Source organism: Panthera onca, chromosome B1 (assembly GCF_046562875.1).
Source record: "Panthera onca isolate mPanOnc1 chromosome B1, mPanOnc1 haplotype 2, whole genome shotgun sequence".
Classification (NCBI taxonomy): domain Eukaryota; kingdom Metazoa; phylum Chordata; class Mammalia; order Carnivora; family Felidae; genus Panthera; species Panthera onca.
In genome coordinates this window covers 168,002,234-168,074,322 of record NC_138342.1, presented here as the reverse complement: position 1 = coordinate 168,074,322, position 72,089 = coordinate 168,002,234, and the positions used below count along the sequence as shown (strand labels likewise).

The following is a 72,089-nucleotide window of genomic DNA, read 5'->3' as shown; positions in this document are numbered from 1 at the left end:
ATAAACCTGAGCCAAAATCAGCGGGGATGTGGACTTTAAGTTGAGTGAGGTGTTACCTGAATCAAACCCGTTAGAGACCCTATGAAGGAGAAAGCAGTTAAGGACACCCCTGGGATAAAAATAATGTTAATAATGACAATACTAATACTAACAATAACAAAGCTAGCTCAAAATTGCTGACAGAATTATGTACAAGTATATAGGAGGTCTTGACACATAATTGTTATTTAATGCATGTCAGTTCATTCTCCCTCTTCCCTCTGGGAGGGGACACTAGGTCAAAACATTTCTCCCTTCCTAGTCACCCAGACTGTTCCTTCTTTCCCTTCACTCTTCCCTAGTCTCCTCCCTTTGCCTAATGTCTGCTATCCTCTTCCCCTACTCCCTCAGCCCCACATGCAAAATCTGCAGAGGTAAATTTTATCTGTTGTTCCCCCATCAGGCCCCACGTGCTGCAGGCACAGCCACACACTCCCGCCTGGCTCCCACCTTCAAGCAGCTCCACTCCTGTCTGTAAAGGCAAGAGAGTGGAGTTCATTATCCCATTCATCTTCATGAGTTTCTCTTTGTTATTAGAAAGATATTTCTGTGTAGCATAAGAAAAATCCTAAGGAAAATAAAATCCCAACCCTCAGATACATGTTCCCTCTGCTTCAGCAGCCCTCACACATTTCCATTTGGATTGATTGCCTACTATAGCCTCTGAGCTTTTGAACATCATATTTCAAAACGGCGACATAAAAGAGTGAACATGAAATGAGCAGCTCGATTCTGCCCTCCATGCTGGGGGACATGTGTTCTTGAAGTGGAAGAGAGAGAGAGGAGAGTCTTGTCTCCCCCGCCTACATTATCTACTGAGGCTTTTGATACCAGCCCTTCTTGGGGCCCTGACAACAAGGCAAGGATTTAGAAAGCTTTTTCTACAAGCTGAGCCAGGCGCTGTGCTACTAGGTACATGTGGTATCTGAAAGTAAAGGATTTGGGGCTCAAGCAGATGCTTCACTCCAAGATGCAAGAAGGATTACACATGGGACCAAACCAAGTAAAATGCAAAAACAAAAACAACAAAAAACAACAAAAAACAAACTAATAAAGCTTATAGGCAAGGAAATGTATGTGAAATTTAACATGGACAAATCTGAATTCAATCCCATCCACCGAAATTTCTCCTTATTCTGTTACAATCATTATCTCTTAAAGGCAGCTACTATTTAGTCACTTGGTCAGAAACCTGATTTCTTCTTCTACTTCACCCCTAAGCCTACAGTCACCATGTCCTATTGATTCTATCTTCTAAAAAGCTTTAAAACTTAATTCCTCTGCCTAATTCCCTGGCCCCAGCTCTGTCCAGGCTTTTACCCCTTTTACCTAGACAACCAGAAACTCTCCTAACTCTTCTCTTTGCCTCCAACTCACTCCCCACTCCGTTTCCTTTTTAAAAATGTTCATTCCCTTTAAGTTACTAACCAAACTCTTTAAAATGGCATTCAAGGACCTTTAGGGTCTGGCCTTGCCCACCTCTTGTGTGTCATCTCTTGCCACTTGCTTTGTGCCTCAAACTTTCTCTTCCACGGGAGACTACTTAAATAGTCTATGTTCTTTCATGCCTGTCAGCACAAACTGTCTCCCCTGCTTGGAACTACTATTTCTCTATACTCCCTTACTTAGTTCTCTTCTACATAGACTTTGAGATGCAGCTCATGCATCACTGAAGAAGTATCCCCAACATCTTCTCCCCTTCCTTCCCATAATTGGTGTTCCCACCTGTCCCTAGCACTCACGTTATATCAGTGGCAGATTGGTTTAGCAAGCTTTCATGGAGCAAGGACTGTGTCCTGTTCATCTTCATCTAGGAGCTGACTCAGTGCCTAATGCAGAGTGGAGGCTTCATAAAGACTGAGGAATTAATGACAGGAAGCAATCTGAGCAAAACCATGAGAATGGGAATTAAACATGGAATCTAAGAATACCAGGATGAGAAAAGATCTTGAACTTTTTCAAGTCCAACACTCATTCTGATGAAGTATGTGAACACTAGAGAAAGAAAATGGACTTCCTAGGTCTACACAAAATTAATTTTAACAGGTGGCTTCTGATAATATAAACCTGAAAGCAAGCAGAATCAAAATGGGTCATGGAGTTGGAAATAAAGACTCACACATTGAATTTGTTAAGTCAGTCAGGATTAGAAAGGACACAAGAGAAACTATCACCAAAAATGGGGAGAAAATGGAAAACCAGCTCCAGTCCTGGTTGAGGAGCCAAGAATGTAAAAGCTGGAAGAGTCTATAGAAACAGGTAAGTCCTACCTGAACCCAGGGAGAAAGAGGCAGCAGAGCATATAGTGAATGACATTGGGAGGTGGTTAGACTCAGTGTAAGAGAAGGTAGATCCCATGACAATTTTTGAGATAAGTTTTCCTCTAGGAGTCTTTCTTAACGGTGCAGTATTTGTTACTTACATGTGAGCCCAATTCTATTTTCAAATGGTTGTCCTTCACGGCTTACATTGGATTGGACCTAACAGCAACATAGAGTCAGAATGAACTTAGTATATGAGTTTGGGAGCCTGGGCTAGTGGAGTCTGAGGAACTGTGGTAGAGAGCTAGGAGAGGAAGTCTGGATAGTTCTGGAGGACATGAGATGTTGATTTAAATAATTGAGATTTGTTGCTACAGAGAATAGGGTGTCATTGTAGGCTTTCAAATTTGGAGAATGGCTTGTTTCCACTCCGATCCTTTTCCTATAGGATCGTGGCTTGGAACTTTATTATACTTATTGTTCCCTCTGCTTGGAGTGCTTTTTCTCCTAGATATCCTCTCACTTTCCCCCTTATGTTTTCACATCCCTGCTCAAAAGTCATGTTATGAGGAAAGCCTGGCTTATAGCTGGGTTCAAATCTGCCACACTCTCCATTACCTATCTACCTGCACCATGATGTATTTCTCTGTTACACTTGCTGCCCTCTCATCTACTATAAGTCTTTTCCTTGTTTATTTGTTCATTGTCTGTCACTGCCCACTAGAACATAGGCTCCATGGTGGGGGCTGGGGGCATATTTTTTTCTGTTTTGTTTACTCCTGTATTTCCAGCTCCTACACTTGGCACATCCTACGTGTTCAAGAAACATGTCTTGAATACACATAGGGCCATACACTTGGGAATTTTCAGAATGGAAAGACAACTTGCAGCATCCTCTTGACTTGCTCTGTGATGGGATTGCAGCAGGAGGACCCAAGGCACAATTATGGGATTGCTACTTTGTGCAAGTAGACAACATCCACTCTATCTTGATTTCAACATTTCCATGCTACATCTACCCTAACACTTAGGTCCTGCTCCTTCTCATCTGATGTCCTATAGTGGTCGTGACTAAGCAGAAATTGTTTCTAGAGGGTTCTTCATCACAAATTATATGTCCTCAAACCCTCATACTCTCTTAAACTAATGGGTAAGTTACCAATGAGAGGAGAGAGGAGTCTCTTCCTTCCTTGATTTTTTTTTTTTTTTTTTTTGGTAAATGGTCTTCTGATAGTAAGTTATCCTCTTCCTTTCCTGATTTTCAGGGATTCTTGCCAGGTAAGGGGTTTGTAAGCAACTGAAAAGCAGAGACTCCCCTTTCTCTTTGTATTTCTGCTATGTGTCATCATACTGTTCACCCAAGTGGGCACTTAATAAAGTACTCACATGAAGAAGAGAGCAATGGACCTGACCTGGGAGAAAGCAGTGTTTGAAACAGGACTGCACTCTCAATAATAGTGTCTGTGTGACACTTGCTTTCTCATCCAAGCCCTAGAAAAATGAATCAAACACTCTCCCTTTCTAGAAAATCTTTGTATAGCTTTGGGTGATGTGTACCTGCCTGCCAATGTTCCAGACAGAGATTTGGATAAAGATTCCCTGGCTCTGGTCCTTTCTTTATTTTTCCAGAACACTATATTTTGTTTCCCTTTTAGTTGCTGTTATCCTCTTTGAAAAGTCTGATAATTCCCAAGAATGCCAACTGTGAAACACAGCCTGCTGTGGTTTCCTTCACCCAAAGCCTTTTTCCAAACACACCCATAAGTCCCGAAGCTGCCTTTTCTCTCCCTGCCTCACCGTTTGTGAGGCCCTCTGCTCTTTTCCTGACTAGCTTTGGTTATTCACTGCAGGTCACTGCCTGAATTGCTCTCATCAATTTACCGTTTGTTTATTGAGTACCTCCAATGTGCTCAGCACTGGGGATATAAAGATGAATTAGCTTTGGCTTCTGTCCCTGTGGCTGACGTCTGGTGGGCCAGTAGACCTGAGGTCAGATATTTGTCAATAAGTGTTCAGAGTGCTCTGTGCAGATGGGGAGAAGCATGTTTGGAACATGTGAGCACTAGAATGTCATTGGCTCACTCCGCCTTGGGTCTGGAAGGTGTCACAAAGAAGGTGACATTTGAGCAAGGTCTCCAGTAATCCAAGTTTACTATATTTGACTACAGAGCATGCTTTGACCCTGAGAAATTTTAAACATATTTCACAATTTCTGGATTTTTAACAGGCACCCCACAAGACAGTTCTGTCTCTTGCTGTCAATTTCAGAGACTGAACATGTCTTTTACTTCATTTTCCTCTGTGATGCTTCACTCTTCTCTGGATACTTTCAGCCTGGCATTAAAGAACCTATTTGTTTTCTCCTGGGTACTTCACTCACTAGTTGGGTGTGTGACCATGTCCTGTGCACTTAAGTGCCTTTGATTATATTCTCTCTGAGGAGATAAGCTACAAAGTAGACATGAAGTGTTTCACCATTTTCAGATGAGCCAAATAAACTACCAAGGGTTCAATCATTCTCCCAGTCTTGTGGTTCACTTAAAGAATTTAGGACTCTAGCCCTTGTTCCTTGTGGGTGGATGGCCTGCTCTCTCTGATGGACTTGAAGAGTAGAGATGATCCCTTCCTTTTACTTATCCCATAAAGTAGCCCCTGGTGGTTAGGGAGGCAATCTCCTCCTGAGTGATAATGTTTAATGATGGGAGAGGTAGTGACTGGTATGAGTAGCAGCTAGGTTAGACTTCTGCATTTATAGTTTTCTGTGGGAAGCATTTTTGAAGAAGAATGGACTCCCCAGGGTGTTCATCTGTGCCTTTGAGAACCTTACCCAAAAGGATAGGAGTCAATATGCCATAGCCTACTATCACAGCCAGTGGGGAAGCAGTAGTCCTGGAAGGGGAGAACAGATCCCATGAGACTTAGTAGCATAAAACCAATGTCACTTTGGGAACTGAAGTAGATGGAACCCAACTAGAGTTCAAATAATTCAGTGTGAAATTCTAGCACATGAAAAGCTTCTTAGAGCTTACTGAGAAGTCTGTAAGTCCCATCTGCATCTTGCCTTGGGCAGGTAGAGTAGCCAAAGACAGTACCTGTGCTCTTCAGTGTATCCAGATGTTCTAGGAGACAGGCAAAGGTTCAGATTCTTGATATAAAGGGTTCTAAATACTGGCTCCCTGCCCCACTGGCAGACTTCCCCTGGTCAGCTATCATGGGCTGGTGAGCTGTGACCACAACTACATTAGCTACACACAGATCAGAATCTCAGTGTATGCACAAAAGTGATTTAGTTTATCCTTCTACTTGATGCTAAGTGAGGGAGCGTGGGAGTGAGATAGTGGTCTGTTTGTGGAAGGAGAAAGAAAGTTCTGTAATTCTGAGAGGATTCGTGGACCTTGAGGCATGAGGTTGGGCCCTTTGTAGTCTCAGGGTATTGGGGGATATTTGATCCTGGCAAAGACCAGCCCAGAGCTGTGCCTTGCTGTGGAAGAAATATAGAAAAGAAGCTAAGAGCAGAACTTTTAATGGCAAAGGAAATTTTATGTCTGGTAGAAAAATCACAGGTCTGAGACTCCGAAGATGTGAAAACCAGCCCAGGTCTGACCTCCAGGGGCTCCAAGACCTTGAACATGCTCCTCAGTGCCTCTGAGCCCTGGTTTTCTCATTCAGCAGGGACAGAGAATACTATTCCTTCCAAATCACAGGTAGTCACATGGATAAAATGGGCTGACCCAGACACCTCAGCTTCCCCTAGGGAGATCTGAAAACTGATTTCTCAGTAACTGGGCAGAAGGGCCTAGAGCAGTGCCATTCCATAGAAATATAATGTCAGCTACAAATACAAGTCATGTATGTCCTTTCAAGTTTTCAAATAGCTAAATTTTAAAAAGTAAAAAAAAACAGGTGAAATTAATTTTAATAATACATTTTATTCAATACAATATATCCCAAATATCAGTTCAATATGTAATCAATTGAACAGATATTTCACAACCTTTCGTTCATACTAAATCTTTGAAATCTGGTGTGTCTTGCATTTATGGCACATCTCAGTTTGGGCATTTTGGATCTTTCAGTAGCTCAAGAGCTACATGTAGCTGCTGTGTTGGACAGCACAGGCCTGGAGGACTGGTTTGAAGCTGTGTAGGTAGCTCCCCAGTTAGCCAACCCTTCTAGCTCCTCTCCCACTTCTGTTGAGATAGGCTTCCTGGGAGGGTGAACTTTGAGTTTTGAGGTTAATGGGCAAGAGTCAGTAGAGGGAAACAGGGAGACAACTCCCAGAGAATGAATGGCAAGGATGAGGGTTGAGAGGTGGCAGAGAGTGTGGTCACCCCTCAGGACCCTTTCCTACTCATGGGGAAGCCCTCATTGCTTTTATAGCCTCAGATCCATTTACATTCCCCACTTAGGATTCATACAACCAATTTACACTTGTTTGCATGATGTGTTTGTTTTCTTTTTGTCTCTTGTCAAATGCAAAGAAACCTACTTCAGGGGGCCGGTTGAGGCCCTGCTTTCTGGGTTAGTCCTGGACTGTATAGCACAGTTCATTCGCTGCAACCCTCTGTCTCCTCACTTTGTGCCTCATTCTCTCCCTCTGTAGAATGGAGTTAATCATGCTTATTCTTGACCTACCCTGGCCCCAAGGAAGAGTGCAGAAATGAATGGGAATTATTATGTGTGAAAAGTGCTTGAAGCAAGGAAGAACAGGATCCTCAATGCAAAGTGTTTAATTATTCATTTGGTTTTTCAACTCTACACACACTACCTTAAAAGGTCTCTGACACAAGGACTTCTGGAGGCCCCTATCGAACTGACCTTACAAATAATTTCCCATGCTCTCATTTCACATGCACCTGCTCTGTCAAGGGAGCTGTTGGAGATGTAAACAGGGCAGAGCTGTGGCTGAATGAGGAGATATGCTGATTCTACCTCCAGTGTCTCAGGGCCCTGTTAGGTGTGAATTTGTTGTAACATCCAAGCACTTTCCTCCCTGAGAATAGGAACAATCTTGTGACCTTTAAGATTTCAGCCTCCTGCAAGAACAGGGCCTGTTACCTGGAAGTCTCCGCATGGAAACCTGGAGCCATTGCCTTTTATAAAAATAGTGTTTCATAGAATTGACATGCTTTGTTCCAAATGATGAGGTCTCCCACCCAGCAGGGTAATTGGGTTTTCGTTTAGTAACTTGTACAGGTCTTTTCACTGGAGAACACAACCAGCCTCTGGGAAAGAGCCAAAAAGACCTCAGACAGTAAAAACATAAATATGCAAGGGGTGGGGATCACATTATAGAAAAAAGGAATGGGAAAAGTGCCCCATCTCTTTGATTTCAAGAAAATTGATGCAAACCTTCCTTTCAAATGCCTTCTGTTACCCCACAAAAATACCTATTCTCTGCCAGTAGTTGCTTTGTTGGGAGAAACGGCCTTTTTGGGTACAGCTGAGGCAGAAGGGCCTTCCTGGACCAGCCTTAATAAACAGTATCCCTGGCCTCTGATGGGAGGTCATTAGGTTCAGAAGATGTCAACTCTTTGCTCTACAAGGTTCATACAGACTAGGCCACCTGAGGATTGGTGCTCTCTCTTGAGTACCTGAAATCAAAATTGTAACTTGCAGGACATTGTTGAGAAATTGGGCTTCCTTGGAAGACCCTGTGTGAGCATATATGTGCAGGCATTCAGGCTGCATTTTCTCCTGTGATTTACACCTGACAGAACACATTTGTGACCGTGTAATCATCACTACAGTACTACGTGGTAAATACCCTCAGCCCCATTTTACAGATGAGGGCTCAGAAGTTACAAAAATTTAGGGAGATGGCCCAAGCCACATGGTTACCTGGTACTTCTACTGCAATGAAAGGCACTTCCTACAAACTTAAAGGAGATGTTTTGGAGAGTAATACAAGTAATAAAGGAGATGTTTTGGAGAGTAATACAAATACAAGATGTTTTGGAAAATAATACAAGAAGCTAACTTTACAAGATGGAAAGTGAACACAGGAAATCATCTGAAAAAACACAGATATGAAATCCAGGTCTTTACAGTCAAAACCCCATGTGTTTTCCATTCTTACACATATTTCTGTGTTCTCACACATGCTCATACAGAAACACACAGTTCATCCCTGAATATAAATATATTTTTGATATCTTGGTGCTATTGTTTTTCAAGATGTCCATGCACAACACTGTAAGTAGAAGCATATCATTCTATGAAACAGAACAAGGTAGTTCTTAAGCATCTGAATTTGTGCTTTGGGTGTCTTCCCTCAGGCATATCCAGGATTGTGTATTGTTCTAATCTCTGGGTGGGCCTTAGTGAAGCCCCTTTCAGTATATAAAGATTCATGCTGAAAGTGGATATGGTCTGAGCTTGACAAATGGTAAGGGCATGAACTGCCCTTCACATCCCCACTAGGATGAAGGACACCTTTGCCTACCTGAAGGAGGTAACTTTTAGATTAGTGAAAGAAACATTAACTTTACAAGTTAGGAAGTGGGCATAAGGAGGTGGTGACATTAAGGAGGACCATATGCAGAGGTGTGTGAGGGGATTTAAGAAGAGACCAGAAGAATAGAAGGCAGATCCCCAGACCTCTGACCATGATACCAAGGCTAGAACCACACCAGTTCCTGAGTGTTTGAGAGAGATGCTGTGGCGGGGGTCTGGAAAGCTTGGGATCCTTATGTTGCTTATGTTTTTTGCTTTGAGTTTGCAATATTAAAAATTCCTTCCAGTTTTTCTTTTTCTTGTCTCTTAACCTTGAAAAGAAAATTTGGGGATCGCAAGAAGCCTATTTGCTGGACTTATGCTAAAGAGCTGAAAAATGGCCTCAGTGCTCCAGTGCACTGAGAATAACTGATTGGTGGAATGGGGGACATGGGAGCAGAAGTTAGCCCTTGACAACCAGTTACTCCATTCATCCTCACAAGATCCTGGAAGGCATCCGCAAGGCAGAGAACAAACATCATTACTTTTTAACATTGCTGGAAATGAAATCTTTAGAAGCCAGGGGATTTTCTCTAGACATGTAATTCAGTAAAATGGAAGGAATTCTTAGATCTAGATCAACAGCCAAGGAAGGGTGAGAAACTCTGATTGTCACAAGGCAAAGATCCCTTGCTCTTTGCATGGCCAGCACCCCAAAAACCCACTTCTGCTTAGAAGCACATGCCCTGCAATCTTCATGTATCTCCACTTGAGCAGATAAGATTCTTCTGGGAGACCCAGAAGACACAGACCATCACAACACACACCCCACTTGCTCCCAACACTGCATTTAGCTGACACTCAATTCACTGTCTTTGGAGTAAAATTGTTTTGTCTTTTCAATATCTTTTCAACCAAGGCAGAAACAGTGGCGATATTTAAGCCTGAGCTCCTAATCCCTTATCCTACGGGTGTCCTTAAGTGAGGAAAGGAGCATATGAGGACTTGCTTAGCAGAGATAACCATTACATGTGCCACATAAATATAAACTATGGAAAGAGCTACTGAAAAGTGTAGACAAGTTTGAGAAACATCCTAGTTAGACACAATTTTGGCTGTCATACATTTCCTCTACTCCTCCCTCCCTCATTCCTGTCACTGGCATGAAGAAGGTGGGAGGCTCTGTTACTTTTACCTGTAAAAGAGTGGCTGTCCTCATGCTGATCCCCAATTTATCCAGGCTGTCATCAACAGGAGTGACTGTTTTTAATCTCCCCACTTGCCTGTAATGAGCATTGCATATGGTCCTCTCTTGACTTTGATCTCCAAACTGGGGAGCCTGATTGCTTGGTTTTGCTTCCAGACAGTAACACTGACTACCTGTGTGAACTTGGACAAACCACTTAACATCACTGTGCTTCATCTTCCTCACCTGTACTCTGGAGCTAGAAATGAAACACATGCCAGAGGTTGCTATACTGGTTGAGTTGACATTTTGGAGACCTCATTTCAGGGCCTGAGGACTACTGAAGTGATAAGTAAATAATTCTTGCTCTGACTCAAGTGTCTTACCCTACAGAACATTGGCCACTGCTTCCTTCTCTTGACACTGGCTTTCACTCCCCAGCTAGACATGCCTTCTGCTCTCAGGTCTCTGAAAAGCTGTGTAGAGGGTTCTCTGAGGCTCTGCAGAGGAATAAAGAACTACTGGGGCCAACACAACATTTGCTCAAGCTCAAACCAGCTCATTCCCTTTCATCTCTTGTCTGCCTTGCCTTCCCCTGCTGGTCAGAGCTCACCTCCCCTCCTTCCCTGGTGCTTAAGATTCTGGGGGTCTTCTCTCTGCCCTTTGTGTCCCTGTGATTCTTGGTAAGTTGAATATCTGGACCTCATATATGCGCATGCACAATGATTTATCTCTATTTCCCTGGATTCTGCTCTTTGTCCTAACCTATGTGTTTTCTGCCTGGAAGGGAAGGTCTCTATATCTCCTGAAGATCTACCAGCTTGCTGGTATAACACCTTCCTGGTCTATGCCCTGCCACTGTGGCCCTGGCCCCACCCCACTGCAAACTAGCCAGGCACAAAATCATCAAAGATGCACCCAGACAAGGTACACTGGGAAATACTTAGAAGAACCCAATAAAGGATTTATCAGGAGGCATCTCCATCCCTTTAAGGATCTTCTGAGAAGGGTGGGCACCAGAGGTTTAATGGTTTTCTGTCTGTTTTTAATAAAATTTCCCATTAATTAAGAAGAGCAGTACAGGCTGCAGTCCTGGACATATTATTTGTCTTTTTATTTTGTAGTTACCTGGCAGTATCTTTAGTGCAGGAGCCCTGGAATTATACACTGGTCCCTAATATTTCAAGACCCAACAGGAACAAATATGCAATTATATAGTTCAGTGGTGCAGTGCCACAGCAGTGTGGGGAGAGGTGGGATGCACCACTCCAGCTCTTGGAAAGTTCCTTCACAAGGAAACTTTAGGCCCTGGATTTGAATATCTTTCAAGCCAAGGACCCTTTCCCCTGTATCCAGTCTCTGCCTCCACCTGCCTCCAGTCTGAGCATAGGGCATCCTTACAGTTCTTTCAAGACAAAAAGAATACAGGGAGAGAAGAGGAAGAACCACTTTCTACGTGCCAGAGACATCTCCTAAGGTGCTGACAGCAATCCATATGTACAGAGTAGGTAATGTAGAGACGCAGCTTTGGTAGTAAACCACTTCGGTTTATGTGCATAACTTTAGGGAAATTCCTCATCTTTTATGAACCAGGGCTTCCTTGTCATCTAGAAAATGTGGATAGAGATGACACCTGCTTCAAGGCTTGTTCAGAGGGTCAAATGAGATAATCCAAACAAGGTGTTTTTTCTATTATGATCCCCATTTGACAGATGAGGAAATTATGGCCCAGAGAAGTTAAGGAACTTGTCCAAGATCATGCAGCTAGTAAGTGATGTTAGTTAGGATTCTAGTCCACAGTGTGTCTGGTCTGTTGTTTCCTTACCCTTAAACTTTGTGGCAGGAAAGTGGCAAAGTTAGTGGCATGAACTGTCAATAATGGTATCTGACTGTGGTTTAGGAAGGGAGACCCGCTGTGCCTTACTCTTTTTGCAAGGGACAACTGGCTTAGAATCAAAGGGACTGAAAGGGATATACCCAGGACAACTTGCAAAAGTCATAGGATTCTTCCTCTCCTGTGGCTGTCTCTGAGCACCTCATGCATAGTGAGAGCAGGATAACAGCATTTCAGATCATGCTTTTCTAAGGGGGTCTGACAGCTGTGTGTGCATGCATATGTCCATGTGTGTGTGCATGTGTGTGTGTGGGTGTGTGTGTGAGTGTGTGAGCATGTGTTTCTGTGTGATTGTGTGATGTGAGTTTGTGTGAGAATGTGCATGTGCATGTGTGTGATGGTGTGTGTATGTGTTTCTGTGTGAGTGACTGTATGCATATGTGTGTATGCTTACGTGTGAGAATATGCACACATGTGTGATTGTGGACATGTGTGAAGGATTATGTGTCAGTGTGTGTGTGTGTGCATGTATGTGTATTTGTGTGAGTATGTCTATGTGTGTTATTGAAAGGGGGGGTGGTGTCTGATGGGTCCAGGAAGGAATCACAGAGCCAGAGGTTTCCATGGTAGCTGAGATACCCACAGTCCTTAAATAATTAACCAGCCAGAGCTTTTAAATACATTTCAAAACAAACACTCATTTCCCTTTAATGCGGTGCTGATTTCCCCTTTTACGCACTGCCCGCGGCAATGCAAGCTGACTGTAATTCTTGCTCTGATGCGGTGGCAGCATCTTTGGTTGTCATGGGAAGCAGCTCCTGTTGTCAGGGGGCCAGCTCAGAACTTCACCTAGTCCACAGGAAGGACAATGGGTGAGAGGGAGGAAATTCTGCTTCCATCCCTCTTATGTTGGTGGCATTAGGAATATCTAAGGGGTCAGCTGCAGCTTTGCCCCTGCACACATGAAACTTGCTAGCTGTCCAATAGACAGGTTTTTCTGTGAGTAATTTTCACCTGCAGACACCTTCTAAGCAACTAATCTTTCCTGGCACACAGCCTTTTGTTTTTTTATTATAGACTACCCTGACCAGGGCGAGTAGATATAGCCTTCCTTATTCCTTTCCTGCCTCATCTGTTTATGTACATACTCACATGGGGTATATGAACTACCTTGGTGTGCCTCTACCTAAAATCCATGCCCCTTGTTTGCCTCCTTATGACACCTAGAGCTCCACAAAGCCGAGTGTATGTGTGTAGGGTGGGGTGGGGAGGGGAGGGAGAATGCTAAGTGTATTGAGTTTACTTGGTCTGGGACTAATGTCTGACCTTTCTGGCATTGTAATTTGGGTCAGTGAGCAAAATTTGGGGGAATCTCAAAACCAAAGCATCAGTGGCAAGGCCCCTGAGCCAGGGCTTTCACCACTGGGGAGGTTGGCCTGGCTGTGATGGCTTCCCTCCTAGGGAATGTCTGGGTCATCAGTCACTATCCCTAACTGAATGTCCAATCAAAGGAGGCAGTGGTCATGGTTCTAGGCTATATGTCAATAATAACATAATAATAATGAAAAAATGTCCCAATTTGTTGAGTGCTCACTATATCAGAAACTCTGGGTTGGCACTTTACCTGTATTACATCTAGCAATATTCACATTGACCCTATGACCAAGTACTATAGTTAGAAGGAACCAGGCCCAGAGAATTTACTTAACTAGCCTGTGGTAATAAGAATGGCCAGTGGTGGAGTTAGGATTTGAACTTAGATATGGCGAGTCATTTAACCAATGTGCTCACCTGAGTGAGCAGACTTCCAGCTTGGAGAAAGGGATCTGATCCAGTCCCTAAAGCTGAGAAGACATGGTTGAGGCCCCAAAGTCTCCAGGGGTACCATGAGCCTTAGGCTTGAAGACAGTATAGAGCTGACAGTCATAGGGCACAGCAGGAGGAGACTTGAGGGGGCCAGGCTGGAGGGTGAGCCCACAGAAGGACAGGCAGGGAGAGCATAGGACCCTGGAGGTGCCTCACAGCCAACGACACTGGGGAAGAAGAGGGTGGGCACTCAGGCTCCATGAGTGGCTGCTCTTTCAGACTCCAGCTGTGAGGAGTTGGTAGTTGCCACAGCTGATTATGCTCTCAGTCTGCCCAGCTGGCTGATGATCCAGTCAATTCAATCACTGTGGGCCTGATTGGTTTCTATAGGCAACCCTGTATGATAGTTCTACAATAAACCTTATCTGACAGATAGGGAAACAGAAGATCTTAGAGGACAAATTGACTTACCCAAATCTGGACAGCGAGGCTTCGTTTAACCTTCATCCACACCTTTAGGCTCCAAATTCTGAGGTCCTTTCCCCTGTACTCATATGGATTGGTGTGGAAAAAAAAAGACAATCCAGGAAAGAAGTATGAGGACAGCACCAAATAGGAGTGATCATGGTCATGTAAGGTCCTCATGCCCCCACAGAGGCCTGGAAAATCTCCTTGCAACCCAAGGCTACCTAGGTAGTAGGCCCCTGCCTAGGCTGGGTGCCCTGAGGTTTAATATATGGTCAAATAGCCTTTTAGAGTGGAATGCTGAAATGGCAGAAGTACCAGAGTCAAATGCACAAAGTCCCAGGCTAAATGTCTTCATATAGTGCCTGAAGAACCAAGTGAATGGGGAAAACATAAACAGGAACATGTAAAAGAGTAAAATATATGCTAAATTCCCATCAATTTTTCAAAAACATTTTATTATGGAAAATTTCAAAAATATTCAAAAGCAGGTAGAACCCATTCATTTTTTTAACTTTTTATTGTGAGACACACATGGATCTGTAAGAAATAGTACAGAAAGATCCTCTTTAGCCTTCATCTAATTGTTCTCAATGGTAACTTCTTACAAAGCTATAAAGTGATATCATGACTAATTAACATTGTTACAACCAAACTTACTCAGATTTCATCACTTCCATGTGCACTCATTTATATGTATATGCCTGTATACTTATTTCTATGCCATTTATAGTGTGTGTAAATTCTACTTTTGTAGATGCATGTGATCCCCAGAGTCAAGATACAGGCCAGTTCTCTCATAGGGATCCTTCATCCTTTAAAGCCACACACACCTCCCTACCAAATCCTCCTCCCTAACCCCTGGCAACCATAATCTATTATTGATTTTTATAATGACATTATTTCAATGTTATATAATATGTTCATATGCTACATAAATATACATATTATGTAGATCTATTGGTATGTTGTATGAATTAATATATTGATATCAAATAGAGTAGATTTCAGAGCAAAGAAAATTCCTAGACAAAGAATATATTTAATAATGATAATAGGATCAATCCACCAGGAGGACATAAAAATTTTAAATGTGTATGTGCCAGACAAAAGAGCCTCATGATATATTAAACAAAACTTCATAGAATTTAGGCAATCTGTGATTAAAGTTGGAGACTTTACCACCCTACTCTCAGCAATTCATAGAACTACTAGATCGAATATCAGCAATAACACTGAAGGAATTAACAACACAGCCAATCAATAGGATCTAATTGGCATAGGTAGATCACCATCTGACAGCAGTATACAATTTTTTTCAAGTGCCCATGAAACATTCAGCATAATGAACTATATTCTGGGTCACTCAAAAATAAATAACTCAGCAAATTCAAAGAATTAAAATCATAGGGGTGCCTGGGTGGCTCAGTCAAGAGTCAGTCAAGAGTCAGTAAACATCTGACTCTTGATTTCTGCTCAGGTCATGATCTCAGTTGTAAGATAAGCCCCACATTGGGCTCCACTCCAGACATGGAGTCTGCTTAAGATTCTTTCTCTCCCTCTGCCCCTCCATGCTCACTCTCTCTCTCTCTCTCTAAAAAATAAAAATAAAAATCATAAGAGATGCTTACCATCATTAACCATTAGGGAAATGCAAATTAAAGCCACATGAGATATCACTACATACCCATCAGAATGACTAAATTAAAAAATAGTGACAGTACCAAACATTGGTGTTGATGCAGAGAAACAGAATTACTCACACACTGATGGTGAGAATATAAAATTATTCAGCCACTCTAGAAAACAGTTTGGCAGTTTCTTACAAAGCTAAACATGCACTTATCACACTATGCAGAAATTGCATTTCTAGCCATTTATCCCCCCAAATGCAAAACTTGTGTACACAAACAGCGATAACAAATGCTCTTAACAGCTTTATTTATAATAGTTAAAAACAGAAACCTCTACAGATGTTTTTCAATAGGTAAGTGTGAAACAAATTGTGTATCCCTACCATGGAATACTACTCAGCACTAAAAAGGAACTAACTACAGATATAGGCAACAACTTGGATGAATCTCAAGGACATTATGCTGAATGAATAAAACCAATTTTAAAAGCTTACACACTGCATAGTTCCTTTTATAGAAAATCCCATCAATTGTTAAGAGACAATACTGAAAAATGTCACTCTAAGTGTGCCAATAACCATTCCAGTTTTTATATGGACCACAGTGCTGAAATAGATACATCCACCGTTCCAGCACATGGCTTCATGGTTTGCCCCCTGCCACCCTTCTATCATATTTTGGAGACCTTTACCCTTAAGATAGGAAGGTCTGGATCAAGGCCAATATATCTCAAAGCAATTATAAAACAAATTAAAGAGTCACAGAATATTAGTGGGAAACAAATCTTCGAGATCATGTAGTTCAGCGGTTTATAATCCTGACTAAACAACAGAATCACATGAGGAGTTCTAAAGTAGTCTGATGGCTGGGACCCATCCCCAGGGATTCTACTTTAGTTGGTCTGAAGAAGTACCCAGGTGTCACTACTTTTAAAAAGCTCCCCAAGTGATTCTAAAGTGCAGCCACGTTTGAGAACCACTGATGAGTCCAAGCTCCTCATTTTACAGATGAGGAAACCTTAGGCTCCCAGGGGTGAAATAAATAGTCCAAGGTATCTCACAGGGCTGGACTTTGTTAGAGCTGTCTCCTAAATCCTAGAACCTTTTTCCTTATTTGAATGTTTTTTTTTCACATTCATTATCAAATTCATCTTCCTTACAAACTTGTAAGGTAAGAAGAATGATTTAATTACTTGCATTGTAGGGATAACAAAAGAGGCACATGGAGATGAAATGATGCTCTTAATTAAGACTTTGCAGATTACAGCACAGGAAAACCATAAGTGCAGCCTCTTAACTTCTAGCATGATAAAAGCTGCTAAAAGGAAAGTTGAGCATTCATTTACCAAATCCAATGTTATTGGGAGACATGTTACAAACCCAAGTGTAGGAAGGGCTGCCCAGATCTCTGAGGCCTCCCTCCTGGGCCAATTTCTCTTGCGTGTGTTCAACATAACTCATTAAAGTATCCCAATTTTCATAGATCTTAATCTGTTCCTGCCAGCACCTATTAGATCTTGATTTACACTCATTTTATCTCAGCTTCTTACTAGGAGTGAGAACAAACAGCCCCCGCCTTTCTCACTTCTGAGTTTGCTTATTTACAATTGTGTTTTAGTGCAAATTGACCCATTTATTCATTAGTTTTAATGTGTCCCTTTCAATGTCTAGTTACCATCAGAGAGATTATCATCATTCACCATGGCATTCTGGGGTGTCCAGATGTTATTAAGTATGGTTTGTAGCAGAGTAGAAGTAGCAGTGTGTGTGTGGAGGGCAGGGATGGGCATGAAAAATGCAAAAGGAGGCCAAGCAAGCACGAGAGACCTGGGTCCTTTGCAGCTTTTGCCATGTAGGAACCTCCCTGGTAGAGATGGTTAAAGAACAAGTGAGTAAGTAAGAAGGCTGTTCCCAAGAGATTCTCAGAGAAGCAGAAGGAGAAACCCCAAATGTCCCAACAGGAATGAAAAACAACTCTTCTTCATGCTGGTAGACTCTTCCATCTATCTTGGTGTCACCACTGCTTGCCTTCATTATTGTTTCTCAGCTACTTCACTTTATAACAAGGGTCTGTGAACGATATATAACACATATGTTTTAGAAAATATTAGTGGTGTAATTTTTGGCTTATACGTTACCATTGCTTTGTTTTTTTTTTCTCTAAGTTGAAACTGGTTCTTGACTTTAAGCCAAGTGAAATGATCTGCAGTGTTAAGGAAAGAAAACTTTAGAAGAAACTGTCTCCCAAAAGCAACCTACAGTTATGGAAAGACACAGGTTTGAGCTGGAAGCGCTGGGTTTGGACCTGGCACTTGTTGCCTTAGGGCCATTTCTCACCGTTAAGTTACTGTTATGCACAATGGTGACTTGTAGAGATGCGGGTTTTAAATATCAAACTCAGTATAAAAGTTTTTAAAAAGCAGCTCCTAGTCTGGTTAATAAGAATGGGGTAAGATGCATGGGAACAATTCTAGCTGAGCCTTTGCACACAAGGTCACACCTCGCTCCTCTGAATTTACAGGGCGCTAAATCTCCTGTATTTCCTGTCCTGACAACTGATTCATTTTTGCACTTTCATAAATGTTTTTATTTGTTTATTCATTAGTTCATTTGTTCATTCATTCATTCATTCAATCATTTGTTCATTCTACAACCTTCTATTTACAGGAAGCCTGGTATTAGAGACTTTAATCCCTCCTGCAGCTGGCCTCTTTGTTAACCACAACGTAATTTAGAGCTCTAGCAATGAGATGCCTGTGGCTCAGGGCCATATTGACTTTCACGGGCCCTAGGCATTTGGTGTTCATGGACTTCCCGTGAAAGATCCTTCCTCCATTAAAAAATAATTTTACATGTTTATATATGAAATTATATTTTATAACTGTTGATTTATAAACAAATATAATCCAGGCTGGAGGAATGTCTATCTTAGGAAAATCACAATGAGAGCAAGAAGCCCTGTAAAATATTCATGAAATGAATGAATGAATGAATGAATGAGTAACTACTTTAAATAGAAGGGTATGTGTCATCTGTGTGTCAAGAGGAGACAATCTAGAAATTATAAAGGCTGTATTTACTTGAAAAATGCCAATAACCTGCTTAATCAAACAAGTGCAGAAAATACCAGAACTTTTGCATCCAAAGAATGGTGGGCGAGCACCTAAGGCCAAATGATATTTTTCTAGATACACATGGTTATTTTGTTAGGTTAAAAAAATAATGAGCTATTGCCACTATTTAATGGATCACCTACAAAATTTAAGGCACTTTAAATACATTATCTCCTACTGTCACCAAGGTAGGCATTTTACTCCATTTGAGAGTTGAGGAAATGGAAGGAGAAGGATTAAGTGATCCTCTGAAGACTTTGGCCTCTGTGATCTTATTGCTATGTGGCCTTGGGTAGCTTCCCTAGCCTTGCAGCGTCTGTTTTTCAAAATGTAAAGTGTAGCTGGTGTTATATATAAAGCACCGGACAGATGAAAGGGTTATTAACATTATTTTAAATTGTATTTTAGGAAGAAAGTTACAAGAATAATTCTACTCTTTTTTTAATGTTTATTTTTGAGAGAGAGAGAGAGAGAGCAGAGGAGAGACAAAGAGAGAAGGAGACACAGAATCCAAAGCAGGCTCCAAGCTCTGACCTGTCAGTACCTCACCTGCTTGCCAGTGGAGTGCTGTAAAGAGACACACCTAGGGTGACCAACTCCTTCCAGTTTGCCCAGGACTTCCCAAGATTTAAGTTCTGAGTCCCTGGAAACCCCTCAGTCTCTGGTCAAACCAGAGCAGTTGGTCACCCTAGACATATCTTCCTAAACAAGCCCTGGTTCCCATTGAAAACAGAGTGGGACTCTTTAGGAGTCAGGTGCTTAATTCTCATAACATCCTGCAAGGTGCATGTAATTATCCCCTTATTACAGGTGAGGAAAATGAGAATCAGAGAAGCCAGGACAACTGCCACAGCTTTGAAATAAGAATCTCAAGCCATATATCAGCATACTATCTTCCCTTTACATTATGCTTTGAGAAACACCTCCTGGCACTAAAGTGGCATCTGTCATGCTAGATCCTGGATTGGCCCCAGGTAGTGAATTGTTCCTTTAACAAGGTCCTTGGATGAAAACTATGGTAGAGGATAAGGTTAATTTGGTGCAGACAGGACATGGTTAATGTGGCAAAGGGTTTCCAGCTGCCTGGATGAGACCATCATGGTCTTTTATCTTGGAAGAGGAGGGTGGGAATCTTGCCTGGAAGTGGGTGGGAGAAGTCTTCGGGAGCCTGCCTGCCCTGCTTTATTATTAGGTTAATTGAAACCATAAATGCAAACTTGGATTCACATTAAAGCTCTGCATAGCAGATGGTGACAAGTTCCAAGCATCATAAAAAGAGGATTGGAAGTTGTAAATGTCTTGGGCTCATCTGTGCCAGAGTGCTGAGAGAAAGGCATTGTGGGAGATGGTGGCCCACACCACCCTCTGCTCCCCTGCAAGTTACCTTCTGGGATGGCATAACCCTTGTTCTGCACTCCTACATCCCTCCCCCACCCCCAGCACCATACAACTTCCCCAACTGGGATGAGTTGTTGTCACTAGGAGTCAGAAACCCAGCAATGGTCATAGCATCTTTCCCTTTGTTCTCTCTCTTAAAGCAAATTTTCACATCAAATTTATTCGGGGGAAAATAAAGTTTGCTTGTAGCCCTTCTTCATTTTAATTCATGCCACCTTTCTTCTTTCAACCTGGTGCTACCCTTGCGCCCACCACAGTGTGCTCACCTTGCCACTCTCTTCTAGCTACCTTTCCTTGGGAGGCCTCAGGATCCAAACATACCTCTTCCTTCTTCCCCAACCATTGAATCTGCCATTTCTCATTCCCGCTCACAACTAGTTGAACAGAGGAAGGGGCCTAATGGATTGATTCACATTCTCTCCCCATGGTGAATACTTCTTGATACCCCTACTCATCCTCCTATCCAATGGATGACATTGCCTCCCACAGGACTGAGAAAATAGAATCCTTTAGACACCAACCTCTAAAGACATCACTATTGTCAATGATCCTTTTACCAGTCTCATAGAAAAAGACACCCTGATCTGGTACACCTTGTTCATCATCCCAACTTGTAACATCACATTCAGGACTTTGTATCATCAATTATCTCCTTTCTTCTACATCTTGAGTTTTCCCTGTCTTCTCTGGTACTTTCTCTGTCTACACACATGGCTGAGAAATCCCCTTTTCCATCCTGCCTCCCCTCCCTTCATTCTACCCTCAGGCCTCTCCATGGAGCAGTCATTTCTTGCTGCCTCTGATTTCTCTTCTCTTTATCACCACCATCTCACTGAAATGCTCTCCTTTACCCACTCTCAGATCCAAGGGACTGTGTTCCTGCAACACCTCTATAAGTCCGAATGTTGCCTTTTCCTTTATGCCATTCCATGTGCACCAACAAAAAGCATTTCTCTCTATGTTAATGGTGTAGCTCTATAGCCCAATGAGAACAGTCCTGTCATGGTTGCTGGAGTGTGAGTCTACCCTCTAAGACTCTGTGTTTTTTGAAGGCAAGGGCCCATATCTTGGTTATCCAGTATTCGTTTCTGGCAGGATAATCACTCTGAAAACATGTTGGTATTACAAGAATAGAATAAGAGAATGATATTTCCATGATAATTTCCTTGATGATGCATACATAAAGAGTCTGAAAAACTTTTGTGTCAGGTCCTTACCCTCATGTTATTGTAAGATCACCTCCCCTAATCTGTCATCTAAAATGCCTAAAATGGGTCACTCCTTTGGACTAAGTTACTGGAGACCCTTGTACAAATTCAGTTACCTAAGATGTGGAAAGAAGAAAAGGCAGGAATAGACCAATTCATTGGTTTCATACTATGTGTAAACAACTAGTTAGTTTACCTGCATTAACTCACATAATTGCTGAGGGGTAAATGTTTTAAAACACATTATTTTAGAGAAGAAAGAAATTAAGGCCAAGAAAGATTAAACAGGTTGCCCATTGCAGATAGAGATAAAACAAGATTGGCTGTGTGTGAATAATTATTGAAACAGAGTGACAGGTGCATGGGGGCTTTATTATGCTATTCCCTATTTTTAAATCTATTTTCAGTTTTTCTACAATAAAATAAGAAAACAAAAACATTGTACAATATCACCCAGCTAGTATATTAGTTATCTATTGCTGCATAGCAAATTACTCCCAAATCTCAGCAGCTTAAGACAACACACATTTATTATCTCTCAGTTCCTTTGGGTAGAGATCTGGGCACAGCTTGTCTGGGAGTTTCTAGTTCAGGGTCTCCAACAAAACTTCAGTGTGCTGCTCAGGATGGCGGTCATCTCAGGGCTCAGCAAGAGGGGAGGGGATCCATTGGAAACTCTAGGGCCTCTGACTTTTGATGGAAATATCAGCTCTCTGCCACAGGGGCTTCTCCATAGTGCTGCTCACAGCAGGGAAGCTTGCTTCTCTCTAAGAGGGAATTTTGGAAGTGGTATCCCGTTACTTCTACTGTATTCTATTTATTAAACTGAGTCAGTAAGTCCAGCCCACACTCCAAGGCAGGGATTACACAAGGACATGAATACCAGGAAGCAGGGATTAATGAGGGTCCTCTTAGGGGCTGTGCACTACTGTTAATATGTAGCCCTGCTAGGCTCTGATTCTTTCTCTTTGACACCAAATTCTGTGTGTGTGTGTGTGTGTGTGTGTGTGTGTGTGTGTGTGTTTTCCATTGCTCCCAGCAACCTCATGGATTTACTATTGACAAGTAACACTTTAGCTTCAATTAGCTTACCAGATAGACCCAGGAGAAGGCAGGTCTATCAGGTAAATGTGACTCAGAATTATTAACATTTGGTTTCTGGTTGGGAACAGGGCCCTAAAATTGCATGGTTCCAGAGGGTTGCCATTGCCATTAGGAAAATGGAAAGCATCAGATGAGATGCATGAAGACCTCCACTGAGAAGTGGTCCCATGGGAGCCCTCAGAGATAGCCATGGGAAGAGAATCAGCATGAGACCAATTGGAGCTTTCAGCAGGAGTATTGATTGAGAGCATGGAACTGTTATCTTTTTACCGTTTGCTCCTAGCAGTGTCTAGTATATGGTAGATGGTCCTTGAATGTTTGTGGGGGGAATGCATAAAATGGGAATGGGCAGGGGAGGTAGATGAGGCACTAAAAAGAGGTAGAGTCCATTAAGAACATGTCAGAGTAGGGGAGCCAGGGTGGCTCAGTCGGTTAAGCATCCAACTTTGGCTCAGGTCATGATCTCACAGCTTGTGGGTTCAAGCCCCGTGTCGGGCTCTGTGCTGACAGCTTGGAGTCTGGAGCCCACTTTGGATTCTGTGTCTCCCTCTCTCTCTGCCCATCCCCTGCTCATGCTCTCTGTCTCTGTCTCTGTCTCTGTCTCTCTCTCAAAAATAAATAAACATTAAAAAAATTCTTAAAAAAAAAGAGCATGCCAGAGTCAGATCCATTACTGAGGATATGGCCTGTGAAGTATGGGGGACAGATATATAGGAGGAGGTAGGTGACACTCTCAGGGAAGGTCTCTATGAGTGCTAGTCCAGGCTAGGTACTCTTCTCAGGATCCCTGACCACTCACTCACTCATGGTTTCTGGTGGCAAGTAGACCTCCTACATATCTCTTTCACCTAGCTCTTAGCAGAAGAGTGACTGACCTTGGGACACAGCATTAGGCACTGGCAATAGGACTCTGGCAGGGGGCTTTCTACAGGTGCTTGCAAAGTGTGCTTTTCAGAGTCTTAGTATTTGTAGAGGTGACTCAGAAGCTGAGAAGGTGAGAGAGAGTTGAAAGACAGGTCTCTGGGCCCCCTATTTCTCCTTCCACAGCACACAGTGCATTGACTGAGAGCATGAGTGCCTGGGTTCAAATTTTAGGTCCATCACTTGCCAGGTGTGTGACTTTGGTTCAGTGATTTAACCCCTCTGTGCCTCAGTTCCTGGTCTATAAAAGAGGAGTGATGATGGTATATATAGCTTAGGATTTTGTGCATGTGAAATAATTAATAACTAATAAATAATTTGGAATTATGCCTGGCACATAGTAAGCCCTCAACAAATATTAGCCAGAACAATAATGACACCATCTAGGTGATTCACTGTCTCAGGGTGCATCTTACCTGTGAGCTGGCATGACAGTATCCCACAATTTTTCAGAGCCACTTCAAGAAACCCTGCCCATCAAGAGTGGCCCCAGGGAAGTGGGGCCTTCTGCTTTCATCTCAGAGATGAGAGGCAGGCACAATTCCAGTCCCAAGAGGCTCTGTGCAGGAGAGGATGGATTTCTTCTTGTTTTTGTTGTTGTTTTAATTTCAGAAAGCATTTCTCCAAGGGCTGGGGGAGGATCCAGAACGCAGGGACGCTGTGCACCCAGGAGCCTGTGTGGCTGTGATTAGATGGCATGCACCCAATGGCGGCAGCTGCTAATCCTGACTATTAATTAGAAGATGTGGGAGAGAGTGCCAGCCCGCCAGTGCAGTTGAGCCTAGCAGCAGCCCTCTGTCTTCTTCTGCAGCCTAATCCCCTTCAAGACTTGGTAGTGCTGGGCCCTGGGAGAAGCACCAGGAGGGTGACACCTGCCATCAAGGCCCAAGGGTCTTTGCTCCCTACAACAGCCATCCCATCCCATCCACAGGGACAGCACTTTACAGTTTCCCAAGCCTGCTCAAATACACTATGGAGGCCTGAGGGATTTGCAACAGGGGAGTATTGGCCAGGGCTTCTCCCAGGCCTTGATGTCCAGTGCAGGCCTCTGCCTTGTGTGCCATAACAGCAAAGCTTGTAGGACCTACCCATGACCTGGAGGGTCACCATGTTTGGCTGGATACTGTGGTCCCTGCAGGCAGGAACTCAGCTGGCTACTCCTTGGGGAACCTTTCATTTTCCAGTTCCTAGAAGTTCCTGTCCAGCCAGACTCCATGGCCTGGTTATCAAGATTCCCCAATCTTATCTCCTGCAGGTTCCAAATGCTGATGTCAATGCCTTATTGGACCCTTGGCTTCACAGTTTATAAAAAGGATCCAGTTCCGGTCCCAATTTCTCTTCATCATAAGCCTGAGAGCACCTCAGGCTTGGGTGTTAGGCTCTCATTCTGAAAGTGGACATGTTTACAGAGGTGAGATCTACTCAGGTCATGGATCAGAATGACAGGGAGGGAACAGGCTCTAGGACCATGTCTGCTGATTTTTCATCTTCACTTCCATTTTCTTCAAGTTTCCCTTTCACCTGTATGGTCTTCCCTACTTGGCTTCACCTACAGAGCATCTCTGTTCATTCAGGACCTAACTCAAGTCTTTCCCCATGTCTTTCCAGACTATAGTTGTGTCCACTAATCTCCTTCTTCCCTCTTGGATACCAGAAGATGTATCCTGCACCAAGAGAGGGCACCAAGAGGCAAGTTCCTGGTAGAGGAAGGGGACGGAGAAGAACAAGAAAGTCTGGGGCTCTAGCCCTGGGTTTTGTTTCTAGCCAGCTGTGTTATTTGACCAGGCCCCTCCTCTTCACTGGTCCTCTGTTTAGTTTTCTCATCTATGAAATAAGAGTACACATCTATGGTGGGCATGAGGGCCAGAGATGTTGGGGAGGAAGGTATGGGAAAAGCCATGTAGAGTTGCTGATTTCTAGGATCTCACCACTTGTATGGTGGATTGGAACAACTGATGACAGCTGAGACACATGGAGTTGGGCCTCTTTTATTCCCTCTCCCTTTCCATCTTACCAGGAAAGGCTTCCTGGCATTGCTGGGGGAGAATTCAGCTGTTAGGAATGAAGATCCAGAATGTAAACATGAGCATTAGAGTGTCCTAAGGCTGGAACTCTGGCTCAGTTAGTTTACATGATGATGATGATGATGATGATCTTGATACATTTGAATGCTGATTATATATTAGATTCAATGTGAAGGCTTTACACACAATCTCAATGAAACTGTATAGGAAAATAGCAACTGTCTTAATCTCTGTTTTACAAATAAGGAAACAGAGGCTTATAAAAATTAGGTAACTTACTATTCCCACCAACTGCACAAGTGTTGCAATTTCCCCATATGTTGATCTTCAATGCCGTTTTTATGTATTATGTATATATGTATGTATGTATGCAGGCATGTATGTATGTATAGTAGTCATCCTCATAGGTGACTACATCCTAATGGTTTTGATTTGCATTTCCACTTGTATCACTGTGGTTTTGATTTGCATTTCCTTAATGATTAGTAATGTCAAACACCTTTTCTTGTGCTTATTGACCATTTGTACATGTGTTTTGGAGAAGTGCCAATTCAAGCTCTTTGCCCATGTTTGATTTGTTGTTGTTGTTGTTGTTGTTGTTGTTGTTGTTGTTGAGTTTTAAGAGTTCTCTCTATCTTCCAGGGGCGCCTGGGTGGCTCAGTCAGTTAAGCATCCAACTCTTGATTTTGGCTCAGGTCATGATCTCTGAGTTCATGAATTCGAGCCCCACGTCGGGCTCTGCACTGATAGTGAGGAGCCTGCTTGGGATTCTCTCTCTCTCTCTCTCTCTCTCTCTCTCTCTCTCTCTCTCTCTCTCAAAATAAATAAACTTAAAAAAGTTCCCTACATCTTCTGGATATTAATCCCTTAAAAGATACATTATTTGCAAGTATCTTCTCCCATTGTGTCAGTTACATTTTTTTACCCTGTTGATAGTGTCTTTTGATGCACAAAATTTTTAAATTTTCATGAAGCACAATTTGTCTCTTTTTTCTTTTGTTGTCTGTGCCTTTTGGTGTCATATCCAAGAAATTATTAACAAGACCAGTATTGTAAAGTTTTGTCCTGTGTTTTCTTCCAAGAGTTTTAGAGTTTTAAGTGTTATAGTTAGGTCCAGATTTATTCTGAATTAATTTTTGTACAGTGTTAGGTAAGGGTTGAGCTACTTTCTTTTGCATGTGCATTCCAATTTTCCCCATTTGTTAAAGACTCTCTTTTCCCCACTGAGTGGTCTTAATGTCCTTATTAAAAAATCATTTCAGCATATGTGCAATGGTTTATTTCTGGATTACTCTATTCCATTAGTCTATATGTCTGTTTTTATGCCCATACCACACTGTTTTGATTACCTTAGCCTTGCAGTAAGTTTTGAAATCAGGAAGTGTGATTCCTCCAGCTTTGTTCTGCTTTTTCGGGATTGTTTTGATTATTCAGGGTCCCTTGAGATTCCATATAAATTTTAGAATAGGTTTTTTGTTTAGAGAGACAGAGGGAGAGAGAGAGAGAGAGAGAGAGAGAGAGAGAGAGAGAGATCATTGTGGTTTTAATAGGCATTGCATTAAATCTGTGGATAATTTTGGATAGTATTGACATATTTGACATAACTTACCTTTTAATTCTCTTAACAGCATCTGCACAGCAAAAGTTTTTAATTTGAAGAGGTCAAGTTTATTATTTTTTCCTTGTATGAATTGTGCATTTGGCGTCAAAGCCAAAAACTTTCACCTCTCAAATATTTTTTAACTTATATTTCTAAAAGTTTTATAGTTTTGGTTCCATGTTTTAATCTATGATCCATTTTAGTTAATTTTGTATAAGTTATAAACTTTCATTAAAGTGGTTTTTTTTGTTGTTCGTTTTGTTTTGTTTTGTTTTGCCTGTGGAAGTCCTCCAGCACCAATGGATCATTGCTTCATTGAATTTCTTTTGTACCTTTGTTAAAGTTCAGTTGGCTGTATTTATGTAGGTCTATTTCTGCATTCTCTATTCTGTTTGATTTATGTATGTGTCTATCCCACCACACACTCTTCATTATTCTAGCTATATAATTAAGTCTTCAAATTGAGTAGACTGATTCTTCTCAATGTATTCTTTTTCAAATGATATTAGCTATTATAGTTCTTTTGCCTTCCTATATAAATTTTAGAATATCTTACCTATAACTATAAAAATATTGGTAGAGTTTTCATAGGAATTACATTAAACCTTATGCTAGTTTGGGGGAAAATTGACATCTTTTCTATATGGAGTTTTTTAATCCATAAACATTATATGTCTCTCCATTTATTTCAGACTTAAAAAAAAAGTATTTCATTAGCATTTTGTAGTTTTCAGCATGTAAGTCCAATACATAATTTTCTAGATTGACATCTATGTGTTCCGTATTTTTTGACCAATTGTTAATGATATTATATTTTAAATTTTGGTGTCCATGTGCTTATTGATAGTATATAGAAATACAATTAATTTTTGTATGTTTACTTTGCATCCTGAAAGCGTCCTCAACTCACTTATTAGTTCTGTGACTTATACATTAATTTTTGAATGTTGGACCAGTCTTGCATTCCTGGAATGAACTCTATTTGCCATGGTGTAGAGCCTTTTTTTTACTTTTTTGCTGAATTCCATATGCTAATATTTTGTGAGAGATTTTTGCATCTATATATTAAAGATATCGATCTGTAGTTCATCTTTTCTTTCTTTTCTTTCTTTCTTTCTTTCTTTCTTTCTTTCTTTCTTTCTTTTCTTCCCTCTCTCTTCTCCTCTATCATTTTTTTTCTTTTCTTCCTACTGCCTTTTTCTAGGTTTGATATCCAGGTAATACTGGCTTAATAAAAACAAGTTAGAAAGTCTTCCCTTTTCTTCTTTTTTTCTGGAAGAGACTGTATAGAATTGATGTTAATTCTTCCTTAAACATTTGGTAAATTATTCTAGTAAAATTATCTAGACATTGCTTTTCTACAAGTTTTTAAATTATGAATTTGATTTCCTCAATAGTTGTAGGCTATTTGGATTTCCTATTTCATATTGGGTGCATAGTGCTTGTCCATGTTTTTTGACGTATCACTCACTTTCATTTAAATTATCATACTGATATGTGCAGAGGTTTTTTGTTTTTTTTTATGGCATTCCCTTGTTATTGTGTGTATGTGTGTATACAGGGTCTATAGTGATATCCCATATTTAATTCCTGGTATTATTACTTCAAGTCTTCTCTCTTTTTTTCTTGGTCAGTTTTGCTAGATATTTGTCAGTTTTACTCATTTCAAAGAATCAGTTCTTCATTTCACTGATTTTCTTTATTTTCTTTCTGTTTTTAATTTAGCTGATTTATACTGTTGTTTTCTTCTTTCTGCTTGTTTTAGATTTATTTTATGCTTCGTTTTTACTAAGTTATCATGATGAAAACTTAGATTATTGACTTAAGACTTTTCTCTTTTTCTTATGTATGTATTTAGTGCTATGAATTTCCCTCTCAGTACTCCTTTATCTATGTTACACAAATTTTGATATGTTGTATTTCAATTTTTATTTAGTTCAGTGTACTTTTTAAAATTTCTTTTGACAGTTCCTCTTTGGCCCATGGGTTATATATAGAAGTGTATTGTTTAGTTTTCAAGTGTTTGGAGATTTTTTGATTATCTTTTTGTTAATGTTTTCTAGTTTAATTACATCACAGTAGGAGAACATGTTCTCTATTATTTCAATTCTTTTAAATTTGTTGACAATTGTTTTATGCCTCAAAATATGATCTATACCATACCAATATATATGTATCATGGGAACTTGTAAAGAATGTCTATTCTAATTTTTTTGGTGCAGTGTTTCATATAAATATCAGTTAGATCTTATTGGTTGATGGTATTGTTGAGTTCTTTTTATCCTCGCTGATTTTCGATCTAGGTTTTCTATCAGTTATTGAGAGAATTATGTTGAAATCTCAAACTATAATTGTGGATTTACCTACTTCTCCTTTCAATTTTATCAGTTTTGCCTTAAATATTTTGCAGCTCTATTCTTAGTGCATACATATGTAGAATTGGTATATGTCTTTGTTATGGTATAAATGCTTCCCCCCACCCCCCCAAAAAAAGTTCACATGTTAGAATCTTAATGCCCAATGTGATGGTGTTAGAGGGTGAGGTCATTATAAGGTGATTAGCTCATGAGGGTGGAGCCCTATGCATGGGATTAGTGATTGTACAAAAAAGATTCCACAGAGCTGCTTAACCCCTCTTACCCTGTAGGATACAATGGAAGTCTACAACCTTCTGGCACCCTAATCTCACACTTCTAGTCTTCATACTATGAGAAGTAGATTTCTGTTATGTATAAGATACTCAACGCATGGTATTTTGTTATAGTAGCCTGAATGGACTAAAACAGTCTTTTGGGGAGATAAATCATTTTATCATCATATAATGCCCTCTATGTCTCTGGTAATTGTCTTTTCTTTGAATTCTACTTTATTGGATGTGTACGTGTGTGTATGTGTGTGTATAATCGCCCCTGGCCTCTTTTGATTAATTCTTGCATTATATAATTTTTCTCATCCTTCTGTGTTCTATTGACCTATGTAGTTATATTTAAGGTGAGTTTTTATAGATAATATACAGTTGAGTAATATTTTAATACATTTTGCCAATCTCTCTGCTTTAATTGGTATATTCAGATCATTTATGTTTAATGTAATTATTGATATTCTAGAGCTTAAACCTGCAATTTTATTATTTGTTTTCTGTTTGTTTTCTCTGTTTGAATTTGTCTGTTTTATTCTTCCTGACTTCTTGTAGGTTAATTAAATATTTTTTTTTAGAATTCCACTTTGGTTTATATATAGTGTTTTGAACATATCTCTTAGTGTAGATATTTTAGTGGCTGTCCTAGGTATTATGCTATGTAGACATAACATCACAATCTACTGGTATAAACATTTTACCAGTTCAAATGAAGAAAACTTGCCTTTCTTTCTACATCCTTGCACCTCCTTTTTAAACAAAATATAATTGTTTTAAATATTTTACCTACATACATTTAAAGTGAGACTAGACAGTGCTATTTTTTAGTCAGCCATCAAACATAATTTAAATAACTCAAGAGGAGAAAGAAAGTATATTGAATTTCCTCATATTTTTTCTCATTATATTCTTTCTTTCTGATGTTCCAAGTTTTTTTTAATTTCATTGTTTATGCTTAGAAAATTTTTCTGTACTCATTTTTTTACAATAAACTGCTGGCACCAAATTATCTTTGACTGAGACTGTCTTGATTTGCTTTAATTCCTGAAGTGTATTTTTTTTGGATACAGAATTCTAGGTTTATAGTTCTGTTTTTTCCCCCAACACTTAATAATGTGGTGCATTCTTTTGGCTTCTTTCTTATGAGAAATCTGATGTAATTTACATAGTTTCTCTTCTTTTTATAGGGTATTATTCTTCTCTCATTGCTTTCAAGATTTGTCTTTAGTTTTCGGAAGTTTGACTATGATGTAGCATGGATTTATAGAAGGTTTTTTTCTCTTTTAGGTCAGTTGGATCCTTGAATTTGTAGATTTGTGTCTTATGCTAAATATGGGACATTATTGTCAACTATTTTTTAAGCACTTTTTTAACCCTGGATTCTTTCTCCTCTCCTTCCAGCATTCAAGTAACATGAATTTTAGGCCATTCCTACAGTCCTACAAGTCCTATAGTTTCTGTTCTTTTTTTCCTGTATATTTTTTCTCTCTGTTGTTCAGATTGGGCATTTTCTATGGTTCTATGCTCCAATTCATGGATTCTTTCTTCTTTTTAGAGCTTTCATTGAGTTTATTCCAATTATTATACATTTTAGTTATAAAATTTAGCTTTACTTTTTATGTCTCTTTGCTGAGACTTTCCATTTTTCATTTGTTTCAAGTCTTCTCATAGTTGCTCATCGAAGAATTTTTATGATGATAGACTTGACATTTTTGTCAGGTATTTCTAACATCTCTGTTATATTGGTGCTAGCCTTTATTGATTGTATTTTTTCATTCAGTTTGAGATCTACCTAGTTCTTGATATGACAAGTTATTTTCTATAGAAACCAGGATATTTGGGGTATGATGTTATAAGACAATGATTTTAATTTAAACCTCTACTTTAGTTAGTTTCCTGTAATACCACCGAGGCATAGGAAGAGGGGTATGCCACCTTATTACTGCCAGATGGAAGTATAAGTCCAGGTTCCCCACTTGGCCAATATTGACACTCAAAGAAATGCCCTTGTTAGTTGAGTGGAGGTGGAAACTCCCCTTCCTGTTACACCCCTACTCCTCAGTTGGGCGGTGTTGGTGTGTCTCATTAGTGTTTCAGTCATGGTCTACACTAACACTAAACATGTTATGGAGTAGGAGTGAGCTTATTACTTCTTGACAGATAATGCTGAGATGAACTCTAAGCTCCCTCTTGACCTTTTCTAATGTAACCCTAGCAGAGGAATTAGGGCACTTCAATATACCGTAGCAAAGTAAGAAGTCTAACTCCCCACTTTGCTGGCATGGGTAGGGTTGGACCACAGCTTTTTTCTTTAGTTTTGGCTGAAGTAGAGTGGTTATTGTCTAAAAAGTTTTGTTTTTCTACGTTGTTCTTTTTTTGGGGGGGGGGGGGTTGTTTGGCTAAAGAGAACAGGGTTTTGCTTGAGATGTTTTGTTTCTTTGTTTGTTTATGCATTCATTGGTGTTTCCAGGTTTCTGATGTCTTCAGCACCAAGTCAGAAATGTATGACACAAAAAGGAAACCAACAGAAGTCACCAACATATCCTTCCTTGGGTCCTGAGATTCCTAGCCAATTCACTTTTGTTGCCAACTTTTTAGCATTTTCTCATGTTTGTTCTATGTATGATGCCCCAAGTTTTTAGTGTTATTAGAGGGAGAAATGGGGGAAAATGTGTCTAGTCCATGGAAACCCCAGACATATTTTTTCCAGGGGGCAATTTAGGTAGCCAAACTCCCAAAAGAAGACTGTGTGAAGGTTATATGAAATAGTGTCGGGAAATATGGAACCAAGTTTTTCAATCCAGCAACATTTTAGATGGTCTTCATGGCATGATTTTTCCAGCAAGAGGAACAAGGAGTCCTAATTTTTCAGTATCCCTTAACTCATGGTCCATGGAAAATCTATTAGAATGTGAGCTTAAGTAGCCTTCTTCTGAAATTACATATAAAGTTTTTTAGTTAAGGTATGTATGAATTTATACAGGGGACAAAATTTCAACCTATTCTCAAAGGATGCATGGCCCCTCAAATTTAAAACTCTGTTATAGGAGTTATCTTATGTTAGTTATCTTATGTTATATTATGCTCAGAACACCATCAAAATTCTTCATATACAGATTATTTTGTCTTTGTTCTGCTGTGTTTTGGCATTATGCCATTAAGACGTTCAGATTATTAGTCTAAAAAATGTCATTATGAAGATATTGCTGAGAATATTTCTCTCTATAGCATGATATCTTCTTCATGAAGACCCAGTGGGAAAAATTTCTCTTGGGCCTTAACATCAGGAAAAACTGTTCTGCTTTTATGCTTACAATTGGCATTCTTTAATTTTTTTTTTTTTTTTTTTTTTTTTTTACCATAATGGACAGTTTACTTCTTGTAACTATGTTTTAGCCTGTTTTTGTTTTGGCAGTTGGGAAGCCCAGAGTCACACTTTGTGGAGTTGTCTATTGCAACAATACCAGGTCTTCTGATCTGCTTCTTCTGATGGTATATAACTTTCTTTTCACTTTCTTCCCATATTTTCCTTTCATTGTATTTTCAACCCAAAAACTACCTTGACTATCTTATTGTTTTATATTGTGAACATTTTATAAACAGCCTCAAATACTTATGGTAATAAGCAAGGATAGATATATAGATGGATAGACAGATAGAAAGACAGATAAATTTATCTCTCCAGCAGTGCTGGGGTCCATTCCACCTCGATGCCATGGCTTCAGCATGGCAATTAGACTGCTCATGCCCAGCCATCACTCCCCAGTTGCCTTTTTACTGATGTATATATATGCAAAGGAGGAAGGCTTGTCTCCAGGCTGAAGTGCTGCCATAACTAACAAATTCCAAGTGGGCTTGTGTTGAGGTTGATGGGAGAAGAGAGCCCCTCCATAAGGGGATAGAATGAGTGATAAGTCTTAGAGTCACCTTCCCATCTCTTCCCATAAGTACTACCTGCTTGCTGGTCTCCTCTTCAGCATAACAGCCAGAGATGTTCTTTTGAAAGTATGTCTTAATTTTGCAAATGGAAGGGAGAAATCCTCCTCCTTCCTATATTCCCTCTAGTATAGAACTCTCTCAAGGAATCATTTTCTATGACTCCTTCACTCTTCTCTCTGGTCCCCCTGTCAGCTGATAGACGATGCAGGCAGAGAGCTATGGTTCTCTAGGGTGACACAGCTTCTTGTGCTGTGCATGAAGTGAGGTGGTACTTATGTCTGAGCTTCTTAGTTGCCCAGGAAAACCATGGAGATGTTGACAACTTGCTCATGCTCTTTATAGTATCTAGATTTCTTGCCTTCCCCTGTGAAATGGAGGTAATAAAATATAAACTTTCCCACAGGGTTATAGGTAACAGATAACCTCAGCTGTAATCCTCACAGATGATGATTAAATTGAATAATGAAAGTCCAATTGCTGTGTAAACTACAAAGTGTTATACAGATACTAGTTAAGATGATGATGATGATGATGATGATGATGATGATCATAACCCCCAAACACACCTGTTCCTTTTCCACCATGGATCTTAGTTCAGTGTTCCTTTGCAGTGCCTCCTGCTCCTGGTCTCATCTCAGACCCTACCCTACCCCACATACTGTCTCTCCCCAACCTGTGAATGAAGAGTTTACCTCTCTTCTATTTCATTTTTGTTTGGTAAGAACTTAAAAAACTTAATTAGTAGTTCTCAAAACATGGCACATGTAAGAATCACCAGAGAAGCTTATAAAACTACAGATCCCTAAATATCACCCCATTTTTAGCAGGTGTCTTTGATGATTCAGATTCAAGTGGTTGAACCACTAAGCCCTTTACTGAGAGAGGACAAGATGCCATGGGAAAGAAGTTCAGATTTGTGCATTGGCTTGCTATGGCTGCCATACCAAAGTATCACAGAGAGGGTGATTTCAACAATACAAACTCATTTTCTCACAGTTCTAGAGGCTGGAAGTTCAAGATCTAAGTGTCATCAGATTTCGTTTCTTCTAAGGTCCAGGGGATGATAATGTTTCAGGCCTCTTTCCTTGGCATGTAGATGGTCATCTTCTCCCTGTGTCTTCATATTATCTTCCCTCTGTGCATATGTCTGTGTCCAAATTTCCCCCTTTTTTAAAATAAGAACATCAATCATACTGCATTAAGACTCACACCAATTACTTCATTTTAACTTAACTACCTCTGTAAAGACTCTGTCTCCAAATGTGGTCATATTCTGAGGTATTCAGGATTAAGTCTTCAACATATGAATTTTAGGAGGTAACACAATTCAGTGCATAGTAGACACCTGAGGCAAGGCTTCTGACAAACTTGGGAACAAAAGGAGAGGACTTTTGTATCCATTAGGATTGAGTTCAGCTGAAAGAAACCAATAGCAGTAGCTTAATAAAATAGACACTATTTTTTTTCACCTGACAAGAAATCTAGGATGGCAGTATAGATCTGGTTCATTAGCTTCACAATGCCATGTAGAAGCCTGGCTCCTTCTATCATTCTGCCCTGCCATCCTTCTTATGTTGTTTCACTAAAATACTATGACATGAATCATAAATCTCTAGTCATTTCTTGTCCATTTGCACCAGGAAGAAGGGGTTCTTTGTGAGGGCAAAGTATGTGTCAGCTGAGCCAGGTATTGTATGTATGTGTGTGTATACTTACACACACATACATAAATAATACAATAATCTTACTGGAATTATTGACTTTCATCTCATTGGTTGTAGGTAAGAGGAAATATGCCACAGGAATCAACAAAGGAGAGAAATACAAAAGATAACATGGACAAGGTAAAAGGTTAGAAATCAGGAAAAGTAAGCAAGCAAACAAACAAGGAAACAAAAGAAAACTAGGAGATGAAAGAAAGAGGATGGAGCCCCAAACAAGAGATGCAAGCAGTCAGTGGGCTTTATAAAAGACCCAGGAACAAGAATGGAGTTTGGCATTGTGAGATACCATTCTAGCCCAGGACCAAGACTTGCCTTAGTATGGGTCTGGATTTGTGTTACCAGGTAGAAGCAATTAGCCACTCTTGGCCAGGATGTAGTTGCCAGTACTAACTCCCTTTACTTCATGAATTGTCCTATATCTTAACTTGCAGCACTGAGGTCTCCCCTGGGTTAATCTCTAGAATTGCTGGTCTTGATTACATGGTGCCAGTCAGGAAGAGGCAGGGATGCCTTCTCACAGCACAGATTCTTTCCCACAATGCTCCATGCCGAGACAAGTTAAGAAATTATGCCTTGACAAGTTTCTTCCTCAAAACATCCTATGATGACTTTATGTGGTGAAGTCTTTTCTTCAGGAATCATGGTGACTGTCGCTAGTATCTGCCATAATGCTTGGTTGGGAAAAGAATGAGAGCATAACAAGACGGTGACTCGGGAGAGGCTCATTTCTGATGCAGCACTAGGATCCGGGACTACCTCTCCTTCCAGGAGTTCTCTTCTCTTTGGGCTGTAAGCCCAGGATCTCAACCTCCCAGAGGAAAGCTGTCATCTCAAGTCAAAACTTGTACCCTTCAGTTCATCTACCAACTCCTTGAGAGATGTAAAGAAAGGTGGGACAATGAGCATCAGCATGCCAGTCCCTCAACAGAGCTCTGAGTCTAGGGAACTGTGGACCTGCCCTGGAAATTATCCTTGGTAGCATAAGAGCTTTCTCTACCTGGTGAGCCCTGTGATATGAGGTTCAAGGGCAGTATATTGTCTTGTTGGGAGGCTTATTGCACAAATATTGCTTCTATGAACAAAAAGGGATGTCAGATAGCAGAGAGTACCAGGGAATCTGAGCTCTTCAGCCTACTTGTTAGAGGCTCCATGAAGGCTATTTCCCCTCTTTGGCTTGATCTTAATGCTTCCTTCAAGCTCCAGGACACTGTTCTTTTACTCACTAGATTTCAGCCCCATATACTTTTTGTCTTGGCAATGTGAAGTAGAAATAGAAGTAGCAGGTGGAGCATTTCATAGTGGGTCAAAACAGGCTAAGAGACTGGACATGTTCAGGAATGATCCAGATGATAGCACATAGGAATCTCTAATAGGAGGTGATGAGTACCAATCAAAGGGTATCACCCAGACACTGGGAAGTGAGGCTGACAGGTTGTTACTCTCTGGACGGTCCCTTTACAGTCAATGAGGCCCCAACTCTCAGGCTGATGCCCAGAATTGGAGCTTTAGGACTTTTGGGGGTAGGAGATGGCCGACCAGGATGGCAGAATCAGGGTAGGGAGAGCCCAGAATCTGGGTCTGGAAGGGTATCTGACACTGAGCACCACCAAATGTAGGACCCAAGTAGTGTTGAAAGGGCCTGCCTCATGTGAGCATTTTCATAAAAATCTCAAAGGCAGATGTAAGACAAGGGTCTCAAACTCAAATGCCTCCAGGGTCAAGGCAAATAACAAAAATGAGTAAAGCAAGTCAGGTTTGAGAAAAATCTTTAAAATCACTCTTTGGAAAAGAATCAGAAACCGTTTTTACTTTCTTCAAGAAAAACATTCTCTCCCCTTTATTGAAATATTAGGTCTCCAGGTCTATTTTTGTTTTCTCTATTTTAATAGATTTTGTGGCATAGAGATATATTTGTCTCCCATAAGAAAAAAAAAAGCATATATGTGATTTTTAAAAAAATGGCAAATCATGTTGGCCCCCCATCCAGAAATGGTGAGGACTGTGGAAAATTACAGAGTGTGTCCTCTGACCTGTTTAAAGGGTGCTGACTGCTACTTCTCAACACCCTTAAATCACCATCATGTTGAGTGTCAACTCAGTGCTGACAGACCTTCATATTTTTTGAAAGAAGTAAAAATCTGGATTTTGTATTATGAAATCTCCAAATATTTAAGTGTTGGCTTAAGAAAAGAGAGAGAGAGAGAAAACCCAAAACAAAATGGATCAGAAAGCTGTCATTCTGTGATGTCTGTTACTGGTGGGGACAGTGGTACCAGCTTTGAGGAACTGGGCAATGGTCAGGGTAGGGGCTGACACTGATTACTGAGTTGCTTTAAAATAACAGATTACATAAAATATCTTGGTTCTATGGCATCTATCTCAATGCACTCAAAAGGCATAGATTTTTGAAGGCACCCCTCAAACACTCCACTTCACTAGGCAGTATTGACAGGTGCCTGCAAATATCAGCTGGCCTAGAGTCCACTAGAATTTCCCAAGTATGTGTAAGGCTTAGGTGGGAGAAACTGAACCATTTTGACATTAGACTGAGCTTCTCTATTTTATAATATACTATGTATGCTATTCCCCCTAGGAATCAATGCTCATGAATTCATTAAGTCTGGGGACTGTGATATTTTGCCAGAATACAAAAAAACAATCGTCTCCAACCAGAACATAAATTGCAACGAAAAAAAAAAAAAACTTTGTAATTTATTTTTTTAGTGAATATAAGAAGATCTATGTGACTGTAGCTTCAGTGCACTAATAATAGGATGCAAATGAGATAGGAACATATTCATACTCAGGAGGTAGGTGGGTGGGAGATAGCTTGGTGGCTGGAAGAAAGGATACCCCCGTCCATTCCATATCTACCGCAAAACCAATAAAAGCAAAGTGAACTAAGTACTTGGCTATTAATTACTGATTGAATATTTAAATTCATATTTCCCACAGCTGATAACCAGCTTGGTTAATTTAATAGTAAGAGACTCCTGTGTGCATACAGTCGTGCACACACATGCATGTGCATGCTGTGATTTGTGGAGGCATCCAGCCACCTCTGCAGGCAGCTGAGCAAACTATCCTCTGCTGGCTCAGCCTGTATCTACGTGGGCAACTTATCTTGCTCATTTATATTGAAGACTCATTAGATAGTCAAACAACTCTGATTTTTTTTCCTGAGCGATTGGAATGAGCAGATAAATTAAATCTGCATTTTGACTAAATGTAAAATTAGCCATTTCTTCTCTTAAGGACTATCTTTGAGTTTGCTCCCAGGAGGAAACAATTTTGTGAGGTCCTTTGAGGAACTACTAGGTGTCCCACATGCCTGACAGGTCATGCTGAGGTGCTGAGGAGCTGATGCCAGAGAACACTCCTTCACCACCCTGCCCTCCTAGGATAGCTCCACATTCTGGGCACCAGCCTCCACAAGTAAGCGGGAGAGGAAAGATCCATAGGAACACAAACATGGCAGAGGCCTTGAAGGTCACACTCTTATTTTATGGTGCAAAAACTGAAGTCTAGAGAGAAATTTGTCCAATGTCATCTACTCAACCCTCAGGGCTTCTGTTTTCCAAGCTGTCCCTTAAAGTTTCTGTCTCTGCCATGCTCCAGTTTGGCTTTTTAGGTTGAAATGTTTTGACTTTGGCCCTTTTTGGTCTCCCTTAGTCTTTGGATAACATAAGCTTCTAGTTTCTTTTTTTTTTTTTCAATATATGAAATTTATTGTCAAATTGGTTTCCATACAACACCCAGTGCTCATCCCAAAAGGTGCCCTCCTCAATACCCATCACCCACCCTTCCCTCCCTCCCACCCCCCATCAACCCTCAGCTTGTTCTCAGTTTTTAAGATTCTCTTATGCTTTGGCTCTTTCCCACTCTAACCTCTTTTTTTTTTCCTTCCCCTCCCCCATGGGTCTCCGTTAAGTTTCTCAGGATCCACATAAGAGTGAAACCATATGGTATCTGTCTTTCTCTGTATGGCTTATTTCACTTAGCATCACACTCTCCAGTTCCATCTATGTTGCTACAAAGGGCCATATTTCGTTCTTTCTCATTGCCATGTAGTACTCCATTGTGTATATAAACCACAATTTCTTTATCCATTCATCAGTTGATGGACATTTAGGCTCTTTCCATAATTTGACTATTGTTGAGAGTGCTGCTATAAACATTGGGGTACAAGTGCCCCTATGCATCAGTACTCCTGTATCCCTTGGGTAAATTCCTAGCAGTGCTATTGTTGGGTCATAGGGTAGGTCTATTTTTAATTTTCTGAGGAACCTCCACATTGTTTTCCAGAGTGGCTGCACCAATTTGCATTCCCACCAACAGTGCAAGAGGGTTCCCATTTCTCCACATCCTCTCCAGCATCTATAGTCTTCTGATTTGTTCATTTTGGCCACTCTGACTGGCGTGAGGTGATATCCGAGTGTGGTTTTGATTTGTATTTCCCTGATAAGGAGCGACGTTGAGCATCTTTTCATGTGCCTGTTGGCCATCCGGATGTCTTCTTTAGAGAAGTGTCTATTCATGTTTTCTGCCCATTTCTTCACTGGGTTATTTGTTTTTCGAGTGTGGAGTTTGGTGAGCTCTTTATAGATTTTGGATACTAGCCCTTTGTCCGATATGTCATTTGCAAATATCTTTTCCCATTCCGTTGGTTGCCTTTTAGTTTTGTTGGTTGTTTCCTTTGCTGTGCAGAAGTTTTTATCTTCATAAGGTCCCAGTAATTCATTTTTGCTTTTAATTCCTTTGCCTTTGGGGATGTGTCGAGTAAGAGATTGCTACGGCTGAGGTCAGAGAGGTCTTTTCCTGCTTTCTCCTCTAGGGTTTTGATGGTTTCCTGTCTCACATTCAGGTCCTTTATCCATTTTGAGTTTATTTTTGTGAATGGTGTGAGAAAGTGGTCTAGTTTCAACCTTCTGCATGTTGCTGTCCAGTTCTCCCAGCACCATTTGTTAAAGGGACTGTCTTTTTTCCATTGGATGTTCTTTCCTGCTTTGTCAAAGATGAGTTGGCCATACGTTTGTGGGTCTAGTTCTGGGGTTTCTATTCTATTCCATTGGTCTATGTGTCTGTTTTTGTGCCAATACCATGCTGTCTTGATGATGACAGCTTTGTAGTAGAGGCTAAAGTCTGGGATTGTGATGCCTCTTGCTTTGGTCTTCTTCTTCAAAATTACTTTGGCTATTCGGGGCCTTTTGTGGTTCCATATGAATTTTAGGATGGCTTGTTCTAGTTTCGAGAAGAATGCTGGTGCAATTTTGATTGGGATTGTATTGAATGTGTAGATAGCTTTGGGTAGTATTGACATTTTGACAATATTTATTCTTCCAATCCATGAGCAGGGAATGTCTTTCCATTTCTTTATATCTTCTTCAATTACTTTCATAAGCTTTCTATAGTTTTCAGCATACAGATCTTTTACATCTTTGGTTAGATTTATTCCTAGGTATTTTATGCTTCTTGGTGCAATTGTGAATGGGATCAGTTTCTTTATTTGTCTTTCTGTTGCTTCATTGTTAGTGTATAAGAATGCAACTGATTTCTGTACATTGATTTTGTATCCTGCAACTTGGCTGAATTCATGTATCAGTTCTAGCAGACTTTTGGTGGAGTCTATCGGATTTTCCATGTATAGTATCATGTCATCTGCAAAAAGTGAAAGCTTGACTTCATCTTTGCCAATTTTGATGCCTTTGATTTCCTTTTGTTGTCTGATTGCTGATGCTAGAACTTCCAACACTACATTAAACAACAGCGGTGAGAGTGGGCATCCCTGTCGTGTTCCTGATCTCAGGGATAAAGCTCTCAGGTTTTCCCCATTGAGGATGATGTTAGCTGTGGGCTTTTCATAAATGGCTTTTATGATGTTTAAGTACGTTCCTTCTATCCCGACTTTCTCAAGGGTTTTTCTTAAGAAAGGGTGCTGGATTTTGTCAAAGGCCTTTTCTGCATCGATTGACAGGATCATATGGTTCTTATCTTTTCTTTTATTAATGTGATGTGTCACGTTGATTGATTTGCGAATGTTGAACCAGCCCTGCATCCTAGGAATGAATCCCACTTGATCATGGTGTATAATTCTTTTTATATGCTGTTGAATTCGATTTGCTAGTATCTTATTGAGAATTTTTGTATCCACATTCATCAGGGATATTGGCCTGTAGTTCCCTTTTTTTACTGGGTCTCTGTCTGGTTTAGGAATCAAAGTAATTCTGGCTTCATAGAATGAGTCTGGAAGTTTTCCTTCCCTTTCTATTTCTTGGAATAGCTTGAGAAGGATAGGTATTATCTCTGCTTTAAGTGTCTGGTAGAACTCCCCAGGGAAGCCATCTGGTCCTGGACTCTTATTTGTTGGGAGATTTTTGATAACTGATTCAATTTCTTTGCTGGTTATGGGTCTGTCCAAACTTTCTATTTCCTCCTGATTGAGTTTTGGAAGAGTGTGGGTGTTTAGGAATTTGTCCATTTCTTCCAGGTTGTCCAGTTTGTTGGCATATAATTTTTCATAGTATTCCCTGATAATTGTTTGTATCTCTGAGGGATTGGTTGTAATAATTACACTTTCATTCATGATTTTATCTATTTGGGTCATCTCCCTTTTCTTTTTGAGAAGCCTGGCTAGAGGTTTGTCAATTTTGTTTATTTTTTCAAAAAACCAACTCTTGGTTTTGTTGATCTGCTCTACAGTTTTTTTAGATTCTATATTGTTTATTTCTGCTCTGATCTTTATTATTTCTCTTCTTCTGCTGGGTTTAGACTGCCTTTGCTGTTCTGCTTCTATTTCCTTTAGGTGTGCTATTAGATTTTGTATTTGGGATTTTTCTTGTTTCTTGAGATAGGCCTGGATTGCAATGTATTTTCCTCTCAGGACTGCCTTCGCTGCATCCCAAAGCATTTGGATTGTTGTATTTTCATTTTCGTTTGTTTCCATATATTATTTTAATTTCTTCTCTAATTGCCTGGTTGACCCACTCATTCTTTAGTAGGGTGTTCTTTAACCTCCATGCTTTTGGAGGTTCTCCAGACTTTTTCCTGTGGTTGATTTCAAGCTTCATAGCATTGTGGTCTGAAAGTATGCATGGTATAATTTCAATTCTTGTAAACTTATGAAGGGCTGTTTTGTGACCCAGTATATGATCTATCTTGGAGAATGTTCCATGTGCACTCGAGAAGAAAGTATATTCTGTTGCTTTGTGATGCAGAGTTCTAAATATATCTGTCAAGTCCATCTGGTCCAATGTATCATTCAGGGCCCTTGTTTCTTTATTGACCATGTGTCTAGATGATCTATCCATTTCTGTAAGTGGAGTGTTAAAGTCCCCTGCAATTACCACATTCTTATCAATAAGGTTGCTTATGTTTATGAGTAATTGTTTTATATATTTGGGGGCTCCCATATTCGGCCCATAGACATTTATAATTGTTAGCTCTTCCTGATGGATAGACCCTGTAATTATTATATAATGCCCTTGTTCATCTCTTGTTACAGCCTTTAATTTAAAGTCTAGTTTGTCTGATAGAAGTATGGCTACTCCAGCTTTCTTTTGGCTTCCAGGAGCATGATAAATAGTTCTCCATCCCCTCACTCTCAATCTAAAGGTGTCCTCAGATCTAAAATGAGTCTCTTGTAGACAGCAAATAGATGGGTCTTGGTTTTTTATCCATTCTGATACCCTATGTCTTTTGGTTGGCACATTTAATCCATTTACATTCAGTGTTGTTATAGAAAAATACGGGTTTAGAGTCATTGTGATGTCTGTATGTTTTATGCTTGCAGCGATGTCTCTGGTACTTTGTCTCACAGGATCCCCCTTAGGATCTCTTGTAGGGCTGGTTTGGTGGTGAAGAATTCCTTCAATTTTTGTTTGTTTGGGAAGACCTTTATCTTTCCTTCTATTCTAAATTACAGATTTGCTGGATAAAGGATTCTCGGCTGCATATTTTTTTTCTGTTCATCACATTAAAGATCTCCTGCCAATCCTTTCTGGCCTGCCAAGTTTCAAAAGAGAGATCAGTCATGAGTCTCATAGGTCTCCCTTTATATGTTAGGGCACGTTTATCCCTTGCTGCTTTCAGAATTTTCTCTTTATCCTTGTATTTTGCCAGTTTTACTATGATATGTCATGCAGAAGATTGATTCAAGTTACGTCTGAAGGGAGTCTCTGTGCCTCTTGGATTTCAATGCCTTTTTCCTTCCCCAGATCTGGGAAGTTCTCAGCTATTATTTCTTCAAGTACACCTTCAGCACCTTTCCCTCTCTCTTCCTCCTCTGGGATACCAATTATGCGTATATTATTTCTTTTTAATGTATCACTTAGTTCTCTAATTTTCCCTTCATACTCCTGGATTTTTTTTATCTCTCTTTATATCAGCTTCCTCTTTTTCCATAATTTTATCTTCTAGTTCACATATTCTCTCCTCTGCCTCTTCCATCCGAGCCATGGTCATTTCCATTTTATTTTGCATCTCGTTTAAAGCGTTTTTCAGCTCCTCCTGACTATTCCTTAGTCCCTTGATCTCTGTAGCAATAGATTCTCTGCTGTCCTCTATACTGTTTTCAAGCCCAGCTATTAATTTTATGACTATTATTCTAAATTCACTTTCTGTTATATTATTTAAATCCTTTTTGATCAGTTCATTAGCTGTTGTTATTTCCTGGAGATTCTTTTGAGGGGAATTCCTCCGTTTGGTCATTTTGGATAGTCCCTGGAGTGGTGAGGACCTGCAGGGCTCTTCCCCTGTGCTGTGGTGTATAACTGGAGTTAGTGGGCGGGGCCGCAGTCAGACCTGATGTCTGCCCCCAGCCCACCGCTGGGGCCACAGTCAGACTGGTGTGTGCCTTCTCTTCCCCTCTCCATAAGCTTCTAGTTTCTACTATCAACTGTTATCCATGAAGCCTGCCTTTCCTGCAACTAGAGTCAGAGTGCAGAGTCATCTGGAAACTATGAAATATAAGCTCCATCCCACCACGGGAACCAGTAAGGTGATGGGGGAGCTACCCCAGAGTCTTCTAAAGGAGATAGAGTTGGCTGGATGTTGTTGAAGAAAGGGAAAGTTTTTGAATCTTTGTTTAATAACTCCTTTTGTACCCCCCCTCACAGCCCCATCCACCCACTCACTGGCCGCCTCAGCTACCCATCTTTCTGGAGGAGCTGGGGGCTTTGTTGTTTGCAAACCCACTTGATTAAAAGTCAGGAACCTAGCGGGAGGAAATATATATGTGTACAATATAGCTGACCCTTGAACAACACAAGTTTGAACTGCATGGGTCCACTTATATGTGGATTTTTTTCAATAAACACACATATAATACTTTAAATGTATTTTCTCTTATGATTTGCTTAATAACATTTCTTTTCTCTAGCTTACTTTATTGTAAGACTACAGTGTATGATACATATAACATACAAAGTATGTGTTAATGGACTGTTTATGTTATCAGTAAGACTTCCAGCCAACAGTAGGTAATTAGTAATTTAGTTTTGGGGAATCAAAAGTTACATGCAGATTTTCTCCTTTCCAAACATTCATGTCCTTAACCCCCATGTTGTCCAGGGATCAACTGTATATACATTCAGATGGATATTAATCTACCTGACCACATCAGTGTGTGTGTATATATATATATGTATATATATATATATAATATATGTATATATATATTATATATATATAATATTTACTGTATGTATGCATTATATATTATATAATATGTATGAAATGTGTGTATATATGTATATATATATATATGTATGATACATATATCATATATATAATAGATATAGGCACTAGCATCAGATGTAGTTTGAATCTTAGCTGTAGGACTTACTAGCTGTATGACCTCAGGTAAGATACTTAGTACTTCCTTGTTTCTGCTTTCTTATATGTAAACTGGAAATAATAACCTGTTTGGTTGCTGTTAAGATTTAACATAAACTACTTAGAATAGTGCATGGCACATTGGAAGCACTTTGTAAACATTCATCACTAATAATATTGTGTATTGTTCCCCCCAGAGGCATCTACATTTTAAAAGTGATTTGACAGTGGAAGGGCAAAGCTTAACTGGACAGAATGCTTAACCTGATCGTGAACTCTTGGATAAAGGTACCACCAAAAGGTATTTACTTTTTAGGATAGACCTATTGCAGCATTCCCAACATCCTCCCACACTGGCAAGGCAGTGGATGCCCAGAATGGGGCAGATGTGGCCATCTTTGTGAACCACAAAAAAAAGAGGCCCAAGAGGGAGAAGCCCAGCAACAGAAAGTTTGGCTGGGAGTTGGAGGAAGCTGGAAACAGCCAATGTCTTCATGCTCCTAGAGTTTCCCTCACTCCTTCTGGGACTCTTTTCAGTCATAAGCAGTTCTATTTTTCAGCTTTGGCTTTTGCCTGACATTTGAAGGATGAGCTATTAACGGTACTAAATTAATAACGGTTATAGAGTATATTTGAGAAGATCATAAAAAAATCAGTAATGTCATCATGTCAAGAAAAGTTTCTGATGTTTTTTTTAAATTATGCATGTCTTTTATTTTTTTTTTCCTTCCAACATTGATCCAGAGCTTTCAGAGGGACATTAATCTACATGACCACATCAGAATCCTTGGTTATTCACGTCCAGCAATATATCTAGTTCTACAGAGATTCCCTGTGGATTTGCCATTGTTGTGGTGGAGTTTGGCAGCTCACCTCTGCTCCCACTGCTCAGCCCAGCCCAGCCCTGCACCTCCTCAATGATGCACAGCTATCCCCCAGATCTCCACTTTGCTCTGATACACACAAATACTGAGGCTTATAATTCAGGGAGGTATAATTTCTCCCAGTGTGACAAGTGGGTGAAAACTCATAAGTGATAACTATAGAGTAAGTTCCTTCTTGGAGAAGGACAAGAAGGGACTGAAGAAAGTATAGTAACCTTAATGCATATGTGACCTCTTCAGGACTCTGGAGCTGGGTAACCCTAAGCAAGTCATTGAAACTTGGCTTCTGGTTGTGCCCTTGCAAAATATGCTCTGCAACTGTTTCACTGAACTCTAGGTGGAGGATGACAGTTAGTCAGACACACACACACACACACACACACACACACACACACACACGTTATAGACCAGCAGAACTGGGGAAGTGCAAAGCAACAAAGTACAAATGCTGGCAATGTCAGTCATGATAACATGAGAGTCACTCCATGGCTGCTGGGTCCTGTGAGGAGAAATGAATGGTAAACCCTCCCAAGGGCTAAGAGGGGCAGACTAGGTTGCCTAGATTCACAGCCTAAGGGTATTTTATTGGAGAGAAGAGCTGCAATGTTGTTGTTTTTAATAAAGCCTTCCTGAAGGCAACTTCTGAATGTTCTCAGGTAGATAGGGAGAAAGACAGGTTGAACAGTTCATTTGGCAATGCAAGTTACCTCTGACACCCTCCTATGTCTCCCTATTTTCTGTTCTTTTCTGTAAGCAGGAAGAGCATTCAAAAATGTGTCACCCTCTTTCTGTCTCTTTGCCTCTCTCCTCTAGTGTTTTTCCTCCCTATCTCTTCCCTTTCCCTCTCCTTCCCTCTCATTTCTCTTGTTCTTCTTCCCTCTTCCTCCAACTTCCATGTAGTCTATTAAATTTTATTCAGCATGCCCCTGGTGAGATTTCTGTCTCTGTACTTTGGGGAGGAGAAATCACTGGTGTTGGGGAGATTGCAGTCTGGCTGGGATAGACAAGATTGCAGTTTGGCTGGGACTAGACTGGAAAGCTAATCTGCATGCTCATTGCAGGCACCCTGATTCATCTGGACACCTGCCTGAAATGACTTTTGCATGAAAACCCAAAGGATCTCCCATATAAAATGGTCAGGAGGTTTTATAAATTGACAGTTAACTCCACAGTAGTTGGTTTGGATTCTCCTAAAGGAGAAGATAGGCCAATTGGCCTCTCAAACTGCCCTTTTGATAGGCAGGAAACTACAAGAAAAAAGGAATGGTAGGAACCCCTGGGCTCTACCTGGGACATGAGTTAATTGACAGGAAAAAGAGAGGGAGGGAGTGATGCTTTTGATGGGGGTGGTATCATGAGGGACCACTCAAATGTTCTTGCATAACCAAGGGTCAACTCATTCCTAGTTCCCAAAATAGATACTTGATATATTTTTCTAAATGAATGAATGAATGAATGAATGAAAGTTTGCCTGGAATGAAAGGGTTAGAACTGTGGGCAATATAATAAGCCAGACTATCCACAGGCCTGAAAGCATTGCAGCATTGACCAGGAGTGGTGGAATAGGAAAGAAGAGATGGCAAAGTCAGTGCATAGTCCTGCCTTTATCAGCCTGTATTAGGAAGAGAAACTGGCAAGAGGTGAAATTTCCAATTCTACCTAGGGAGCCTCAGGAAATACTGATGCCTATATGCCATACTTGAAGACTGTGATTGAACTGATCTGTGTGTGACCTTTAGAAATTTTAGGAAGACTCCAGATGATTCTAATGTGCAGACAAATTTAGGATCCATCAGTTTAGGAGGCAATAAAATGAGACTAATGGAACCTGGGTTTGCATTGGAAACTAATGGTAGGATTTTTTTTTTTATTGAGTTACCTGTAAAAAGTCTTTCTCAAGAAAATTAGAGGGCTAGGAATTTATGGTTTTTTTGGCCAACACATTGGTTCTGGATGTACAGCTGTAATTCTCCATGGCCTGCTCTGGGTTTAGCCATGTCTTTACATAATCCTGGTCTCAAGTCACAAGGTCAAGTCTCAGCCCTATAACTGAGACAAACCAGTGGTAACTTTTACTTCCCACTTACTTTATCAGGCATAGAGAAAGCCACATCTACACAAACTATATCATTTAATGTTCATGGAAATCCTTAGAGGTAGAATCTATTGGTGTTCTTTTTTCAGATAAGATAACTGAGCCACAAAAGACTTATCTGCTTTGCCCCAAATGTTGCTATTGTGATCCCTTGGGCAGGATTCAAACTCAGCTGTAATGCCAATGCCTGTACTCCCTCCAGCCTGAGCTACCTTCCCACACCATACCATAATCCACTACCTATGTGTAAATGGTGGAGCTGGACTCCATGACCAACAGTACCTCACACCAGGATGTGGGATTCCTGTATTCGCCCTCTCCACAGAATGAGATCTATCCTCAAACAAGTTAAACAGCTTCTATATCTCAAGCCATAGATTGTGCAACCTGGTTCACACCCACAGAAGATTGGCCAAACCTGCTCCTGTCCAACCTGGCAGCAGCTGGCAGGCCTAGCTAATTGGACCCCTTTAGCCCAGACCTGTCAGTAGTTTTTCAAGCCAGCAGATGCCATCTGCCTGTGGGACTAGCTGCTGTCAGTGTGGACTCTCAGAGTACAGAGAGCAAGCTTTCAACAGTGAGCAGACCCACCCTAGCCTTCTCATCTGTGATCTTTCTTCTCAGGGAAAAACAATGAAAGAATTGACCCCTGGAGAACAGGTCTAAGGAGCCTTAGCTGGCACCCTTATAGAGGTACAGAAATAGACCGGCATCTCAGCCAAGAAAGAGCCCTGGTCTGGAGGCCAGGAGGTTGCATTCAAACCTGTCTTTGCCATTAATCTGCAATATGTCCTTGAGTTCTTGAGTAAATACCTTGACCTGCTATGTCACTGATGAAAAAAGAAAAAAAAAATACTTGGACTAAAGTTCTACATTATCAGTAGATACTTATAAGCTTACAATTCTAGAAGACTACAAGACCATATTTCTGTATCCTGTGAGAAATTATCCATAGGGGGCTAGGTTTCTGAAATATCACTCCTAGAGCTTAAGTGAGGAACTTGAGTGGTGATGGAGGTCCAGTTTAGATGCCTCTTCCTTAGAGGGATCTCCCTGATATCCTGGGAGCAATCTTCTAATTACTTTTACTTGTGATGCTGTGGTTTGACTCACTGAGGTCTGTGGGAGGAAGAACCTCATGTGCCTTCCTCACACGGTCATAAGGTGTGCCTTAGAGTAATACATTAATACAAAGTAGAGTGGAAGAATAAAAATGAATGAATAACTGAACAATGATTTGGTCCCAAGCACTGAGGCAAAGTAAGAAGAGAAGCTATGCAGTGGTACAGAAGCCTTTCCTGATGTCACAAATGACACTCCAGTGGTGACCATACAAGGAAATATAATTTGAGTGAATTTGTAACAGATGTTCAATTCCTGCCGCCCATTGTTGACCACCTATCTCCCAGTCAAGACTGTAGTGCCTTGTGGATGCTAGTATGGCACTCCTTCAGGTAGCAGCTGGCTTTGAGGGCCTGGGTCATGGGGAGGAAACCAAGGTGCCTGAAATGCAAACTTTAAGAAGGTGACCCTCAGTGAAGTTTACTGCCCCTGGGAGTGAGCACTTCCTTAAATCTTGCCTCCTAGGCACCTCACTTTGTCTCGCTCCAGTACAGGACTTGCTATTAATTCATAAAGAGCACAATGAACTTGGAACCAGGTGAACTTGGTGCAAGTGGAAGTATTGCCCCTTAGCAACCATGGTACCCTGAGCTGGTCACTTCATCTCTCTGGGTCTCTTTTACTTTGTCTGTAAAATGAGGACTCTATTCCTCATTATTAAGGAATATTAAGGATTATTAAGAGGAATAAATGAACAATGTTTCAAATGTGACAGTATAAATGAGTGAGCCTAGACCAATGCTTGGCACACATTATATTGTCAATTAATGCTATTTGAATCAGTTTATCAGTGACATCATGTTGCACTGTGCCCCCTCTCTCTCCAGCTATATAAGAGGGGAATCTGCTGAATTGGGTGGCCAGGTAAGGTTAGGGTTGTGAGGGTGACTGTTCAAGGTGGTGGCTGGGTACCTGCTTACCCAGGATCATTGCTGAGAGCCAGAAGTTGCTGAAAGGCCTGCCACCTCCCTTCCTTTCTCCCCTGCCAATCTGTATTTCTGTCTGTCTGCTTGGAAAGAACCCCTTGCTCTGCCTACTCCGCCATGTCTCTGGTTCCATAATGCCACAAAGGCTCCATCCCTTCCCCATTAACAGCAGAGGGAGACACCTCTGTGGAATGGCACATTCTACCATGAGCTGACTGATGGCCAGTGAAGAACTTGTTTAGTCAACACTGAGTGGGACCACAACTGACCATTCATCTAGTCACCAATGTCCAACTGCACAACAAGGCTGGTACTGAAAGGAAATCGTTAGCACATAAGACAGACATTTTCTCTATTAGCTGTCACCCTCAGCCTAATGTTTAGCCCCTTCAGCCTGCCTGACCATTTTCCTTTTATTATTTTTTACTCTCTTTCATATACTTGATTTTCTAAGACAGTCACAATTTTAAATACTCTGCCCTTTGTAGCAAACCCTAGATAGCTCCTTACTAAATGCATTCGTTTTTTTTCCGGGCATATAGCTGGACTACATTTTCCAGCAGCCTTTGCATTTGGGTGTGGCCATGTGATGGAAATCTAGCCAATGAAATGTGGGTGAAAGAGATGCTTATCACCTGGGGCCTGGCTGTGAAAGCTCCCACTTGCAATCCTACATGCTTTATCTTCATCTGTCCCCCAACGTTACCTCCAGGAGTACCTTGGAAGCCATTTGTAGAAGATGGCAGAGTCCTTCTGCTAACTGGATTTTATATGCCTGAGAAACAAACTTCTGCTTTGTTAATAAAATGAAATTTTAGAGTTTATTTGTTACAACCATTAGCAGGATCACATTATGACTTTCTTGGGCCATATAGGCACCTCTACCTTCATGATCTTTTTCTTCCATAAAATAATATTAAAATATATATTTTACAACAGTGTTGGTATGTGAACATAATCCACACTTTTCTTCTGATTTTAAAAGAAATGAAAGCATGATAAAAGTATCATAATACTAGACCCTAAATACTGTGCCTATAACATCCAATGGCTAAGTTGTCCCTGGATATTAACCAGAGTTAATTGCAAACACTTTTAATCCATAAATACACACTGTCAAATTATATATCCTCACTTTGGGTTTCTAGACAATGACCACTGTCCCCCTATGACACTGTTTGTTCCTCTCCCCTGTCTTTGTTCATGCTGTTTCTTCAGACCAGAGTGCCCCGATCCCTCTCTGCCAAAGCCAGCAGATGCTGTTGGTACCCTGCCCATATCCCATTCATCCAGCTACCTACACTCCTCCTCAGTTTTCTGTGTCTCTGCCTGAGAACTTTCTCTGGTCATGGGAATGTCCTTGGGTTAGAAGTGAGAAGTATCCAGGAATTAATACCGAGAAGCAATGCCTCATCTGTGGGGGATAAGAATTGGTGGATACATGCTACAGCTTCTTGGTCCCTCAGTTTCCCAGGGAGGCCCCAGTGGGGTTGAGCCCCAGTTTTCCATGATGGTGACCTGCACAGTAATTCACCCCTGATTGGCCTTGCTACCTTCCTTGTCTCCCACTGTTACTCCCTCCTTTGTGCTTCCTGGCAGCATCTTCCAAATAAACTTCTTTCTCCCAATCTTTGTCTGCTTTTGGAGCTATTCAGGCCAGGATATCCCATTATAGCTTCAGCTCCATCATGAGGCTCCATGACTGGCCATGTCCTTGTTCCTTTACCATATCTCTTACCTTCTTCTTACCCCAACACATCATCAAGATGGTGTAATTTAAACTGTTTCCACATTCTGCTTACATGTGACCTTGAGGCTATTCTCTGGTTGGGAGTGGCCCATACCTACCACTCCTTTGTACCCCCAGCACTGGTGAGTCATGCATAAAGCCTAAGAGCACCTTCACTGTAGGTATTCCTGGCTGCACAATGCCCTACTTAGGAGAGAGGCAATGATGGACTTTCTCATTTGAATAGGACTTTATAGTTTACAGCACTTTTACTTTTTCTTGTTGTCATCTTTGATTCAAATGAAGCACATGTTTATTATTTTAGTCATCTGAAAAGTGACAATGATGAAGTTTTAGAGAAGTGAATTTCTGGTGATTGCATAGGTGATTGTTCAGAGGCCCAGGATCAGGGGTTCTTTCACCCCAAATCCTACCTTACCCCAAAGTGTAGGCTGCTCCCACCTCATATACATGCTTGGTTTCCTTGTGTTCTCATAAGGGCTTGGCAAACCTGATATTATTACATTCATTTTGTAGATGAGAAAATTGTGTCTCAGAGAATAATTTGTCCCAAAATACGCAATCAGAAGGTGGCAGATTAAATTCCGAGGCCATGCTTCTGCATGGGAAAGAGTGTCAGAGAAGCCTTACCTCTGATGTTGTCATAGCTCTGCTTGCTACTTTCTTAATAATTTTTCTCCTATGTGCGTGCACACACATACACACAGAGAGGTGGTGGAGAAGGAGATAGTGAATGTGACATCATCACACTTGATCGCCATACTCTGGTCTTCCTGGCTGGTTTTGTAACATCACCATGTTTAAGATTTTTACCTTCTAATTCTAACACACCATGGTGTATGGGTTATACATTACTCCCACCCCCAAATTTCTACTATGCCTAAGACTGAACAGGTGCTTTCCATTAGAACTGACTTTGCAAAAACAGACCTTCACTGTGGGCCCAGCAGTGGGTGTGGTTTCCATCCACCCCTGTGAAGCCTGCTTAAGATTCTCATCTATGGATGGGGTAGTATTTTCAGCTAATTTTTATCACTTATACCTTTGTAAATATTAGGGATTTTCTTAGAAAGGGATATAGGAGTAAGCATTGAAGAAAAGACAAAGAACTTGACTTCAGTTTTGGTGGCAGGAGGGGTTCTAACAGGCTAAATAGGCAAGGAATGGAATTTGCCATTGAATTCTTTGATATAACTGCTTAGCTATTGTTTGCTTTGCATACTCAGGATTTAGTCTTTCTTTATATATACTTCCAAATGGAATTATCCAAAGACTGCTTAATTCTGGTGAAAAAGGATTTGGTTTAAAGTCAGGTTGACTGTCTTGAGCCCTTTTACTCTATCCTTCACTTAACGTGTGATCCAAAGTAGATCATTTAAGCTTTCTGAGACTCAATTTACTCATTTATAAAATGACAATAGTGATAAAGGTTACACCTGGCATATAGTTGGCTCTTGATTCAGATTTGTTGAATGAATAAATGAATGACTTCTGGATTTGTTGAGAGGACTAAGTGAATCAAATCTAGGTGAAATGCTGTAGAGATGACTTGACAGTGTTTTTCTTTCAGTCTGATTGACAACTGAAAAGATAAATGGGTACCACTGAGGGAGCTATTTATGTGGAGATAGCATGGGAGTGGGTTGAGGTAGGGGGACTGCAGCAATGGCTGAATTCTGGAGGAAGCATCCAGGTAGGAAAGCCCCTCTCAGAGCCTTTTGTGTCCTCTCCAGCCAATGTCCCCAGCTCTGGCTGTCACTTCTTGCCAGCCTAAACAACCCCAGGGGAAAGGTTGTTTCTATGACAACACTTCATCCCAAGTAAGAGATGCAGGAAGACACCGTCTCTCTTTCCCTCCCCTATGAAACATATGGGGAGACAACAGCTTTTTGTTCTCTTTCTCCCAGGAGGCAGTTGGGTGACACAGAAAGGAGAAAGGAGGAACTCAGAAATCCTGAATGAAGATGCTGCTTTTGTGCTGCTGACATCCTGATTCTGCCTTACAGGAGGCACAACGAAAATGTCCATGCTTCCTGTTCATTCCCATTGTGCCTGGGTCTGAAGACATCCATGGAGACTCCATGTCTTTACTCTTCCACTCAAATGCCAGCTGCTGTTGGGGGATAGAAATGTCACCTTCATCTCACCCATTTGGTCTCATTCCAAATGTTACTTCCTCAGGGAAGTTTTTCCCCACAGCCCTTCCCCAAAGAGCAGGTTGGGGCTCTGGCTCTGTGCTCCATACCTCCTGGCAGCACACTTTCGATGATGTGCAAAGGGCTTGCCACATTCTTTGGCTGTGCCTCTAGACTCTAAACAGAAAACTAGTATGCCTAATTCACAACAGTCATTCTGGTGTCCAGTGTAGTACCTGGTATGCAATAAGTTCTTAACTTGTATTTGTGAAATGACAAGATGCGTAAATGAATATCTACCATTTCTTTCTGGGGCTCATCCCACCGTATAGGCATGGATGAGAAAGGGACTGCATATTAGGAGTTGACAGTCTCTAAATGACTTTCCCACTCACTTGCAGGAGTTCCTTCAATTCTTAACTACCTGACAAGAGCATTATGAGATTAAAATTGTGCAATGCTTGTAAAACATGAAAGTGGAAGGTATTATCAGTATAGAATGAAAGTTTTCTCATTGTGTCTCTGTCAGTGCACTCCTTACAATCAATCTGTAGCTAAAATCAATGGACATTTATTGAGCATTTATAATGGCCTAAGCAGTGTGCTAAATGCTTTATGTGCATCATCCTCATTGCATTCTTTCAGTGACCATGAGAAGCAGGTGCTATAATGTCTTCCCAGTTTACAGATAAAACAGCTGGGGCTTAGAGAGATTAAATAACTTGCCCAAGTTTGGGAAGTAGTGAAACTGGAATTTGGATCAGACACCCTGCTCTTAGTGACTCAGAGTTTGCAGAAGTTGGGGCAGTTCAACTCTGTAGTGCTCTCCACAAGATTTTATTTCATGGAACTTACCACTGTCCAGAGTCACGGTGACCCAGTATCTTCATTGGCTGGCTCTACCTCTGTTCAAAGCAAGATTTATTGGTGGAGCTAATCAATTAAGCAATCGTTGTTTATTGAATTTCTCTTCAATTATTCAGTATTTATCAAGCATATCCTATGTAGCCAGCACTTGTGCAATGAGCCATGGAGAATACAAGAGAGGTATATGATTCAGCCTTCATCTACAGGTAGCTTGAAATCTAATGGGGGGGTTGGTTAAAAAGGAGGAGATTGACAATATTAAGCCACATAAGGAAATCTTAAATTGATCAGTGCAAACAGCATAGTGAAAGGAAGAGAGGGGACAGAGCTTCTCTATTATTCAATGTAGAGTGAGATTCATGAAGACAATGGTACTTAATATACTTCAAATGCAGGTAGGAATAAGCTAGGCAAAGGGTGGAGTAGAAGGCATCCCAGGTACAGAAAAATAGCATTGACAAAAACACAGAAGAAGAATGGAATGTTTCAGCACCCAGTACTGGCAGGAGAGTCATCCTTACCTAAATGTTAAATAGAAGAAACCCAGGCTTTCTCCCTAGCACCCAGCAAAGTGCCTGGCATAAAGTAAAGCATCCATTATACATTTGTTGAACTGAATTCATGCAAATATAAATACAGTCACTGACTTACAAGGAACTTAGCACGATATATATATATATATATATATCTAAGTACTGTTTATACTATGATAATTGTGTTTCTATCAATGTGGCAAACTGGATAACATAACTTCCTTCTTATAAAATACATAGAAGTGCTGATAAAATTGAGCAAATAAGCCATATTTTTAAATTTAGTTGCTAAGAAATTAAGTGAAGTCCACAGAAGAAGAAAAATGAAATAAAATACAAATCTGGAGATGTGAACAATTGCTATCTTTGGCTTCTGCCAATTCCCAGTGACTTTGGGTCCTCTATTTCCACAGTTGTACAGGGACAAGAGACACAGTCTGGGCCCATACAAGGGACCATCAGGGGTTGAGTTAAGAAACTCCATATAAGCCAGGACCCTGAGGATTTCACCCTCAATTAAAGATGTGTTAGACACACTGTGTGGGTGCCATGGTGGGCTCTTTAATCTCATAAGGCCTTACTCTTATTGGTGGGCTGTAGTGATGTTTGGGCTTTCTATGGATTAGTTTTTGCTCTTAGTGAATATCTAATAACTACTTCTCAACTCCAGGAATTGATGGTTCCCTTACCTCTGTGCAGAGGCACACTGGTAAATGGCTATAGGTCTCAGGGTGCAATTTAGGTGAAAGATTTGCAGTGCATACTTGTGTAAAGCCCATCCTTAGGTATTCCTTGTCTTGTCTTTAATCAAGCAGCTCTGAGTCTATCAACTATCTCAGTCCTTGGGTTGGAGTGAAAGACCATGATTCCCAGATTTGGTTCACCAGACTTAGAAATGTTTTCAGTCATTCCTATCAAGTAAAGTATTTCTTCTGGTACTAGAAAAATCATAATGAACTAGTTTCCACCCTTCCGTAGAAACTATGGGTTTAACATATGACTACTATTCTGACTGTGTTGCCTTTTTGAATAAATACGCCAATTGTGCCTTTGTTAGTTAAATACTTCCACTTGGCCTTTACCACTTTAAGATAGTATCATCTCCATAGAAGTAAGGAAGGCATCTGCTACCATCGAACCTTTCTACGGTGCACAGGTACGACAGAGATTTTCAAGGACGCTCTTGTCCCCTTCACTAATCTGTTTCTCATTTTTTGTTTTTGTTTTTGTCAAGGAAGTGGCCTTTGAGTCCTCCAGGGAGATAGCAGAAGAAAGATGAGGGATTGTCACATGTGATAAATCCGTTTCAATTTTTCTGTCTTTTAAGACATCGGAGTTTTTCCTTTACCTTACATCAAAAAAGTTTTGGCTTCTTCATTTACTGTAGATGTATTGATTTCAGGTTTCAGTCAACCTACCAAGCACACTATAGAACAATTTACAGCTTTTCAAGCTAACACACTAAACCTAGAATATCCATTAAGTATACTCAAATCAATAAAGTTTATTGATACTCATATCAATAAATCCTATACTGCATTTCTTCTTTTCTGATATATAATTTATTTCCACACATATTCCTCTGGTTTCTTTTTATATGAATTAGCCTGATCTTGCAATTCTTTTAGTTTGTACAATAACTATGTGTACTCATCCCAAGTCCTTTAGGCAATGAAGGTAAAGGTGGATCTTGAGGAAAATCAATGTCCTCATGCAAGGTAAACGCTTCAAGTGAGATACTTAACCTGATTTTTAGGCAAAGATAAACTAGTATTTTGAATAAAAGAAGATGGGCTGCAACTGCTCATAAGTGGAATTTTTTTTAGCAAGAAAGCATCATTGTATTTAAATTTATCCAAATTGGCCAAAATGTTCCCATTTCAATGTTCATATCCCATTCTTTCTCAATCAGTGGTCTCTTTTGCATAAGAGATCATGAATTCAATCTGTGTTGAAAGTTTTCAACCTATAAGATTGAGTTTTGCCAGTGATTTTTAGGTACACTGCTTATACAGCTATGGTACATAAGATATTATTTTAGTATAATTATAGAAGCATCAAATTTATTGACTTTAGCTTGGGTGAGAATTTAAAGAACCACGTGTATCATTTTCTTTCTTTAAGATTTTCAGGGCGGTCATATTAATTCAGTCCACCCTACTGTCCTTGACATTCTCATTTACATAGCCAGCTACTTGGTCTTTCATAGCCTTGCTTTAAATAGTAATTTATTTTAGTAATTACAGGTGATAAATTTCCTAATACCTTTGCCACTTCAGGCTGTGAACTACCAGCGTTTTCTATCATTTTCTACCAATAGAGAAACTATCACTGCCTTTGGGTATAATGAGATCATGAAATAAAGCTGATTGCTATCATTCAAGATCTGTTTCCTGAAAACATTTCTGATACAAAGTAATGTAATCAGTCAGAATTTGATCAATAAAAAACCCTCTATGTATTTTAAACAGGAAAACATTTCAGTGTTCAAAAATACAAGAGGGGCTACAGGAATAACGGTAAAGGAAGGCTATCACTAGATCTCAGTGGTGGACAGATAGCTATGGGGAACTGTGAAGTTGCAGGAAATCCAGGAAGTTACTGATTGGTCATACTGTCTCTAGCCCTGAGGTGACTGATTTGTAAAACACTCATACAAAATCCCATCCTGTCAAAAGTCATAAGTGTGACCACTGCTGTAATACCCCCGATTTTGAATCCGAGAGACCACCAAGGGGCCAATACCAATGCAAACGCACGAGGGTGTATTTGCAAGCTCGAGCTTGGGCCCAAGTATACCCGACACAGTGGAGCAGGGACTTGGACCCCTAGGTTAAGAGGCATAGCAGTTTTATAGGGGACAGTGGCCAATGAGATTGTAACACACACAGAAAGTTGCATAGTCATGTCAGTCCACACGCAGGTGACCAATTGAATTACAATTTACCCTATAGTAACTGTTTGAATTAGCCTATCACTCTGGTCAGAATTGGCATGCTAGTTTGGTGGGCAAAAGGCGGGGTTTACATTCTTTGGTGGTTAGGGGTTCCATATTCCTATATGAGCCGGTTTCCAGTAAGGGTGTGCAGCTTGACTAGGGTGGGGGAGTGTCTTAAGCAATAAGTAGGTCATATGGGGGTTATCCATGAGATGGTGGGGTGTAGCATAAAATGGAGTTAGTCTTGCTCTGCTTGTCTAGGGGTAAGGGATTTTTGTTAAATTCCTTGGGTCCCACACTGCTATTGGAAGAATATTGTTTTGGCTCTGACCTTCCTTACACCTTCCAAATCTTATATAAATGCCCCTCAAAGGTGGAGCCTAGTTGAAAATTCTCATGGTAGAGATTCTGATAAGTGTACTTTCTAGGCTACTAACTCCTGATACAGGGGAGAGTGCAGAAGAGGGGAAATGATCTGTGTTGCTTGAAGACAGTCCATAATATGAAAGAGAGAAGCTGTCATTGCTCAAAGACAATATTATTTATATAAAAGACCTGAAAGAGTCTACAAATCAATTGTTAGAAGAGAATTTAGCAAGGTTACTAAAAACATTAATATACAAATTTAAAATTTTTTCTATATACTAGCAAAAAATGTTAGAAAAAAACATTTACACTGTCAAATTATTATTATGTATATAGCCATAAAACTTCCAAAAGAGTTCTAAATATTTAAGAAGAAACTTTGAAAACATTGTGAAAGACATTTAATTAGATCTAAATAAATAGATATACTAAGTTCATAAGTAGGAAGACAATTTCAAAATGATTCCAGTTGTCCTCTAATTGATCTATGGGTTTCATGTAATTTCAGTAAAAATACCAGTAGGTTTCAAACTGGAACTGACAATAAAAAATGAAGGGCAAAGGGCCAAGAGAGATAAGATTCTCCTAAAGAGAAGAAAGGAAAAGGATTTTCTCTACCAGATACTAAAACTTACTATTAAATTATAGTAATTAATACAATGTGTTATTAGTGCTGGTACACATTCATATATCAGTAGAGAGTACAAAAATAGATCTATGTATACATGGGAAGTTGACATTCTACAATTAGTTTTGCAGATCAGTGTAGAAAAGATTATATTCCAGTTATCCTAGTATATTTGGTCACCAATATAAAAAAGTTAAATTCCATAAAGATAGGCCAGTTCATCTCCAGGTAGCCCTTATGCTACTCAATATCCCATCTGACAGTCATGACAATTCCAAAGCTCAGAAGGATGAAGGTGCTGGCAGCACCCAGCAAGACCTGCCTTTGACCTATCTTGTTCTATCAGATTTTAACAAAGGCAGGTACTGTGCACTGGCGCTGCATGACATATTTTAGGAGTAATTTTAATGCTGATTTTTTTGGAGTTCTTGGATCAAATACATGAGGATGAAGGTAAAAATTTGGACCTTGACTCACCTCCACACATCATGCTTCTATATTATCAGAGATACTCTAGCAACTTTCCAGTTTTGTGTCTCAGCCAATCATCTCTTGGCAGGTAAACTCCAATTTCCATCACTGGACTAATTATAGACCAGCCCCCTGGATTCTCCAAAAGTTTTACCTGCCTTCTGAATTCAGAATTGGAAGCTGTTCCTTCTATTCTGATTACTGTCTTCACTCCTAACCCTTTCTTTGCCTGGCCTAACTCCTTCTTCTCTTTCACCACTTGTCCAGTTATTCTACACCTTTCTTCTCCAGGATCTTACCTTTTATGTTATCGTTGCTGACAATTCGATTGCAGGTATTGTTAATGAATCAGTATTAACTATTCTTGGTAGAGCAAATGCAAGATGTGAAGCCATCTGCCAAGCATTTTACATTCATTATCTAAACCTTACAACTTTCCTATGAGTGAGATCTGGTATCATTCTTTTGTAGATGTGGAAACCGTGGCTTAAAAAAAGCATTGTATGAAGTAAATTGCAGCACCAGCACACCACCTCAAGGCTGTCTAACTTCAAAATCTTCACCCCTTATCAGTGCTTCTCATCATGAGAGATATGCAGTAAACAAATTTTTTAGTAAAACAAAACTTACTGTGAATCCTTTCCAATGATAAGTTATGGTTTTAAAATATCTACAAACATAAAACTAGGTATTAATTTATTATATTTAACCTCTTAAATAATCACAAAATGTGTATTGCTTAGGATAGGTTATAATAATAATTCACAATTCTTAGTGATTATAAACAACAAAGATATTTTTCTCACACCACATGACATCACAGATCACCAAGGAGCAGATTGGATCCAGTAGCAGTCACTGCTGCCATTGGTAAGTTCTGGCAAGAAACAAAGAGCATACCCAAAATGAGGAATTTGAGGAACATTGTGTCTGCTATTTTGCTACTATTTACAAGGATGTAGGCAAGATTTAAGGAAACCAGTAAGTTATAGTGTAAAATCTGAAGGCTAGCAATGTCTAGCCACACTTACCCTGAAGGGACAAAGTAGGAAAGCAGTTATCACTGATAGGAGGGATGCAGCCTACCCAAAGTGACCTGGCAGAGAATGAGCCAGGAGACTTAACAGTTCTACCTCATTTTCTTTTTGTCCTGTGGTATCCTGCCAGAACTTCCCATTGGCCAAACCCAATCAGAAGTTAGAGTGTAAGGGAGACCATAGATCTTTTCCTTATAGATCTACCTCCCAGAGAAGGCACAGAAACTGGGGCAGCTAGAGGGAATCATGCTGCAATAAAATGCTCTGGCTCCATCACTTTACACTTACAACTCACTGGCCAGAACTAATCACATGTTCTACTCAACAGAAAGGACCTCAGAGCACCATCCTGCCATGTGTCCAGGAAGAGAGAAAAACTGGATATCTGTGAGCAGCCCTGATGGCTGTGACAAAACCAAAGTGAATTTTCAGATTAAACACAAAGAAAATTACAGAATACAAACAATTCAAATTTAAAAAATTAATTCAGTGTTACAGTCAATATTGCTTATTAAAACTGTCATCCCCAAAGGACATGAAAACATCCAATATGTCCTTTGAGTTTGTCCTGCTTTTGCTTCTATATGCCATGTGACAATTCAATTTTCCCACTAATGCACCAACATCCATGAAGTCATTTTGTTTTCATTTGGCAGGAGAGCACCATTAATGTTATAATTTCCCCTCCATTCTTTTCTCACTAGACCATATCAGTTATTGTACTGCTAATTGTTACTGACACAATCACGGTGCAAAAATAAATTTGGGTGATGAGATAAGCAGTTGGTTATAAGGTGGTTATCTATATTACCTGGAAGCATGACTGTACAAGAATCTACTTCCAAGCTTACTCAGGTCATTGGCATAATTCATTTACTTGCAACTATAGAATATATAGGGCTTCAGTTTCTTGTTGGCTGTTGGCCCAAGACCACTCTTACCTCCTAGAGGCTTCCCACAGATTTTTTCCGTGTGGCTTCTTCAGTATGGCAGCTTACTTCATCAAATCAGTAAGGAGAATCTCTAGAGACAGAATTTTATATAATGTGATATAATTATAAAAATTACATTCTATCATTTCCCATATAATAGTGACCTCACATACTTTTGCCATATTACATTGGTTAAAAGAAAGTCACAAATCCCACTCAAACTCAAGGGGAGAAGATCATTAAAAGTCATTAATACCAGAAGGTAGGGATTATTGGGGATCACATGAAGGTCTGTGTACTACATAAGCCAATCTGATAATTCTCATTTTCCTTGACAGTGATGGTTTGGTCATGAGCATGTGATCCACTCCTGGTCAATGGGAACTGACAGGATATCTGTTGGGGTGTGTGACAGACACTGATAATACACACCAATATCCACATTCTCATCTCTTCTGGGGCACAGGATTAGACTATATTCCTCAGTGCATTGCATCTGGGTGAAGTCATATAGCTAGTTTCCACTAATGGAATGTGAACAGAAGTGAGGTATCCTCTCTCTATCCCTTCTTTACACTATCTCTCCCCTGACCCCAGATCAAAAGTAGAGGATCCATCAGATTATTCTGAGGCACTGGACAATGCTGGAGTCACTAATGAAAGAATCCTTGTCTGTCCCTGAGTGTCTGCAAGGAGCAGATCATTTTCCTCACCCCAGTCAACTTGAATGGGATTGGGACATGAACAATAAATAAGCCTTTACTGTGTTTGGCCATCAGAATTTTGGTGGTATATGTTATGGCAGTAAGCCTATGTTGATTAATACAAAGGGCTTCTGTAGAGGTTTTTATTCCTACTGAAGAAAAAAAAAGATGCATGTGGAATGAGGGAAAAAGTCTTTCCTCCAATTTCCTTAATGACTGTCATATTTGCACATTACATAGAACAGCTATAGCCACATTGCAATTATATGGAGTACAACAGAAAGAGGAAACATTTTGAGCTGCTGAAGTAGCCAAACTCTGGAATTCTTGTTATATAATATAATACAATTTCCTCAATCCTTCAGTCACATTTAGTTGTGTAATTCATTATTTTTAGTTAAAAGCATCCCATTTGATACAGAATCCAAGCTCAATTCTTAATAGCCTGTATCCTCTCTATACTTTCCACATCCCAAATAATCTAATACTTAACCACCTGGTTTCTATGATTCACTTACATCAAATATATTCATGTTCAGAAAATTGAGCCAGAGTCCACTGCCTTATCAGCTGACGCATAACAACTGACTTTCTTTGTGCTGTATAATAATGCAAGTCTGCTTGGAAAGATAACACATTAAGGGGTTATCAGACCCTAACACCTTGGTATAGATTATCAGATTCTCTGTTAAAACTCCTTTTGAGTCCCTGGTCAGTTTTTTTATATTTCATAAGGAATAGTCATAGTCAGTATTATTTTCAGGGTGTGGTCAGGTGTGGAGAAGATAGCTCTGAGCACCTAGACTGAGGATCTCTTTTGGGGGAAAATTGCATGTGAAAAGGAAAAGCGAATACTACAGACAATAAAATTATTCCCTCATTAACATACCTATCATTGGTTTTGTTGGAATTACAGGCTATTCTCTTTCAGAGAGCTGACCTGCAGAGAGAAGATTGGGTAACTAGTCCTGATCCCACTAGGCGCTGGACATAATCAGTCTACAGGACCTGGTGGGAGAGACTGCTAAGATGGAGGAGGTAGCTAGTGGGCAAGTATGATTGACAGGCACTAGTGCTCACTCCTGCTGTTGGGGGATCTTGTGTTGGAGTTCATTCAAAGACAGAAGTCCTTTCTGTTATACAACTTAGGACATGAGAGAAGTGCCAGCACGTATCTTTTCCCCACACCAAATACACCTTCAGTTCTGGACATGGGGAAAGAGGGGGAAGGAGAAAGGGAGAAAGAGAGAGAGAGAAAGAGAAAGAGAGAGAGATCCATCTCTTTCCCGTCCTCTTTCCCCCCTCCCTTCCCTTCCTTCTTTCTTCTCTCTCTGCCTATCTCCTTGAAGTGCTCTTAGAAAACAACTAGGACTAAAATGAGCCTGCACCTGGATTTTACCCCTGACTCTGCAACTGATAAGCTATGTAACAAAGTCGTTTCCCCGTTCTTTCTCTCCCTCTTTCAATAATCAAATGATTTTGGGTTTTCTACCCTGACAGGACAGGCATTGTGCTAGTCACTAGAGATCATTGGAAAAGAAAATAATTTCTTCTTATAAAATTAAACTAGAGCAGATGATCTCATAAGTATATTTTACCTACTAGTTCTACCCTACTGGCTTTGCTTGCACACACCTCTTCTTCAAATCTGGAGGCCTCACCTGTCTTCCCAATGCTTTCATGCTTCTCCTTGTTCCTCCAAAGCCTCCCCTTTCACCTGTCCACAGAAGGCATCCTGGCCTTTCTCCTCTCCTCCCTCCTCCACAACAACAAAACCAGGCTGCCCTTGTTTCCCTTCAGTCAGCATGCGGTCACTAATATGTTAATGTAACCTAAGCAGAAGAATAAATAACTGCTTGATAATCCCTTAGTATTTGATTATCCCAAATAACATTTTCATTTTCATTAGGGTTTTAAATGGTCTGATGGCTTTCTTTTTAAAAATTACCAAGTAATTTAAGTTTTTAAAATTTCAAATGTGGACATGTATATGTAGAACCAGATAGAAATGTAGATTTATACATTCACAGAATTGGAGAAATGTGATCTCATTGTACATAGCTTTTCATATGAATTGTGATTTTTTCTCTCCATCTCCAACCCCCTCCATACTAATAATCCTTAGCCACAAACCCTTCTCCACAAAACCACGTAACCTATTTTAATCTATTACATATCCTTCCATATTTTTCTCTATTTGTGTATACCCATACAGTGTTTAAGAATATATGTAAAATGATATTTATTGGAGTATTGTTAGTGGCAAAAACACTAGGCAAAAAGTGAATATCTATCAGTGGAGAATGGTTAAATAAATTCTGGTACAACATATTTCATTAGGCTGGATTGGGTGTTGATATGGAATAAACAATTGCAAAATCACAGTGCTTACAATAAAAATGGGTTGCATATTCCGCCATATGTCCAATTCAAGCCAGTAAGGGACTCTGCTCCTTGTGGTCATTCAGGGACCCAGGCTGATGAAGCAACTACCACCAGCTGCTGTAACAGATGGAAACAAGTTCTGGAGGGTCTTGCACCAGATAATTAAATGCTCCATAGATGACCCAGGGAGTGCACTACTATCATGTGTCCGGAAGGGAAGGAAACTAAAAATATTAGTGAATAGCACTAAGCACTACTACACACTTCATATCTTATATGTATCTATTAATAAAGAAAAAAGAAGTAGTACTTCTTTTATATCAAGAGATTTGGAGGAATTTCTTTTAAAAAATATTTATATATTTATCTTGGGAGAGAGAGTGGGCACAAGCAAGGGAGGGGCAGAGAGAAAGGGAGAGAGAATCCCAAGCACACTCCACACTGGCAGCACAGAGCCTAATGTGGAGCTTGATCCCACGAGCTCGTGAGATCATGACCTGAGGTGAAATCAAGAGTCAGACGCTTAACTGACTGAGCTACCCAGGAACCCCAAGATTTGGAGGGATTTCTATAAAAGATTGTTAAGTGGGAAAACAATGCAGGTAATGAATAAAATAGGGTCCCATATTTTGAAATAAATATGGCTTAAAAATCTCTACATATGTGTTCACTGGGGCACCTGGGTGGCTCAGTTAATCATCTGACTTTGGCTCAGGCCATGATTTCACAGTTCATGAGTTTGGGTCCTGCATCAGGCTCTGTGCTGACATCTCCGAACCTGGAACCTGCTTCAGATTCTGTGTCTCCCTCTCAATATGCCCCTCCCCTGTTCATACTCTGTCTCTCTCTGTCTCTTTCAAACAAGTAAATAAACATTAAAAAGTTTACAAAAAATCTGATATGTCATTTGCAAATATCTTCTCCCATTCTGTCTGTTGCCTTTTAGTTTTGTTGATTGTTTCCTTCACTGTGCAGAAGCTTTTTATTTTGATGAGGTCCCAGTAGTTCATTTTTGCTTTTGTTTCCCTTGCCTCTGGAGATGTGTTGAGTAAGAAAGTGCTGCAGCCAAGATCAAAGAGGTTTTTGCCTACTTTCTCCTCGAGGATTTTGATGGCTTTCTGTCTTACATTGAGGTCTTTCATCCATTTTGAGTTTGTTTTTGTGTATGGTGTAAGAAAGTGGTCAAGGTTCATTCTTCTGTGTGTCGCTGTCCAGTTTTCCCAGCACCACTTGCTGAAGAGACTGTCTTTATTCCATTGGATATTCTTTCCTGCTTTGTCAAAGCTTAGTTGGCCATACGTTTGTGGGTTAGTACCCAAAATCTTCAAAGAACTTATCAAACTCAGCACCCAAAAAAACAAATAATCCAGTGAAGAAATGGGCAAAAGACATGAATAGACACTTCTCCAAAGAAGACATCCAGATAGCCATCAACACTTGAAAAACTGCTCAACATCACTCATCATCAGGGAAATATAAATCAAAACCACAATGAGATACCACTTCACACCTGTCAGAATGGCTAACATTAACAACTCAGGCAACAACAGATGTTGGCAAAGATGCGGAGAAAGAGGATCTCTGTTGCATTGTTGGGAATGCAAGCTGGTGCAGCCACTCTGGTAAATAGTATGGAGGTGACTCCAAAAACTAAAAATAGAACTACCCTACGACCCAGCAATTGCACTACTAGGCATTTATCCATGGGATACAGATGTGCTGTTTCAAAAGGACACATGCACCCCCATGTTTATAACATCACTATTAACAATAGCCAAAGTATGGAAAGAGCCCAAGTGTCCATCGATGGATGAATGGATAAAGAAAAGGTGGTATATATATACAATGGAGTATTCCTCGGCAATCAAAAAGAATGAAATCTTGCCATTTGCAACTACGTGGATGGAACTGGAGGGTATTATGCTAAGTGAAATTAGTCAGGCAGAGAAAGACAAAAATCATATGACTTCACTCATATGAGGACTTTAAGAGAAAAAACAGATGAACAAAAGGGAAGGGAAACAAAAACAATATAAAAACAGGGAGGGGGACAAAACAGAAGAGACTCATAAATATGGAGAACAAACTGAGGGTTACAGGTGGGGTTGTGGGAGGAGGGATGGGCTAAATGGGTAAGGGTCATTAAGGAATCTACTCCTGAAATCATTGTTGCACTATATGCTAACTAACTTGGATGTAAATTAAAAAAATAATAATAATAAAATTTTAAAAAAGTTTACAAAATATCTCTGCATGTGAATTTACTGTGTTTATACATGCTCACCTAGTTATTTCCATACACCTTAAGCATCAGAAACCCTGGGGCCCTTGTTAAATGTAGGGATTCCTTGGCCTAAGTCCAGGCCTACTCAGTTAGATCTGGTCTGTAATTAGGGACGGAGTCAAGACTTGAGACTCAAGACTGGTCGTTTATTCTACAGCATGCTGCCCTCACCATAGTGCTTCATTCATTGCAAATGGCTTCCACCTTGAGGAAAAAGTACTGATTCAGTGACTTCATCATCCATTTTTTATCCATCAAATATTCATTAGACATCTGCTTTGTGCGAGGGACTTTGCTAGATGCTAGGGATTCAGTAGTAAATAGCATACTAGGTTCTATTTTGACCTTACAGTCTAGGGTAGGAGAAACCTTTAAGACATAGACACCACATTAATTCAGACATACAAATTGTTATAAGGAATATGTAGGAAAATAGTGTCGTAGTGAAGATAATAAGAGGACCACATTTAAACTGGAGAGTGAAGGGGGAACCTGGGTGGCTAAGGGTCCAACTTTGGCTCAGGTCATGATCTCACGGTTTGGGAGTTAGAACCCTGTGTCGGGTTCTGTGCTGACAACTCAGACTAGAACCTGTTTCAGATTCTGTGTCTCCCTCTCTCTCTGTCCCTTCCCTACTCATGCTCTGTCTCTCTCTCTCAAAAATAAAGAAACATTAAAAAAATAATTTTAAATGGGGGAGTAAAGGAGGGCCACTCAGAGAAAGTAAAGGCTTTTAGAAACCTGTTGGGGGTATGGCCAGAAAACTGGGGGTATCGAGCTGAGCAGAGAACATTCCAGGGCGAAGTAGCTTCCAGGGTGGGAAAGGGACCCAAGAGAAGGCCCACAGTGGGAAATGGCAGCAGACTGATGCCTGAAAGACAGCAAGCTTGGAGACAGTATTAACAGACTGCACCAGACCATGCAGTTTGGACTATATTTTCGGCCCAGTGGGACCATTAGGGTTATTAGCAAGCAGGATGAGAGAAAATTCAATATGTTTTCTTTTTATACCAACTTTATTGAGGTATAAATTATATACTATAAAATGTACCAACCTAAAATGTTCAGTTTGATGAGTATAAAATACAAATCCATTTTTTAAATGCATGCACCCCCCCACAAATGTATATATCTGTGTATCTGATACAACAATCAAGATATAGAATGTTTCTATCAACCCAGAAGGTTCCCTTGTGCCTCTTTGCAGTCAACCCCCACCCCTGGCCCTAGGTAACCCTGATCTGCTTTCCATCACTATTTATCAGTCTTTTCTAGAATTTGATATGAGTGGAATTTTAACACATATACTCCTTTATGTCTGGCTCATCTACCAAAGCAGAATGTGGTGAGATCCATCCATACTGTCATATGCATCTTTACTTCATTTCTTTTTATTGCTGAACAGTAGGATAGTGCACAGATATGCCACAATTTGTTTATTCTTCACATATTGATTGACACTTGTGTTATTTCCTCTTTTGAGCTATTATGAATAAAGCTACTATAAACATCCATGTACAAGTCCTTGTGTAGACATGTTTTCATTTTACTTGGATAAATACTCAAGTGCAGAATTGGTATCTCTACTGGTTAGTATGTTTAACTTTATAAGAAACTGTCCACCTGTTTTCCAAAGTAATTGTATTATTTTATAGTTGTACCAGCATTATACAAGATTATTGATCTGGAACATCATCAACATTTAGTAATGTCAGTCTTTTTAATTGTAGCCATTAGTATAAATATGTAATGAATTTTATTGTAGTTTTAATTTATATTCTCCTAATGAACTAATGATGTTGAGCATTTATTTGTTCATATGCTTATTGGACATTCACATATCTAGTTAAATGAGGTGTCTCTGAAATTTTTTGCCATTTTTTATTGAGTTGCTTATTATTAAATTTACATATTATTTATGTAGTATTATTATTAAGTTTATATATTTTGGATAAAGTTCTTTGTCAGATATATGTAATGTGAATATTTTTCTTCTGGTCTATGGCTAGTCTTTTTTAAATAATATTTTTCAAAGGGCAAACGTTTTACATTTTAACAAGCCTAAGTTTTCATATTGTTTCTTCAGTGGTTTATGCTTTTTGTGTCCTAAGAAATATTTACCTAATCCAAGATTGTGAAGCCCTTCTCCTATGGATTTTTTAAACAATTCTGTTGTTTTAGCTTTTATATTTAGGCTCATGATTCATTTCAAGTTAGTTTTTCTGTACAGTATGGGTAAGGATGAAGGTTCATTATCCCCCTTTTTCTGTGGTTTTAGAACTATTTGTTAAAAGGGCTTTTTTTTCATCCATCAAATTTGGATCCCACGTCTGTTGAAAATAAATTGGACATACATGTATTTGTCTATGTCTTGACTCTATTCTGCTTTATTGATGTGTATATGCCCACCCTTGTTCAGTACTCTGCAGTATTTTTTTAAAATATGTTTTTTAATGTTTATTTTTGAGAGGAAGAGAGAGAGAGACAGAGTGTGAGCAGGTGAGGGGCAGAGAGAGAGGGCGACACAGAATTTGAAGCAGGCTCCAGGCTCTGAGCAGTCAGCACAGAGCCCTACACAGGGCTCAAAATCATGAATCACAAGACCATGACTTGAGCCAAAGTTGATGCTTAACCGACTGAGCCACTCAGGTGCCCCTGCAGTCTTGAGTAGTGCAGCAGTGTAGTAAGTCTTGAAATCATGGAGTGTGAGTCCTCCAATTAGATTCCTTTTCAAAATTGTCTTGACTATAGCTGGTCCTTTGAATTTCCACACCAATTTTAAAACCAGCTTGTCAAATTCTGTTTAAAAAAAACCCACAAGCCAACCTGGATTTTGATTGTAATCATGTTGAATCTATAGATCAATAAGAATGAAATCTTGCCATTTGCAACAATGTGGATGGAATTAGAATGCATTATGCTAAGTGAAATAAGTCAGTCAGAGAAAGACAAATATCATATTATTTCATTCATATGTGGAATTTAAGAAATAAAACAGATGAATATAGGTGAAGGGAAGGAAAAATAAGATAAAAACAGAGAGGGAGGCAAACCATAAGAGTCTCTTAAACACAGAGAAGGGTTGCTGGAGGGGAAGTGGGTGGAGGGATGGGCTAAATGGATGATGGGCATTAAGGAGGACGCTTGTTAGGATGAGCACTGGGTGTTATATGTAAGTGATGAAACACTAAATTCTACTCCTGAAACCATTATTAACTAACTTAGATTTAAATACAATTAAAAATAAATAAATAAAATTCAAAAATTAAAATAAAATAAAAACCCACAACAAACCTACTTGGATTTTGATTTTAATTGTGTGAATCTATAGATCAATTTGAAAGAATTGACATCTTAACAATTTTGGCCTTTCAATCTTGGATTTGCTTTATAGCTTTAAAGGTTTGCCTTTCTGCCCACCCTGATGACCACAACACTTCAAACAACTAGAAGGGTTTAGATCTTTGAGGTTTAGAGGAGTCCATGGTTATTGATCCTGCAGCCCCTGGAAATTTACACATACAGAAGGTTCTTCCTCTTCTTGGTTTGTGCAGTGTCCTGGGACTTGGGAATGGACAAGTTCAGGTAAGCAGAAGGACTTCCTGCACTATAGATCTACCACAGGCAGTTGTTGCTAAGTGGAGTTGCTAGGTGCAGATCCAGGTATCTCTTTCTTATTCTGGGAGTTGTGACAGTCTACCCCATGAGAGCCTTAACCAGTTGCTCTCCAGGCCAGCCCAACCTGTAAACAATGCATTAGAATAACAAAGGTAGAAGCAAGTATGAGACCTTGGCCACAGTCTGGAAGGAGAAATTAAGGTGAGGTCCCATAGTAGGACCTCCCAGAATGTGATATAGGGGCAGCGTATATAATGGAAAAACCACTGGGTTGGTCGTTTAGTTCAGAAATATGTGTTCACATCCAAGCTCTGGGGTTTCTGGATAGTGTGGTCTTTGACAAGTTATATAACTTCCTTGAGCCTCTATTTCTTTTTCTTCCCTAAGTGCATAAACACCTTGATCTCACTCAGTCTTTGTGAGGAAGACATGAGATGGCAGAGGTAAGGGATGGGCCTGAGGCTGGGAAAGTAAGATGTAGGGAGAAAAGGTAGGAACTAGAGTCAGGCTCCTTCTTGCCAACCAGAAAAACCTAGAAGAGCAGTGGGGGCTTGGACAAAAGCTGCATAAAAGGAGAGGGAGAGGCGGTGACAGATTAACCCACACCAGCCCTGTGCTTCTTTTTCCCTTTGTGCATTTTCTATGCATGCTTCATGGCACTTACTGAGGGATACTGCCCAGAAAGTGCCCAAACCAGCCTTGTGGACACTGCCTGCAGCCAATCCAGATTTCACCAAAGGCTTTTGTCCTCCTGTTGTCCTCCTCTCCGAGAGATCTCACTCTCCTCTGTGCCCAGAGACTCCCTGTGACACACTGGACATTGGTGAGCCCATCTCCCAAGGTAAATGTTTTGCTTGGGATCTGCCTGCTTACCATATACTCAACTTTGTGCCTGTGTTTTCCATGTGGGAAAAGGAGAGCTTTCTCTCTTTGTCTTATAACACTTCCTGCTTTGCAAAACTATTAAACTATGGGGTGTGGTATTGGGTGCTAGGCACTGGGCAGTGCTCTCTGTCTGAGATGGAGATGCTGGGTTTCTACCTTCAAAAGCGACATTTTTCTAGAAGCCTGGAGACAGAGTAAATTGATTCTTGTCGGGGGGGGGTGGGGGTGAGACTGGGCCTTCTGTCAAGGAAAAGGCCACCGGAGGTAGACTTGGTAACAAGGTGGGACCCAGGCTGAATCATTTCCTTCACATTAAGGATTCTCCTCTTCCTGCAAGGGCTCTTCCTGGGATTCCTTCCCCTACACATCT

At 40.2% G+C, this 72,089-nt stretch overlaps 1 long non-coding RNA gene across 1 annotated transcript; it reads left to right on the top strand.

Annotated features, from left to right (window-relative positions):
- The first annotated feature begins 45,368 nt into the window (after positions 1–45,368).
- On the top strand, positions 45,369–54,282 carry LOC132693201 (uncharacterized). Its single transcript, XR_009616649.1, has 2 exons — positions 45,369–45,460; positions 53,844–54,282. It is a non-coding gene; the product is annotated as an uncharacterized LOC132693201 (long non-coding RNA).
- Positions 54,283–72,089: the final 17,807 nt, after the last annotated feature.